Source organism: Marmota flaviventris, chromosome 7 (assembly GCF_047511675.1).
Source record: "Marmota flaviventris isolate mMarFla1 chromosome 7, mMarFla1.hap1, whole genome shotgun sequence".
Lineage (NCBI taxonomy): Eukaryota > Metazoa > Chordata > Mammalia > Rodentia > Sciuridae > Marmota > Marmota flaviventris.
The window spans coordinates 72,842,081-72,914,169 of NC_092504.1; the positions used below are offsets into that span (position 1 = coordinate 72,842,081).

At 41.0% G+C, this 72,089-nt stretch overlaps 1 protein-coding gene across 1 annotated transcript; it reads right to left on the minus strand.

The window, feature by feature from the left end:
• Positions 1–203: 203 nt before the first annotated feature.
• On the minus strand, positions 204–27,013 carry LOC117794608 (broad substrate specificity ATP-binding cassette transporter ABCG2-like). Its single transcript, XM_034635471.2, has 9 exons — positions 26,817–27,013; positions 23,963–23,968; positions 23,766–23,825; positions 23,128–23,241; positions 21,958–22,111; positions 18,933–19,069; positions 13,096–13,247; positions 1,199–1,307; positions 204–456 (listed from the first exon to the last, which is right to left on the minus strand). Exons 1-9 carry the CDS (start codon positions 27,011–27,013, stop codon positions 204–206), a joined length of 1,182 nt encoding a protein of 393 aa, XP_034491362.2.
• Positions 27,014–72,089: the final 45,076 nt, after the last annotated feature.

A 72,089-nucleotide genomic window follows, 5' to 3' on the forward strand; every position in this document is an offset into this window, starting at 1 on the left:
CTACCTTAGCCTCCTGAGAAGCTGGGAATACAGGCATGTACCAACATATTAGGCAACTGTTTTATACTTTAAGAAGCTTCAAGTGAAAATGCTTACATTAGAAATAAGAAAAAGAAAAGAAAATACTCATAATTCTTAAGTAGACTATATCAGAACCCAATTGCTCCCACATAAGAATCTCACAGCAAAATGAAAAGAATCTTTCAGATTACCCTCTCTATAGAGGTCCTGTAATTAGGCAGCAAGTTTTTGAATGAATGCCAGGAAATCCATCTGAGTTGGTGACAGAAGGAGGTGACATAGGTGGTTTCCATGAAGGCTGGTCTCCTCTTCTTAAGACCACGTGAGGGTTCTTCTAATTCAGCTTTTGTGTCTTTGTACAAGGAGGAGTTAGAATAAAACTCAGCTAATGTTTTTGTGACTGTTTTTTCTCTCTTAGGAAGTTCTTCATTGTGGCTGACTTTAGAAAAAAATAGATAAAGAAAGCAAATATTACTAGCAGACAAGAACGGACTTAACCCTATTTTCTGTGACTCATTTATGAGATAACAGTTTTATTCTAAAGCTGTCACAAGTGTTGTCACTGATGTAAACATTAGTAAACAGAGCTAATTGGCCAGACTTCTGCCATGATCATATGGAGAGAGAAAACTCACTTGACCTTTCCCTAACAATTTGTTCTTGAAATAGACTTCTTACCACAAAGAGTTATATTTCTTAGTATAAAACCTTGTCCTTGCTTTCTACTAGGAGAAAATACATAAAGTACCAATTTTTTTTTTATTTTAAAAATACAATAAATAGGGCTGGGGATGTGGCTCAAGCGGTAGCACACTCGCCTGGCATGCATACAGCCCGGGTTCGATTCTCAGCACCACATACAAACAAAGATGTTGTGTCCACTGAAAGCTAAAAAAATAAATATTAAAAATACTCTCTCTCTCTCAAAAAAAATACAATAAATAATGTGTAAATTTATTTTTAGTGAATTTTCCTCTTACAATAACATCATCATATAAATGCTCATTCATAAATAGAATATAAAACACAGCACTCATTGACAATAAAGTCTATCTATTGGCTGGCATCAGAACATGGCATTCACGTGAATTCACAAAGCTAAGTTTTAATGAGCCACCACATTACTAAGCTTTGGTCAAACCGATTAGGCAAATATCTGTGAATCTAAAAGATTCACATATCTTCATGGTCTTCTTCCTCTCTGTTTAATACCACAGCAGAGGAATTTCCGTAAATGACGTCCAGGAATAAGTCAGCAGGGTTATTGTGGGGCTCACAGGAATAACCTATAAAAGAAAACACCCCAAGAACTCAGCCTAATGGTCTTGTAATGTAAAGAGGGCTCATTTCCAGAGGGTGATGGAAATGAGTCTAGGGAAGACAGAATCTTACAACTTCTCCCTCCTCTTCTCTGTTCTTGCTGTCTTCTCACCTCACATGTTTGTAATTTCTTTCATCCTATTCATTCATGCAGACTTTCAACAATATTCTTTCTGCCAGCAATACATGTGTGCGTTTCATAAATCATGAAACTCTAACAGCTATCAATATGCTCTGGTATTTACCAGTACTTCTACTAAAACTAGGTTCAGAAAAAAAGTATTAAAGGCCTGGGTACAGTGTGATCTTTGAGTTCACTTAGGGACTGCTGAAACTTCCCTATGCATGTCAGTAATACTGCTTCTCTGCCTACTGAATTTGGAGGTGCAAATGATCATCTCACATGCTGCCATATTCCGAATATGGAGCAGCATTCTTGAGAATATGACCAGTAGGTTATACCTGAACTGCCACCTCAGCTTCTTTTGGCACAATCATCTGAAGAGAGCCTGAAGTCTGACTCTCAAATTCATCTCCACTGGACTCTCCAGACTCATACATGCTTGGTTAGATTTATTTTATTTTTAAAATAGATTGTTAGTTGTGGGGGACTTTTATTTTATTTATTTATTTACTTATGATGCTGAGAATTGAACTCCATGCCTCACACTTGCTAGGCAAGCATTCTACCACTGAGCCACAACCTAAGCCCAGGTTATAATTAAATGACAGAGATTAAAATAAACAAATAAAAAAAAAACAGCTAGTGAGTATTCACTACTGCATTTGGAGTCATGAAGAAACACATATGATCATCTCCAAATGTCTTTAAGTAGATTTTTGGAGCCATTTTTAAAAAGCAGATAATTCAATATAAAATAGAACCAGGCAGCTCAGAAACATTGGTTCATTAAAGATTAATTTAGAACCACACATTCTATTGACTATTATTCACACCCATTCAAGTCATAAATCTTAAATATAATGTTTCTAGAAGGTGATGTAGCATCTTCATGAGCCCTCATCAAGGCAGAGCAAGATCACTGCCAAGTCAACATAGAAAAACCACAATTGGTTCTATGATCAAGAAGAAAGTAATACTGGTACTTTCCAAAAATATTGAAATGACAGAATAACTAGATGACAGTACAACCAGTTAAATAATGAACTTTCAGGAAAAGAGCACTGTAATGGTTTGGATTTGAAGAATTTCCTTCCCCAGATTCATATATTTAGCACTTGGTCCCCAATGGAGCAATGTTGGGAGGTGGGACTTTTAGAAAATGATTGGTTCATGATGACTATAATCTCCTTAGTAAATTAATACATGTGGTTAATTAAAAATATGAATAAATTACTGGGAAATGGGACCTAGATGGAGGAAGTTGGTGAGTGGGGCCATCTCCTTAAAGGTTTTATGTTTCCCTTGGCCCCCCCCCCTCATTCTCTCTCATTCTACTTTCTGGATGTCTTGAGCTAAGCAGCTTTCCTGTGCCATGTCCTTCTGCCATGAGGTTCTGCCTTATTACAGTCCCAAATAATGGAGCCAACTGAAGGTGAACTGAAACCTCTATAATCATTAGTCAAAGTAAATCTTTCCTCATCAAAGTTGCTTTTCTCATGTATTTATCACAGTGATGAAAAGTCGACTATCAGAAAATATGTACCAAGAAGAGGAGTCATTGCTGTTACTGTGCCTACCCATGTGGTTAAGAAGCCTTTGGAAATTATTTGGAGGAGAAATCTGGAAAGGTTTGGTGATGACAGCCACAGAAGCCTTAAGATGTTTTAAACAGAGCTTATTGAACAATTCTGGTGGGAGGTCAGAAGACCAGAATGCCCATAGGAGTGCAGACAGTAAAGACTACATTCATGAGTTTCAGATGGAAGTGAGGACTGTTTGGGGAATGGGACTGGAGTCCATTTGTATTATATCCTGGCAAAGAACATGTGTACACTTTTCCATGTCCTTAGACTTTGTATGAAGTTGAATTTAAATGTGATGGACTAATTAATCTGATGGAGGCAATTTCAGTGCAGCACAGCATTTTGATCTGTTTGACCATCTTTATAATAAAAATCAGGACTAAATATCAGAGCAGAAAGCTTTTGAAAATTTTGTAGTTTGGCCAGAATTTAGTATGACTAAATGCAAAACAAGTACTTCTCATAGTGACAATAGGAGAGATGCCTTGAGGGCATTGAGTAATTGACCAACCTGCATAACAGGCTCAAGTGTGTAAAAATGAAAACATGTTGAAAGACTTTAAGAAGAGTCCTGTGGCACCCTACTAGCACAGAGGTGCCTAAGAAGTTCTTCCCTAGGATTCCTTTCACCCTGTGTTATGGTTTGGATGTGAGGTGTCCCCCAAAATCTCACATGTGAGATAATGCAAGAAGGTTCAGAGGAGAAATGTTGGGTTGTGAGAGTGTTAACTCAATCAGTGATTAATCCCCTGATAGGGATTAACTGAGAGGTAAGTGAAGTGGTAGGGAGATGCTGAAAGAGGTGGGAATCAGAGGTGTGCCTTTTCTATCTGGCACATGAAGACCTCTTTCTGCTTTCTGATCATATGGTGAACTGCTTCCCTCTGCTACACTCTTCAGCTCTGATGTTCTACCTCATCTTAAGCCCCAAGGAATGGAGCCTGCTGTCTATCCATTGAGACCTCTGAAACTGTGAGCCCAAAATAAACTTTCCCTCCTCTACAATTGTGCTAGTTAGGTCTTTTAGTTGCAGTATGCAACTAGCTGTGTACGCATTCAGAACTGCTGCAGCCATAGTTCAAGAGGTCCAAAATAGAGCTGTGGCTGGCTGTACAGTTTGCTATCATCCACATGATGGTTGTTTTGCAGGAATACAGGATGCTAGAGTTAGGGGAGTCTCTCAGACTTCAACAGAGAGTTCAAATGAAGGCCTGAGAGCCATATAGTGTGTTTCAGAGTTGGAATCCCTGAAGGTGAACCCTGAGAAGGCAAAGTGTGAAACTTTGAGAGTGAAGCAAATGATGCAATGGAATTCCAGGAATTAAAAGATCCCTAGAATGTAGAATGTCTCGCAAGGAAAGCTGCAGACTAGGAGCAGAACCAGAAGAAGGAGCCATAGGGGTTACAACCAGTAAGGACAGAGACGGAGGGGCTTCCGCAGCCCTAAGAGCCCAGATCTCGCTACCATTGTCTCAGAAGCTAAATGTGGACCTACAGAATTTAATGTTTTCCCTGCTTTGGTCCAGTCCCTTCATTCTATGTCCCGATTTCTCCCTTTTGGAATGGGAAGGTTTACTCTGTCATTATATGTTGGAAGCATAGAACTTTTTTATTTTTATAAGAGTTTACAGCTAAGGTTTTGTCTTGAATCTCAGAGGAGACATTGAAATTAGACTTTTGAGACATGGTACAACTGTTAAAGCTATGGGGATTCTTGGGACTGAATGCACTTTGCATTATGAGATAGGCATGAGTTTCTTGGGACCAGGGTAGAAATTTATGGTTGGCATATGAAGTGTCCCACAAAGATTCATGTGTACAAGGCTTGGTCCTCAGTGGAAAGATGTCCAGAGGCGGGGCTTTTAAGAAACAATTGGGAAAAGGAGAAGGAAGATGGCGGCGAGGGGAGTGCATTGTCCCCGTGTGCTGCTTCACTGTGTGGGAGTATGACAAGTCAGGACGGCTAAAGGATATTTTGTTAGGAATTTCCAGCAATAGTGGGGTGCTCCGGAACCTGGAGGAAGGATTTCCATCGCACGAGGATCGGCTACGGGGACTCAAACGCGAGAGGTTTGTTGCACGGAGGGTAACACTGCTTATTCAGCAAATCGCCCCGCGGCTAAAGTCTGCAGAGCGCGCTGGGATAGAGACGCAGGGTTACAGCGCTGCAGTTTCTGCCAGCCGCGCAAGCACCGTACTCAGGGCTGAATTCTGGGTTCGAGACGGGGGAAGGAAGCGGTCCATCTCGGTTCTCCACACCGGTCAGACCACAGAGGAGGCCAGCAGCCACCATGTTGGTAAACTGACGTCACCACCCCTGTTTTCGACTGACCGCAGCTCATTCAGCCATAGATCAGGTAATTTCAGGCTGCAATTCGCCTGCGGCTTGCAGACAGATTGCTAGGGTTCAGCGCCTGGGTGCTTCTTAGAACCTGATCCTATCGGAGCGAACACCGAGCTCGGGGCGGCCGAGTTCCGGCTCCCGGAACCGTCCCGGAACCTCCCTGGCCCAGGGCTGCGGAGCCTGCGGAGGCTGCTTCTTAGACCCTGCGCCTATCAGAGCATACACCAAGCACTAAGCAACCGAATTCCGGCTCCCAGAACTGAGCCTGCGGGGACTGCTTCTTGGAGCTTACACTTATAGGAGCTTACACATAGCACGGAGCGGCCGAGTTCCGGCTCCCGGAACTTCCCTGGCCCGGGGCTAGGAGCCCGCGGAAACTGCTTCTCGGTCCGGGTCCTGCTGAGGGCCGGTCAGGACTCATCCGTTGCTTTGGTTGCCTGGCAAGGGGAACGAAATGCTGCCATTCACATAGGATACCAACATGGCAGAGATCTGATGTCAGCAGAAAGCGGCAGAGGAGAGAACTTCATCAATACCAGCGGTGACATAAGCAGTTGGTCTCCTGGTAGGGGGGGTGAGGCACAGTCACCCGAGTCTCCTCAATTTGTCGTCGAGCCAGAGGGGAGGAGCCGGGCCGCCGCCAGCGCCCAGAGCAGGCCCAGCGGCTCGCCAGCGTGGTGACCGCGTGACCCCAATTGGAGAGGGGGCGGAGCAGAGCCGCCACCCACACCCGCAAGGTGGGCAGACCCGTGACCCAGTGGTACATGGGCGTGGTAGGAGGGGCAGGGCAGAGCCGCCGTTCGCGCTGGCAAGGTAAACAGACCTGTGACAGCCTGGCGGGTCAGGCCCAGTGGCCTGCCAGTGTGGTACACACGTCACCCCAACTGGAGTAGGGGCAGAGCAGATCCTTCTGCCACGCCCGGATCAGGCCCTGCCGGTGTGGTGGTCACGTGACCCCAATTGGAGTGGGGGCGGAGCGGAACCGCCACCCGTGCCCTCAGGGTGAGCAGACCAGTGATCAACCTGCAGATCAGGCCCAGGGGTCCGCAGGCATGGTAGGAGGGGCAGGGCAGATCCGCCGCCCGCGCCTCCAAGGTAGGCAGACCTACAACAGACCGGCGGATCAGGCCCAGGAGCCTGCCGGTGTGGTACAAACACCACCCTAATTGGAGTAGTGGCAGAGCAGAGTCGCCGCCCGTGCCAGGAACAGGCCCAGCGTCCTGCAGGCGGGGTAGTCACGACACCCCAATTGGAGTAGGGGCAGAGCAGAGCCTCCACCCGTGCCCGAAAGGTGGGCAGATCTGCGACCGACCAGCGGGACAGGCCCAGTGGCCTGCCAGTACGACAGACACGTCACCCCATTTGGAGTAGGGGCAGAGTAGAGCAGCCTCCCGCGCCTGCAGGGTAGGCAAACCTGCAACCGACCGGCGGATCAGGCCCGGTGGCCTGCCGGCGTGGTACACTCGTCACCCCAATCGGAGCAGGGGCAGAACAGAGCCGCCGCCAGCTCCCAGAACAGGCCCAGTGACCTGCCGGCGTGGTAGCCACGAAACCCCAATTGGAATAAGGAGAGAGCATAGCCGCCGCCCGCACCTGCAGGAAAGATACGCAAGCAGTATGAAAAGACAAGGAAAGAAAGGACCACAAGCAATGCAGGTCAACGCAACTTTAGAAGAGGTAACAGCTGCAGCAGATGGAATGTCAGATAAAGAATTCAGGATATACATGCTTCAAATGATCTGGAGTATCAAGGAAGACATTAAACAGCAAAATCAGACAATGAAAGATCACTTTGACAACGAATTACGCAAACAAATCCAGGAAGCAAAGGATCAACTATACAGGGAGATAGAGGTTATAAAAAACAAACAAACAGAAATCCTAGAAATGCAGGAAGCAATAAATCAACTTAAAAACTCAATGGAGAATACTACCAGCAGAGTAGAACACTTAGAAGAGAGAACATCAGACAATGAAGACAAAGTATTTCAACTGGAAAAGAACATGGACAGCTCAGCAAGACTGTTAAGGAACCATGAGCAGAACATCCAAGAAATGTGGGATAACAATAAGAGACCAAACTTAAGAGTCATTGGGATACAGGAAGGTACAGAGCTCCAAACCAAAGGAATGAGAAGTCTATTCAATGAAATAATACAAGAAAACTTCCCAGACTTGAAGAATGAGACAGAATCCCAAATCCTAGAAGCCTACAGGACGCCGAATGTGCAAAATCATAAGAGATCCACACCTAGACACATTATAATGAAGATGCCCAACATACAGAATAAGGAGAGAATTTTAAAAGCTACAAGAGAAAGGAAGCAGATTACATTTAGGGATAAGCCAATTAGGATAACAGCTGATCTTTCAACACAGACTCTGAAAGCTAGAAGATCCTGGAATAACATATTTGAAACACTGAAAGAAAATGGGTTCCAACCAAGAATTGTGTACCAAGCGAAATTAAGCTTCAGGATGGAAGATGAAATTAAAACCTTCCACGATAAACAAAAGTTTAAAGAATTCACAGCTAGAAAACCATCTCTTCAAAACATCCTCGCCAAAGCATTACAGGAAGAGGAAATGGAAAATAACAATGAAAACCAACAGTGGGAGGTAGGACAGTAAAGGGGGGGGGGAATAATCAAAGAGGAAAACAAACCATGTTTAGTAACAGAAATAAACAAATATGGCTGGAAGAACAACCCATATCTCAATAATAACCCTAAATGTTAATGGCTTAAACTCACCAATTAAGAGACACAGGCTAGTAGAATGGATCACAAAACAAGACCCAACAATATGCTGCCTACAGGAGACACATTTGATAGGAAAAGACATACATAGGCTGAAGGTGAAAGGTTGGGAAAAATCATATCACTCATATGGAATTCAGAAACAAGCAGGAGTGTCCATACTCATATCAAATAAAATAGATTTCAAGCCAAAGTTAATCAAAAGGGATAAAGAGGGACACTACATACTGCTTAAGGGAACCATACAACAACAAGACATAACAATCATAAATATTTATGCCCCAAACAATGGTGCAGCTATGTTCGTCAAACAAACTCTTCTCAAGTTCAAGAGTCTAATAGACCACCATACCATAATCATGGGAGACTTCAACACACCTCTCTCGCCACTGGACAGATCTTCCAAACAAAAGTTGAATAAGGAAACTATAGAACTCAATAACACTATTAATAACCTAGACCTAATTGACATATATAGAGTATACCACCCAACATCAAGCAGTTACACTTTTTTCTCAGCAGCACATGGATCCTTCTCAACAATAGATCATATATTATGTCACAGGGCAACTCTTAGACAATATAAAGGAGTAGAGATAATACCATGCATCTTATCTGATCATAATGGAATGAAACTGAAAATCAATGATAAAAGAAGGAAGGAAAAAGCATACATCACTTGGAGAATGAACAATAGGTTACTGAATGATCAATGGGTTATAGAAGACATCAAGGAGGAAATTAAAAAATTCTTAGAGATTAATGAAAACACAGACACAACATATCGGAATCTATGGGACACATTGAAAGCAGTTCTAAGAGGAAAATTCATTGCTTGGAGTTCATTCCTTACAAAAAGAAAAAAAACAACAAATAAATGATCTCATACTTCATCTCAAAATCCTTGAAAAAGAAGAGCAAAACAACAGCAAAAGAAGTAGAAGGCAAGAAATAATTAAAATCAGAGCTGAAATTAATGAAATTGAAACAAAAGAAACAATTGAAAAAATTGACAAAACTAAAAGTTGGTTCTTTGAAAAAATAAACAAAATCGACAGACCCTTAGCCATGCTAGCGAAGAGAAGAAGAGAGAGAACTCAAATTACTAGCATACGGGATGAAAAAGGCAATATCACAACAGACACTTCAGAAATACAGAAGATAATCAAAAACTATTTTGAATCCTTATACTCCAACAAATTAGAAGATAGTGAAGGTATAGATAAATTTCTTAAGTCATATGATCTGCCCAGATTGAGTCAGGAGGATATAGAAAACCTAAACAGACCAATATCAATTGAGGAAATAGAAGAAACCATAAAAAGACTACCAACTAAGAAAAGCCCAGGTCCAGATGGGTATACAGCAGAATTTTACAAAACCTTTAAAGATGAACTAATACCAATAATTTTCAAGCTACTTCAGGAAATAGAAAAGGAGGGAGAACTTCCAAATTCATTCTATGAGGCCAACATCACCCTGATACCTAAACCAGACAAAGACACTTCAAAGAAAGAAAACTACAGACCAATATCTCTAATGAACCTAGATGCAAAAATCCTCAATAAAATTCTGGCGAATCGGATACAAAAACATATCAAAAAAATTGTACACCATGATCAAGTAGGATTCATCCCTGGGATGCAAGGCTGGTTCAATATACGGAAATCAATAAATGTTATTCACCACATCAATAGACTTAAAAATAAGAACCATATGATCATCTCGATAGATGCGGAAAAAGCATTCGACAAAGTACAGCATCCCTTTATGTTCAAAGCGCTAGAAAAACTAGGGATAACAGGAACATACCTCAATATTGTAAAAGCAATCTATGCTAAGCCTCAGGCTAGCATCATTCTGAATGGAGAAAAACTGAAGGCATTCCCTCTAAAATCTGGAACAAGACAGGGATGCCCTCTCTCTCCACTTCTGTTCAACATAGTTCTCGAAACACTGGCCAGAGCAATTAGACAGACGAAAGAAATTAAAGGCATAAAAATAGGAAAAGAAGAACTTAAATTATCACTATTTGCAGATGATATGATTCTATACCTAGCAGACCCAAAATGGTCTACAAAGAAACTATTAGAGGTAATAAATGAATTCAGCAAAGTGGCAGGATATAAAATCAACACGCATAAATCAAAGGCATTCCTGTATATCAGCGACAAATCCTCTGAAATGGAAATGAGGACAACCACTCCATTCAAAATATCTTCAAAAAAAATAAAATACTTGGGAATCAACCTAACAAAAGAGGTGAAAGACTTATACAATGAAAACTACAGAACCCTAAAGAGAGAAATAGAAGAAGATCTTAGAAGATGGAAAAATATACCCTGTTCATGGATAGGCAGAACTAACATCATCAAAATGGCGATATTACCAAAAGTTCTCTATAGGTTTAATGCAATGCCAATCAAAATCCCAACGGCATTTCTTGTAGAAATAGAGAAAGCAATCATGAAATTCATATGGAAAAATAAAAGACCCAGAATAGCAAAAACAATGCTAAGCAGGAAGTGTGAATCAGGCGGTATAGTGATACCAGACTTCAAACTATACTACAGAGCAATAGTAACAAAAACAGCATGGTACTGGTACCAAAACAGACGGGTGGACCAATGGTACAGAATAGAGGACACAGAAACCAATCCACAAAAATACAACTTTCTTATATTTGATAAAGGGGCTAAAAACATGCAATGGAGGAAGGATAGCATCTTCAACAAATGGTGCTGGGAAAACGGGAAATCCATATGCAACAAAATGAAACTGAATCCCTTTCTCTCGCCATGCACAAAAGTTAATTCAAAATTGATCAAGGAGCTTGATATCAAATCAGAGACGCGCCGTCTGATAGAAGAAAAAGTTGGCTACGATCTACAGTCGTTGGGGTCGGGCTCCAAATTCCTCAATAGGACACCCATAGCACAAAAGTTAATAACTAGAATCAACAAATGGGACTTAATCAAACTAAAAAGTTTTTTCTCAGGAAAAGAAACAATAAGAGAGGTAAATAGGGAGCCTACACCCTGGGAACAAATCTTTACTCCTCACACTTCAGATAGAGCCCTAATATCCAGAGTATACAAAGATCTCAAAAAATTAGACAATAAGAGAACAAACAACCCAATCAACAAATGGGCCAAGGACCTGAACAGACACTTCTCAGAGGAGGACATACAGTCAATCAACAAGTACATGAAAAAATGCTCAACATCTCTAGCTGTCAGAGAAATGCAAATCAAAACCACCCTAAGATACCATCTCACTCCAGTAAGATTGGCAGCCATTAAGAAGTCAAACAACAACAAGTGCTGGCGAGGATGTGGGGAAAAGGGTACACTTGTACATTGCTGGTGGGACTGCAGATTGGTGCAGCCAATTTGGAAAGCAGTATGGAGATTTCTTGGAAAGCTGGGAATGGAGCCACCATTTGACCCAGCTATTCCCCTTCTTGGTCTATTTCCTAAATACCTAAAAAGGGCATGCTACAGGGACACTGCTACATCGATGTTCATAGCAGCACAGTTCACAATAGCAAGACTGTGGAACCAACCTAGATGCCCTTCAATAGACGAATGGATAAAAAAAATGTGGCATTTATACACAATGGAGTATTACTCTGCATTAAAAAATGACAAAATCATAGAATTTACATGGAAATGGATGGCATTAGAGCAGATTATGCTAAGTGAAGCTAGCCAATCCCTAAAAAACAAATGCCAAATGTCTTCTTTGATATAAGGAGAGTAACTAAGAACAGAGTAGGGACGAAGAGCAGGAGAAGAAGATTAACATTAAACAGCGATGAGAGGTGGGAGGGAAAGGGAGAGAGAAGGGAAATTGCATGGTAATGGAAGGAGACCCTCAGGGTTATACAGTGGAGGAGGTAGAGAGAGAGAGGAGGGGAGGGGAGGGGAGAGGTGGGGAGGGGGGAGGGTGGAGGATGGGAAAGGCAGCGGAGCACAACAGACACTAGTATGGCAATTTGTAAATCAATGGATGTGTAACTGATGTGATTCTGCAATCTGGGTATGGGGTGAAGGTGGGAGTTCATAACCCACTTGAATCAAAGTGTGGAATATGATATGTCAAGAAATTTGTAATGTTTTGAACAACCCACAATAAAAAATTAAAAAAAAAAGAAACAATTGGATATAAAGGTTCTAACTTCATGTGGATTAGTCCATTTGGTGTATTAATAATTCCAAATATTCCTACTGGAAACTAGTGGGACCTAGTTGGAGGAAATAGGTCACTGGGAGCATGCTATGGGAGCATCTGAAATTCCATTCCTTTCTCCTCCACTCCCCTCCTCTCCCCATCATTGTTGTCCCTTCCTCCTCCTCCTCCTCCTCCTCCTCCTCCTCCTCCTCCTCCTCCTCCTCCTCTTCTTCTTCTCTCTCCCTTTCCCTCTCCCTCTCCCTCTCCCTCTTTCTCTCTCCCTTTCTGCTTCCTAGCAGCCATGAACTGAGCAACTTTCCTCTACCATATTCTTCCTCATGAGATTCTTCCTAGTCTCAGCTCAGGTCCAAAGCAATGCAGCCAGCTGGCCATGGACAGAAATCTCTGAAACTGTGAGCCAAAATAAATTATCTTTTTATAAGTTGTTTTTCTCAGGTGTTTTGTTACAATGATGGAAATATGACTACCAATCAATGATAACTGAGAATCATAACAGACAGGTCCAGTAAAAATACTCAGATGCACACACACATGCATACTCAGATAGGAGAGGAAAAAGAAAGAGACTAAAAAACAAACAAACACTGCCAAAATGAAGAAAAATTCTGGCACCAAAGTAACCAAAGATGTTTTAGGGTGGTGGAATCCCAGGTACCTCTATATTATCAAACAGCACTCCTATGGACTCCTCTGCTCTCTCCCAACATAGGATTAATGAAGGATCAAGTACATGCAAAATGTCTACTACACCTACTGATGAGAAGTATTCCAAAGCCTTCTGTGCAGGACCATGGTACATTAATTTTCCTGAAGCCAAGATGGCGAGGCTGTCAAACAGCTTGAAGATGAAATAGTGAGGTCTATGAATAGAGAAGATAACCATTCGTCCCTGCTGAGAAATCCTAAGTTAAAAGGGAAAACAATGAATCATTAAACATCTGAACCATGAACTTCTTGGTAAAATATTTTATTCTTGGTATTAGACCATTTGTTCCCATTTCAATTTGATTTTCTCTTACGGAGTTCTCATCTCATTTTATATTATCTACATGATTACTGGGGAAATGAAATTCAATATTTTTATTAAAAACACTAGTATGTCTTAAAGGATTGTGAATGAACAGTCTGGAATCTACTATGAAGATTCCTGGATAGTCTTCCCAGACTTTGAATTAAGTTCTAGGGGTGGCTACAAGGAGTAATTTTTTTTTTTTTTTTTTTTGTACCAGGGATTGAATCCAGGGTGATTAACCACTTACCCTTCTTTTATTTTGTATTTAGAGACAGGGACTTATTAAGTTGTTTTGGGCCTTGCTAAGTTGCTGAGGCTGATTTTGAACTTGTTATCCTCCTGCTTCAGCCACCTGAGATGCTGGGATTACAGGCATGGGCCACTACACCTGGCAGGAGTCCATAATTTTAAGAAGCATCCCAGGTAATCTGGAAGTACACTTGAGTTTGAGAACTAGTTATAGAGTAAATATTTTAAAAATTGTCATATGGTAAATTCTCCTTGATCATTTATATCTTTTAGGATTAATTTTCATTCTTCTAACCTGATAAAACAATTAACATTACTAAGTACATACTATGTGTTTGCTAAATGCTTTAGAAATAGCCATGTTTTGATGTTCACAATATAGTTAAAAGGCAGTTCCAATATAATTATTTTCTTCTTTTTACATTTCAGGCTTAAAGTTCAAGTAGATGATCAAAGGGTCATCAAATACTAGGGAGAAAATTTTGAATTTGATTTCTAGTTTAATTCTACAGTATAAGCAGTGCTAAACTTCCTTTTCAAAGAAGTTATAGCTTATGGGTATAAGACACAATGACAAAATCACTGTTAAAAAACTATATTTAAAATACTTTAGGGACTGGGCATGGAGGTACATGCTTTTAATCCTAGGTATGCAGGAGGGTAAGGATGGAGGATTGCAAATTTGAGTCAAACCTGGGAAATTGAGTGAGATCCTGTCTTAAAAAAGAAAAAAGAAAACAAAAATTAAAAGAACTGGAGATATAGTTCAGTGGTAGAGCACCCCAAGTTTCAAACTTTAGTACTGAAAAAAAAATATAAGACAAGACAGCTTGAATATGCATACTTAAGAAGCCCCTAGTATATGCTAACTGTGTGTGGAAAGATGCTTTGCCTCAAAGATAATCAGTCCAGTAGACCAATAATTTCAGTACAATGGGAAATAGAATTAGATGAGGGTTCTATTTAAGCAAAATAGGAGACTTGCAACCCATTATGAAGATAATACTAGTAAAACATCAAAAGTTCCAACAGGAGTGAGCTAAAAAGAGAAGACAACTCATTCTTGAAGAACAAAATAAACAAAGCATGAAATTAAAAAAAATGTTTATTTTGGAAACTAAAAGAAGCTGTTTTTTTCAAAGCAGGACTTGTGTGTGTGCGTGTGTGTGCGCGTGTGTGTTTGAGACTGAGATATTAGATGTTGGATGAAGAAAATAACTAAAGAGATCACAAAAAAAGGGACGATTAAATCTTCACTCAAAAAACACAACTGTAGCCAACAGGTATTAGGGAGCTAGACTAGAAGCAGGAAGCATAATTGCATGACAGCCCTGCTTCCCAAAATTTTGTCTGAGGACCAGTGGCAACGTTATCAGAATCCCCTGTTTGATTCTCCTGTGGAGAATTTTAGGCTCTATCTCAGACTAAAGAAATAGAATATGCATTATAACTAGATCATTGATGATAAGAATACACATAAGTCATTTTGAATGACCAATTATAGCTCCCTGCAGTAGGCAGCATGCTTGCATGCTATGTAGTGCAAAGCATAAAGAAAGCAGTTATATATTTTGTATCAATCCATCATTTGCTAATAAACATCATTAACATATTTATAAATAATAAAAATATCTTGGGTATATTCTGAAATGCTACCAGAAGGCTAGACCCATAACTTGGCATCTACACTTTTATGTGGACTTTATATTTCAAAATTAAGATGTTTAATTATCCATCTTTGCACCTTCCTGTTTCTTCTCTGCTAGCACACAACCTTGCTTATGGGGGCATGGGCACCAAAGGAAGTGACATAGTGATAGAGAGGGTGAGCCATGAAGGTGGTGTGTCTGGCAGCTTAATATATGAGGCAGAGGGGTTCCAGAGGTAGTAGACCAAAGCAACTGGGAGACTGATTGCATTAAACAATTAAATTACTTAACTGAGAAAATAAGCAAATATATTGAGATAACGGGCCATATCTCTCACTGTCTAAAGTGACTTGCAAAGATTGAAAGGACAAAATTTAAAATAACACTGAAGGGGGCTAGGGCTGTAGCTCTGTGGCAGAGCACGTGCCCAGCATGAGTGAGGCACTGGGTTTGATCCTTAGCACCACATAAAAATAAACAAATAAAATAAAGTATAGCTGTCCATCTACAACTAAAAAAATATTTTAAAATACACTGAATTGTTAGATTGGAATTAGGAATATTATTATGAATTCATGGGATTTTAATGATAACATTAATTGCTAAAAGAAATGTCAACATTTGCAGATGTATGTTTATTTGTGACTATCAGAAATTTACATGTAGGTGTTGGTAATGTTGCTCAGTGGTAGTTTGGGTACATACAATGTGCAAATCACACAGACACTCATAAATGCACATGTAAGTATATTTATAATTATTATCTGAACAAATAAAATATAGAATCAGATTTCTACATTATATGTGTGCACACACACACACTTACACATGTATATTTCCTAGATTTGTCTACTAAAGCCAATGCCACTAGAAGCTAAGCCACTCCAATAATAGTAAGTGCACTAAGCAACTAGATCTTGGTTTCTAACCAAGGGCTCCTTCTACAAATGGCTGGTATAGTACAACATGAGCATGGAACATCATAATGACCACAAAGAAAATAAATGTTGGACAAATGATTAGGGAGAAGTCAAAGGAACTCAAAAGCCACATTGAATGAACTCTAAGAGACCCAATCAGGATCAACTTGATCAATAAAACAAGGAGTAATAGAGATTCCAACTCACTAAATCATATGGGAAATGAATAGGGAAAAAGAAACGTCTTTTTCTTAGATACACTGTAAACAATTACATGTTAGGCAGCTACCACAAGAGCAGGAGATTTGGGTGCATCTAAAATTGGTGGGGGACATTTGATGAGGAACAGAATTTGGCATAATAGCCTATTTTATTTCCCAATAATATACTAATCTATTCAAGTGTGGGGAAAATAGTAATTTATCAGAAGAGAAGTCCAGCAGACACCAATGTGATCAGATGATGGAGGTGTACACCAGCTGTGGTGGGTGAAGCTCAGGTGTGTTATACTGGAAACTCAGCATGGTTTCATGCCTGAGTCAGCCTAAGCAACTGTGATAGACCATCTGAAGGTCACTCATGAAATGTCCTAACTCAACCACATGAGAGCCAGAGAAAGACTGAGCATCTTTTCCAGATTAGAGGATAAAAAATGAAACATCCAGGAAATATGTGTTTCTTCAGAATCCTGAGAGAGAAAGAAAGCAGGGTGAGCTTGTGACATCTGACTGGAGTTGAAGGACTCAATGATTGTGAAGCTGTTATTGTTATGTTCCTCACTGGAAAGTTGACATGGTGCAGCATCTTTATATCTTGGAGTTTAAACTAAGGAGTATTCAGTTGTAATGGAGGATGATGTAAAGTAAAACAAAAATCTATGTAATAGTGATCAGAGACATGGAGGACAAGAAAATGCCATAAAATGTAACAATTGGAGAGTCTAGGAGAGAAGAGTGGATTTTATTTGTAATATACTTAGAGCCATCTTATAATTTTGAAATTATTTTTTATACTTTCAAATAAGTTTAAAAGTTAACTTTTGAAATGTTGTTTCCTATAAGCTTTCCTGTCAGAGTCTTGCATTATTTTTCTTTTTGTTTTGGGAATTGAATTCAAGGGCACTTAACCAATGAGCCACATTCCTACTCCCTCTTTATATTTTATTTAGAGACAGGTCTCGCTAAGTTGCTTAGAGCCTCACTAAATTGCTGAGGCTGGCTTTGAACTCATGACCCTCCTGCTTCAGCATCCAAGCTATTGGGATTACAGACATATGCCACCATGCCCAGCTCCACAGTTTTCACTTCTTAAGAAAAACTAGTGTCATTTCTTCTGCTTCATTCTTCCTCTTAATCAGGCCCCAAATCTCAGGCATCATTCTCTCAATTCTCAAAGCCCAGGTCCACTTCCCAAACTGATTGTTTTTTTCCAGCCTGAAACAGATTCAGAACCTGTGCTCCTCTCACCACTGCAGCATGAGCACCTTAGTCCAGACCCCATCCTACCTCAACAATTCCTACTTAGAGTCCTTCACTCATCCTATCCTAACCTCACAGCCTTCCCTATTGCCATTGCCCTGCTCTGATATGCTCAAAATGTTTCCATGAGTCTTCTGTGTTAAGTGCAAGGTAATCAAACTAGATTTAAATGTGTCTGTTTTCCAAAATCAGATTCTCAGTAACCAATCATAAGAGCTCTATATTACCCGAGTTGCATTACAAGGAAGGCCCCTCTGTTTAACCCCTTAAGGAAAGTAACTTTCTAATAATCTATCTGCTATATGCTCTCTTCTTTCTTCTGCCCTTTTCTTCCTATAAAGCCAACCCCCTTTGCTCAGTTCATTGAGCATTCATTGTTCCCAATTCTAGAATGGCAAATGAAAGCTTATTGTATCTTTAATAAGACAAAAAATGACCCCATGTCCCTAGCAAAAAAAAATAGAAAGCCATATATTTAATACTGGCCTAGGAGAGCTAGGCCAGCCCAATTTCATCTCACATCATTTCTAACTGTGAGTGGCTGAATTCTGGCTTTTCCAAAACTCTCATACTATAATCCTAACCCCCTGTATCTCAGAATGTGGCTACTTTTAGAGATAAGAGTCTTCAAATTGGTCATTACGATTGCATGAGAACCTTGAACGTCCTCATCTCATTGGTGTCCAGTTAAGAGGAGATTAGAAACAGGCACAGAGGGAGAAGATGGTCATCTACAAGCCAATAAGAGAGGCCTTGGAAGAAACAACCTTGTGGAATATCTTGATATCAACTTTCAGCCTCCAGAGCTAGAAGAAAATTAATTTCTGTTGTTTGCCTCCAGTCTGTTGTATTTTGTTTTTAACACCAAAATCACCCAGTTTCCTCTCCTCTTCTCTACTAGGTTCTGTCTCTGTGGTCTCTCTGATGTTCCACACACACCAGGAATGCTCTTGCTCAGGGCTACTGGCTGCTCCTTCCACCCAGAACTCTTTTCTGCAGATACATCAGGTCTCACTCCATCTCACCCATCATATGCTTGTGATCTTCCCTGACCCTCCTACTATTTAAAACAGCTTCCCAACCCCATTACTACTTTCCTTCCCTACACACTTGTTTCATCAATCTCGATAACATTTCTTTGTTTGTTTATAATTTCCCTGAAACAAAGAAGTGAGAACGCCTGCTGATGTATTCTGAATTCCCTGAACCAAGAATATCTGGTAAACAGAAGTAATCATATATTGAACAAATGAAAGAACTATGTTCCCATAGCCTTTACCTTTTCCGGAGCAAAATAACAGCATTTGTAGTGATCAACTCTAAACCAATTGTTGGTTTATCCAAGAACAAGATGGGAGGATCTGTGATCAGCTCCATTGCTATCCTGGTCCTTTTTCTTTCTCCCCTAGATAAAACCTAAAACACAGATTATTACATTATCAACAAGAATGGCACAGTCACTATGATTGTTGAACAGTCCTGACAGAAAAACTTTATCTCATTGTCCTAATTATTGTGAGCAACAAATAGATGAACACGGGGGAGAAGAAAGAAGTTTCTCTTAAAAGTGAATAAACTGAGGGTCAGAGCAGAGCTGCTAAGTAAGTGCCGAGACTGGCTGTGAAGCCCATGCTTTGAACAGTCCTGCATGTTTTTAAGTATATTTAGGTTTAAGATAGTCCATTAGAACATGAAGAGTCATTGCCCTGACATAGTGAAATTATAGCCTAAAATGGGAGAGAAAGATAGGAGAGGAAAAGGGGAAAACTTTATGGTGATTTATTAGACTTCTAACAACCTCCCTCACTGTTTTCACCAAAAGTCCCCAAGTGGACTTACCAAAAATAGGAACATTTAGAGCCAGGAAAAGTTCACTATCTACCATACAACAGTGACACCTTTTCAGTTTCTATAAGGTTTTCCAGACTGACATTTACCATGCCCTAACTGAATACAGAATTTCTACTTTACCTTTTCAGACTTAAAAGAAGACAGGTTACTCAACAGGGCAATGGACTCATTCATTTGAATGAGTCAATGTCATTCTGTGTGTGAGAAGAGAAAGAAGGTTTTAGGTAGGCAGAAATTTAGAAGCAATTATGAAATTCAGAGTTCCCAAAGACTCCCTTAACAGGATTCAAACAAAGGTCCTATTGACAATTGAAATATAAAAGACATTTGGACACAAATTGGAAAATGAGTCCAAATTAATATGAACTCTATATAGATGATGGTGTAAATACATTACTCATTGTGTTAGTCGATAATGGTATTAAAAAAGGAAGGCAATGTTGTTGTTTGTTCTAGGTGCATAACAAGTATTCATAGGTAAAATATTATATATATATATATATATATATATATATATATATATATATATATATATATATATATATTCTATAAAATACTTCAGTAAGAGATCGCTATAGTAAGGAAGAAGATATTAACAACTGAGAAATCTAATAGAATTATGAATTTACTCTTCTATTAATGACTCAACAATCACATTATAGTAATCAAACTATCTTTTCTTTTCTTAATTAACTTTTTAAATTTATATATGATACCAGAATGCATTACAATTCTTATTACACATATAGAGCACAATTTTTCATATCTCTGGTTATATACAAAGTATATTCACACCAATTTGTGTCTTCATAATGTACTTTAGATAATAATGTCCATCACATTCCACCATCATTTCAAACCTCATGCCCCCTCCCTTCCCCTCGCACCCCTCTGCCCTATCTAGAGTTTTTCTATTCCTCCCATGCTTCCCCTCCCTACCCCACTATGAATCAGCCTCCTTATATCAGATAAAACATTTGGCTTTTGGTTTTTGGGGATTGACTAACTTCACATAGCATTATCTTCTCTAACTCCATCTATTTACCTGAAAATGCCAAAAGTAAAAAAAAAAATGAATTATTGAATTCAATTAGATTATTTGAATATAGGCAGTCAGTGACTGCCTCTGTATATTTTTCCAGCAAATATAAGCAAGAAATTTAGGGTAGTGATTGCTTAATGTTAAAGAATAGAATAGAATCCCACAGAAGAAACTCAAAGTCAAATCAATAAACATACAAAAAGCAAAGACAACTCTATCACACCGTACACAAAAAATAAAAGATAAATAGTGGCATCCTAGGGTTACTCTTCCATAACAAATATATTTCACATGCAAGAATATCCACAAGTACTATAGGAAACATCAGCCAGTAGAACCCCAACTTTCATTGCTTCTAAGTCTGGGAGTTCTTAAGGAGGTGAACCATTTACAGTCTAAGTAGTTCATTATCACACACAGCTTGAAATGTCTGCTCAGCAATCCCTGCCTACAGACTGTTCAACTGTTCAATAGTGAGTGTTAAGTTGATGCATTCCACTCAGCTTTTTTCTCTGATCCCTAAGTAGGCATTAACTCTTTGTCACACTTCACTCTTTGTCACACTTGTTCACAACTGTACCTCTCAAACCTAAAGAAGCCTGGAATATAGATCAGGAAATAAGGACTGGCAAAGGAAAGGAAAGAAAGGAGAGAGTGAGGTGGGGATAAGAAAACTGACAAAGAAAGGCTCCAAGATATCTTGGTGACTATATGAATTAAAAGTAAATTATAGGGTTGGGGATGTGGCTCAAGCGGTAGCGCGCTCACCTGGCATGCGTGTGGCCCGTGTTCGATCCTCAGCACCACATACAAAACAAAGATGTTGTGTCCGCTGAAAACTGAAAAATAAATATTAAAAAAAACTCTCTCTCTCTCTCTCTCTCTCTCTCTCTCTCTCTCTCTCTCTCTATCTCTTTTAAAAAAAGTAAATTGTAATTTGACAAAATACAATTTTGAAAGACAAATTATAGGAAAGTTAAACATACAAAGCAATAATCCTTGGATTCTTGTCATTTATCGATTCCAGAAATATACCTCAAAAAAGTCATGGAACAAAGGCCCCAGGAGGAAGAGAAAAACAGCAGTTAATAGCAGGAAGAGAAACAGGAAGAAGAAGGGTTAGTTCAAAGACATCAAATGAGCCATGACTTAACAATGAGGGTGGAAAGGGTCCTGTGAGGAACACTCCCCACACCAGACCACACTCCATTCCTAGGATACAACCATTATTAAGAGTATTTTTTCACTTAATTTCCACCGTCATAGTATGTAAGTAGTCATTGTTCTCATCATTAGAGAAAGCAGCCACTTTTGACCCCACACATTTTGGGGAACACACATTTAGGTCACAGCATCTACACAGGAGGTCATCTTTCATGGTTATGATACTATCAGGTTTTTTTCACACTACCTTGGAATCTGCTACTTTATCCAGGTTTAAATCTTCAATGACTTTGTTGATCTTATCATTTTTTTCATGATTTGTCATAGCTGTTAGAAGCTGAGGAGCCACTGAGAACTGTAAGTTTTCTTTCACTGTCAGGGTGGCCATCACAATATCATCCAAAACACATTTTTTTTGTTGTTATTTTTTGAAGTTAGAAATCAACATTTTCCTTTTACCAAAAAATGTTTTATTTTCACTTTCCATTAGGAAATTGCCAAACATATTCAAAAATAGACAGAATAATATAATAAACTCCACATCTTCAAAATTCAATTTCAGTAATTATAAACTCATGATCAGTGTTGTCTCATCTATAATTTGAAGCAAATTCCAGACATCATAGTTCATAGTTCTATATGTATATAAAATGTAACCACAATATGATTATCATACCTAAAATTTGTTAGTGATAATATTTAATATCATTTGATTTCCATTCAGTTTTCCCTATTTCATACTTGTTTCTTTACTCTGTAATGATTTTAAATGCTTAATCATAAATCTGCTCCAGGCTGGACTGACTCCTCTCTGGGACTTTGTTTCACTAATCTTCTAAGTTGAGTATAATTTTCCCTGTACATGTGTCTTCTTCTGTCTCATTTTAATCTCCTCAGTTATAGTTCAGTATATGTAACTTAATCCATTATCTATAAAAATAACATAACCAAGGTAAAGTTCAAGCTAATAGTAAACTTTCAACTATACCAATTGCAGTGACCCACATAAAGATAGCTGCAGAGTCCAAGGAAGTCATTTTCATTCTCAATCTGCACACCGGGTTTGAGCCCAGGTAATCATGCCCACTAGAGCCAGATATAGCCAGGTTGCTTTGTACAAGGATTTGCAAACACATCTTCTAGGGGAAGGAAAAAATGCTAGAAGGGTAAAAAGGATAACTGTGGACCCTTTTGTAAATTATACACAAGCCAGAATTGATACCATTGTCCAACAGGGTCATTTTCCAAGTCCTCATTGCTTTTCCATTTAACTCTGAGATGGAAGATTATGAAAGCTGGTGGAATGAATATTGGTTATGTGAGCATGTCACATAAACAACTAGAAGCACAATAAGCTGTAAGTAAAGAGTATTCTCATACAGATGAAACAAAAAAGGCAAATATACGAATTCTTACCTGAACTACATAACCCAAATTACATTTGAAATTATCAGATTGAGGTGCTCCATTGATCAAAACATCTCCAGATAATCCAGATGCATCTTTCCTTGCAGCTAAGATATTTAGCAACCTATAAAAGGACATGTATGTTACAGATTTCTCTCCTCCATTATAGGCCATATCTCTCATATTCTGCTAAAGTTAGAAAATTTACTACTCCAGAAATCTGAGGTTTAACTAAAATTATTTATATGTGCATGTGTATGTTTAAATTCTCATCATATTTTTTGTTGTTACTGTTGTCGTTGTTACAAGAAAACCCAAAAGTATATAAGCAAAGCCATATTGGCTGATCCAGCACAATCTTCCCAAATGACCTTCTAGCTGTCTGAATTTGGTGGATCCAGCTCAGGCAACGTGCTTCTTTACCAAAAAAAAAAAAAAAAAAAAATTCTTGTCTTCAATTATTCCTTCAGCTCCATCTTCCCACTTTTATCATTATTCCCTTTCTCCCCTCTCCATTCACTTCTAATATGGCCAACATCACCATATCAATTATTTAGTTATGCCCTAGTAAAGCTTTAAAAAGTCATCTTTAAAAATCACATAACAACTACACAGGAGTGGTTGAGACATATTTTCTGTTATACTCACAAAGATTTCCCTCGACTTTGGTGTGCCAGAATAGCATTGAGACCAGGTTTCATGATTCCACTGTAAACACAAAAGCATGAAGATTTATTGTTCTACTTTAGATGCAGTACTATTTACTTAGACTCTGCAATGATACACTCAAGGAAGACTGAAAAAATTGCAGACAGAAAACAAGCACCAAATCAAAGAAACTAAACTTAATGGTTAACAGAAGTCTAGTCTACGAAGGATGTTATTATTAGTCAATATTTATAAGAAAGATGGATCAGGTCCCTCTAAATTCCTTTCAATTATTCTTTAAGCCATGATCATTTTTGGATAACTATTCCATTTACAATAACCTCAAAAATAAAATAAAGTACTTGGAATTAAATTAACCAAGGAGGGGAAAGACCTCTACAATGATAACTACAGAATGTTGAATAAAGAAACTGAAGAACTTACAAAATAGAAAGACATCCCATATTCTTGGATAGGCAGAATTAATATTGTCCAAATGGCTATACTACCAAATGCAATAGACATATTCAATATGTGTAGGTACCTGCATACATATATTCCCTAGGTCTGTCCATTTAGAAGGCACAGAGCAATGACACAAGAATAGCAATGAGTATTCAAATCACCCAGATGGTGTTTTCTCTATACCATTCTTCACAAAAATAAACACTGGAGGATTCCAGGACTGGGAAGGCAAGTATACAATAAATTTGGAACTTCTTGCTTTTCCAAAGAATTAAGAGTGGTGGGATGAGTTAAAAAATTAAAAAAAGGAACCTGTCTTGAAAAATTTCCTACTGACTAAATCAGCAGCAATAGGAGTATGAAGATAAATAATACTAATTAAGCATTACAATTAAGTGTTATTGTATAGAGTACAAATCCATACTAGGCACTGTGATGCACTCCTGTAATCTAAAGACTCCTTATGCAGATGCAGGAGGATTGCAAGTTTGAAGCCAGCCTTGAAAACTTAGCAAGATACTGTCTCAAATCAAAATATAAAAGGACTGGGGAAGTAGCTTATTGGTATAGTAACTCTTAGTTCAGTCCCCAGTAAAGGAAATTTAAAAAAATACAATCCATGAGTCTATACAGTAACTGAAAGGAGAAATGATGAATGAAGATTTTTCTATTACTGGAATGCAAATTATGAGACAATGAAAATAGAAACTCACCCTTTATCAACTATCATAGTGGTTGCTGATCCACACAGGAGTCACCACAGAGGAATGAAACTCAAGTTTAATGAAGAACAAGATTCTGGAGTAATATCAGAGTATCACCATTCATATTAATCAAGTACAAAGAGGAAAATGGTGATCTGATGGTGAAGTTTGATGGACAGTAACATAACCAGGTGTTCAGTTTTAACATCACCTGGAGTGGGATGGGACTAGAAAGTACCAGGTTGGACAAGACAGGATATGGTAGTTAGTCAATTATGTGAGGAACACAGTGAAGAGTGATCCTCAGGACCTCTCCTGCCTTCACTCTGAGGATATATCATTTCTTGGTAGCTTCCAGAAAACAATTGAGTGATTATACAGGACAGGAATCATCTTTCTAAAAGTAGTACTAAAAGAACTACTTCTTTTAGTAGTGATAAAGGTGTATCATGTGGATAGTGTGCTCTCAAGTGATTCACAAAAACCTGTAGTAACTATGGACACAAATGAGACACAGTGATGCAAGCAAACAGTGCAGTGTGGACAGTTAAGAAATCTGGTGAAAGGGTTATGCACATGCAGCTTTACGTCTCAAATTATCTCAAAATAGATAACCAGACCAATCTACCAAACAGGGTGAAGAATTTTCCTCACAATTATAGGATATCCACACATCTGCTGGAATGGAGAATTTTTTTTCATAATATTTTTAGTTGTCAATGGACCTTTATTCTTTACTGATTTATATTTAGTGCTGAGAATTGATCCCAGTGCCTCATGCATGCAAGGCAAGCACTCTAACATTGAGCTATATACTCAGCCCTTTTTAAAAATAATTTTAGCATTGGAAAGAGAAAGCTCAAATGCTAGATATGGATAAAAACTAAGCAAAATAAAATTCTAAGAAAGTAGGGAAAATTAAGGAATTCTCATGATCAATTTTTGCCTTATTGTCTTCTTAAACAATGAACAGAAAAGCAAAAATGCAAAGAAAAACCAAGATTCTCATGACTTTTCTTGAAATATTGTCATCATTTTCAATAATGATAGTGCTATCCAACACAAACAAACAAAAAATAAGATAATGAGAGTGACCCTTCACACACCAGAGACTATTTGAGTCCAGCAGATAAGAGAAAGTTTGGAAACACTGCAGCCAGAAAAATATGACCTTCTCATGAATAAAAAACCAGAAATGTGAATAAGCATGAAAACCAATGTTTGCTATGTTTGTAACAGTAAAAAAAAATAAAAACTTCAAGACTTACTACATTTTATAAGCCTAACAAAGCACAAAACAAAGGCCTCCTCCTTTGTAGAGATGCACACCACTAAGCCATAAACTCAGTGTGAACTCTTGAATAGAGGAGACCCTTAGTATATTGAGTCAGTAGTCTACCAGGTAAAAAAAAAAAAGATAAGCAAGATGAATTGGGAGTGTAGCTCAGGGGAAGAATGATGACCCAGGGAGCACAAAGCCCTGGGTAAAGTCTGTAATCTACACTCCTCCATGCTCCAACAAATAAAAAAAAAAGGGTGGGAGGGCTAAAGTGAAGGGCAAGGTAAATATACATTCCCACAGTATGTTTGAACATCTATTCAAATTGCATGTGGTCAATCACATTACTTTCTACAAAAAATCTTGTCAGCATTTCACAAGTCAATTTTAATGAGTCAATTTTCATGAGTCAATTTTAATTCATTAAATGGAATCATTTTACTCCAAGTTTAGTCAAAAGGGATGAAAGCATGTGTCTATACACCAGCACAAAGACTGAAACACAAATGCTCACAGTAACTTATTGGTATTAGGCAAAGCCTGTGAAGCCTGTGATATGTCATTAAAGTGGTCTTTTAAAAAGTACTTATACATACTTGATATTTTATAATAATTTTTTTCTCAACTGATTTCCTACAAAATAGAAAGCCACTCTTCACTTTTTCCCAATAGCAGATGTTATGGAAACTTAACACAGCCCCTTCAGAAAATGTCTTCAGGTCACTGGAGGTCATCTCAGGGAGGTCATTGTTGTTTCTTTGTAAAAATGGGATATAATCCTGGTCATTACTGGAAGACATCTTGACATATTCTGCCTTTCTGTAGAGGGGGAAACAATGGAAGTTGATAGTCCATATAAATGTGATTTTAAACCCTTGCTAATATATTTAAATCAATTCTGTTTTAAAGTGTGCTGCACTAGATTACTTTCTAATAGTCAGCCCACATCACTATGATGAGAACAATCTTTGAATCCATAATGGGAGGAAAAACAACTTTGAATCCTCAATTAGATGAAACACTCAAAATTAGATGCCAAATAATTTCCAGATAATTAAAGAGTACCCAAAACTCATAATGGAGGGAAAAGACAGGTGAGCATTTTATGTGCCTGGCACAGTACTTGAAAACATAGTATGACACAACGTACATTGAGGGATAGCCTACACCATCATCATGTGCCACATTTTTTTTAACTTATAACATTGTTATTATTAATAAAAGCTTAGTCAAGCAGTCAAGCACAGGAGAAACCTCTCTGAATTTATAATTCTAGACTTTATATATATCTGGTTGTTATGCAACTTCAATCATCTGAGAAAGTAAACTTCATCATAATTTTTCACAATGGCAAATCATTTCCTTAATGGTCATTTAAATTCTAGCAAAATTTTAAATTAACTATGAAAATTATTAAGTAAACCAAGCCAATAGTTAAGAAGCTCCATACTTTAAAGCAAAAACTGAATATTACATTCATAAAGTAGATTTAAAACATTTCACTAAATAACTTGCAAAGGCCCATTAAAATATTTAATTAGAGTAAGACATTAATGTGAACTGGTCTTGTGCAAGAGTTTTGAAATGTTACCTGCAACAAACCTAGCTTTGTTTTTGAAAAGCCAATGTCATCCATGAAGAAATTTCTCTCTGCCCCTAATTTTTTCAAAAATAACAAAATTCTAAAAAAGAAATGAGTAGGAAAGTGAGGTAGCACACTCAGTCCTTAAGACTATGGGGTCAGCAAACATCAGGAAACAGAAGACTGAGAAAAGCAAAGTTATAAAGCTAACTATCAGTGATGCACAGGCATACATATCAATATTGTACTTTCCTCTAACACAGTGCTAAGGGCTTTCCCAAATTATAGAGGAGAAAGGCATGTGGAAACTAGTCACTGGAATAAACCACAATAACCCTTTCTTTACTAGCATATTAAAATTATATCACAGAACAGAGACCTAATATGATAATGAGACAGGTAGCCCATGAAGACTACTTCTTCTATGATGAAAAGAGCCCAGGTGGGCTCTAAGACTGCATCTCTATATGAAATGACATCACTGAGTTTCTGCCTGCCTGTATATGCAATTAAACACACACACACACACAAACAACAACAACAACAACAAACTGTGTATTTCTCTTTCTTATTGAATGACTGTTAATCCCATTCCCTCCTGCTGCCTTCCCCATATTAGAGCTTAAGAATCAAAGCCTTGTTCCTGCCAAATAGTATTCCTGCCTGATTTTACTTTGGGGGAACACAGGAACCTGCAGTACTGGTAACAAAAATGGTGTGTACTTCAGTTTGAAAATATTAAATGTGCAAAATTAGAAAGTGTGGGAAAAATCTAAAAGAAAATGCTCCTAATGCTTTCTATTAGCTAAATTAATCCATTTCTTGAAGCAAAACAAAAGACATTCATCCAAAGGATTAAATCTGATCTCTAAAGATAATTAACATTATTTTTAATCAAAACATAACATCTTCATTCCTGAAGTGAGTTTCATTTTTTTGTATTCCAAATTTCCAATAGCAATGGTAGATAAAGAAAAAAAGAAGACAAAACAAGAACAATTTCAATACCTATAACCTTTCCAGGAATTCCCACCCTTAGGCCTTTCCTAGAAAAGTCCCAAAGATTCCTAAGCATGTATGCCAGTATTTAGATTATGATTCCATTTAGCATTAAAATGGTCTTCAAGTTCAGTCATAGAGTACGAACTTTTGCCCTATCTTTCTCTTTGCTCTTGCCTGTCTCCTCTGTTTAAAGTAAATAAAAGAATAATATTAACAGAAATATCTCCTTTAGCTTTTTATTGCAAAACCACAATTTCTAAAAATTATGTTTGTATTTGAAAATTAACTGCATTTGAAAATTGAATTTTCACTTAATATCATAATATCTAGTTATTTCAGCCCTTTGGATCTCCTCACACCCTAATCCTCAAAGATCCATATAGAATAAAAGTCTAATGAACCACAACTACTATGAATACAATGAACCACAACTACTAGAGTCACTAGCAAGAAGTCAGGAGCAATCTCCTTAAGAATTAGATGAACTTCTCTAGGGATGATAGATTATTGTAGTGTTTTTCTTCCTAGGTATGGAAGCTCATCCCATGGAAAATCAATGTTTAAGAGATGGTTTTATTCAGAGTTCAAAAAATGAAGAAGGGGAATATTTACTCACAAAACAGTTTCTCGACTCTAGAGGTTACAAATATAGGATAAAAATAATGAGGAAGGGGGACAGGTTACTAAAAACGAGGAATATCCATATATTTTCTGGGAATAGGAAAGATCTTCAACAAACTCAAATCCCACCTCTTTTCACTCTTTTTATGAAACCCCAAGGGAAAGTCATTGTTAGAGATCAAGGCCATCTGTGGAGCCAAAATTCCTCTAGATGTCTTTGGTTACTTGTTCTTTGTGATCATGCTGGAAAGATTTCAGAGGAGTTGCTCAGAGTAGCTCAGGCATGAGTTTATTAGAAGAGACAGGAAAAAAGGAGACAATGGATCTTCTCAAAGAAGAGAGGGAAGGTGCAGCCCTCCTGACCTCTAGTTTTATTGGGGATCCAGGGAAGTTTCCAGAGTTACACCAGGTCCACCTCTTGACTTCTTACTGATAGAAGGATTGCATTAGACTATCAAGTCACCACTGCAAATGGTCTTTTGCCATGAGGGGACATTTTAATATTATAACAATATGTTAAAAATTCAAAGCAACTCTGAGTTACTTTGGCCCATGCTGACCAGTTTTAATTAGAACTTGTTCTTACAAATTTTATTGATAGTGTGCTTTGCTTTTAATTTCTCTGTCTCTCTCTCTTTCTTTTTCTTTAAGAAGTGTAATTTAAGATCACATTTTATTTTTTTTAAATTTATTTATTCTTTTTATATAAACATAGCAAAGAATGTACTTTGGCATATTATACATCCAGGGACTATAACTTATTCTAATTAGGATCCTATGCTTGAGGTTGAACATGATGTGGAGTTACCCTCGTCGTGTATTCAAATAAAAGGCTAAGAAACTAGGTCTCATTAATTCTACTGTCCTTGATATTTCCCTCCCTACTCCCTTCCCTTCATTCTCCATTGTCTAATCAATGGATTTCAATTCTTCCCTTCCCCATTCTCCCTTGTTGTGGATTAGCATCCACATATCAGAGAAAACATTTGGCCTTGGGTTTGGGGAGATTGGCTTATTTAACTTAGTATGATATTCTCCAGTTCCATCCACTTACCTGCAAATGCCAAAATTTCATTCTGCTTTATGGCTGTGTAATATTCCATTATTCTGTCTCATTGAGTCCTGGAATCTGCCCTGTATAAAAGTCACAACAGGCCCCCCACCCCCCTCGCCTGCCAGGTAGGGGAAGGGTGACCACCGACAGAAAAGGCCCAGTGGCCCAGGGCGGGACAGAGCTTCCAATCACTCCTGCAAGGTAGGCGGGCCTGCGACCCACTGGCAGAAGAGGAGCAGCCGCCTGCTGAGAGGCTGAGCCGCCCCCTCCCCCTGCACTGGCATAGTAGATGGAACTGGGACCAATCACAGAGCAGGCCCAGCGGCCTGCTGAGGGGCAGAGGCGCCCCCTACCCCCCTCGCCTGCCAGGTAGGGGAAGGGTGACCACCGACAGAAAAGGCCCAGTGGCCCGCGGCGGGACAGAGCTTCCAATCACTCCTGCAAGGTAGGCGGGCCTGCGACCCACCGGCAGAAGAGGAGCAGCGGCCTGCTGAGAGGCAGAGCCGCCCCCTCCCCCCCGCGCCTGCAAGGTAATCGGAACTGAGACCACCATCAGAACAGGTCAGACCTGCAACCGAGAGACAGAACAGGCCCAGTGGCCTGAGGAAGGGTAGAGCCGCCCCCCCCCACGCCTGCAAAGTAGGCGGACCTGCGACCCACTGGCAGTACAGCCCCAGAGGCCTGCAGAGGGGCAGTGCCGCTGCCTGAGCCTGCAAAGTAGGCAGAACGGCGACCACCGACAGAACAAGCCTAGCGGCCCGCAGAGGGACAGAGCCGCCACCCGCGCCTGCAAGGACGGCGGACCTGCTACCGACTGGCAGAGCAGGCCCAGCGGCCTGCCGGCGTGGTAGGCACATTGCCCCAATTGGCGGAGGGGCAGAGCCGCCGCCCGTGCCTGCGAGGGAGACTTTGCAACTATACAAGACCAATATAAATATATAGGGGGAAAATTCAATAGCACAACAGTTTCACCAAGAAGAAAGGAACGCGAACAGTATGAAGAGACAAGGAAAGAAAGGACCACAAGCATTGCAGGTCAACTCAACTTTAGAAGAGGTAATAGCTGCAGCTGATGGAATGTCAGATAAAGAATTCAGGATATACATGCTTCAGATGATCTGGAGTCTCAAGGAAGACATCAGACAGCAAAATCAGACAATGAAAGATCACTTCAACAATGAATTACATAAACAAATCCAAGAAGCAAAAGATCAACTATACAGGGAAATAGAGGTTATAAAAAACAAACAAACAGAAATCCTAGAAATGCAGGAAGCAATAAGCCAACTTAAAAACTCAATTGAGAATACTACCAGCAGAGTAGAACACTTAGAAGACAGAACATCAGACAATGAAGATAAAGTATTTCAACTTGAAAAGAACATAGACAGCTCAGCAAGACTGTTAAGAAACCATGAGCAGAACATCCAAGAAATATGGGATAACATCAAGAGACCAAATTTAAGAGTCATTGGGATACAGGAAGGAACAGAGTTTCAAACCAAAGGAATGAGCAATCTATTCAATGAAATAATTCGAGAAAACTTCCCAGACTTGAAGAATGAGACAGAACCCCAAATCCTAGAAGCCTACAGGACGCCGAATGTGCAAAATCATAAGAGACCCACACCTAGACACATTATAATGAAGATGCCCAACATACAGAACAAGGAGAGAATTTTAAAAGCTACAAGAGAAAGGAAGCAGATCACATTTAGGGGTAAGCCAATCAGGATAACAGCTGATCTTTCAACACAGACTCTGAAAGCTAGAAGATCCTGGAATAACATATTTCAAACACTGAAAGAAAATGGGTTCCAACCAAGAATTGTGTTTCCAGCGAAATTAAGCTTCAGGATGGAAGATGAAATTAAAACCTTCCACGATAAACAAAAGTTAAAAGAATTTGCAGCTAGAAAACCATCTCTTCAAAACATCCTTGGCAAAACATTACAGGAAGAGGAAATGGAAAATAACAATGAAAACCAACAGTGGGAGGTAGGACACTAAAGGGGGGAAAATAATCAAAGTGGAAAACTAACCATGTTCAGTAACATAAATAAACAAATATGGCTGGAAGAACAACCCATATCTCAATAATAACCCTAAATGTTAATGGCTTAAACTCACCAATCAAGAGACACAGGCTAGTAGAATGGATCACAAAACAAGACCCAACAATATGCTGCCTACAGGAGACGCATTTGATAGGAAAAGACATACATAGGTTGAAGGTGAAAAGTTGGGAAAAATCATATCACTCATATGGACTTCGGAAACAAGCAGGAGTATCCATACTCATATCAAATAAAATAGATTTTAAGCCAAAGTTAATCAAAAGGGATAAAGAGGGACACTACATACTGCTCAAGGGAACCATACACCAACAAGACATAACAATCATAAATATATATGCCCCAAACAATGGTGCAGCTATGTTCATCAAACAAACTCTTCTCAAGTTCAAGAGTCTAATAGACCACCATACAATAATCATGGGAGACTTCAACACACCTCTCTCACCACTGGACAGATCTTCCAAACAAAAGTTGAATAAGGAAACTATAGAACTCAATAACACAATTAATAACCTAGACTTAATTGACATATATAGAATATACCACCCAACATCAAACAGTTACACTTTTTTCTCAGCAGCACATGGATCCTTCTCAAAAATAGATCATATATTATGTCATAGGGAAACTCTTAGACAATACAAAGGAGTAGAGATAATACCATGCATCCTATCTGATCATAATGGAATGGAACTGAAAATCAACGATAAAAGAAGGAAGGAAAAAGAATATATCACTTGGAGAATGAACAATAGGTTACTGAATGATCAATGGGTTATAGAAGACATCAAGGAGGAAATTAAAAAATTCTTAGAGATTAATGAAAACACAGACACAACATATCGGAATCTATGGGACACATTGAAAGCAGTTCTAAGAGGAAAATTCATTGCTTGGAGTTCATTCCTTAAAAAAAGAAAAAACCAACAAATAAATGATCTCATACTTCATCTCAAAATCCTAGAAAAAGAAGAGCAAAACAACAGCAAAAGAAGTAGAAGGCAAGAAATAATTAAAATCAGAGCTGAAATCAATGAAATCGAAACAAAAGAAACAATTGAAAAAATTGACAAAACTAAAAGTTGGTTCTTTGAAAAAATAAACAAAATCGACAGACCCTTAGCCATGCTAGCGAAGAGAAGAAGAGAGAGAACTCAAATCACTAACATACGGGATGAAAGAGGCAATATCACAACAGACACTTCAGAAATACAGAAGATAATCAAAAATTATTTTGAATCCTTATACTCCAATAAATTAGAAGATAGTGAAGGCATAGATAAATTTCTTAAGTCATATGATCTGCCCAGATTGAGTCAGGAGGATATAGACAACCTAAACAGACCAATATCAATTGAGGAAATAGAAGAAACCATCAAAAGACTACCAACTAAGAAAAGCCCAGAACCGGATGGGTATAGAGCAGAGTTTTACAAAACCTTTAAAGAGGAACTAATACCAATACTTTTCAAGCTACTTCGGGAAATAGAAAAAGAGGGAGAACTTCCAAATTCATTCTACGAGGCCAACATCACCCTGATACCTAAACCAGACAAAGACACTTCAAAGAAAGAAAACTACAGACCAATATCTCTAATGAACCTAGATGCAAAAATCCTCAATAAAATTCTGGCCACTCGGATACAAAGGCACATCAAAAAAATTGTGCACCATGATCAAGTAGGATTCATCCCTGGGATGCAAGGCTGGTTCAATATAAGGAAATCAATAAATGTTATTCACCACATCAATAGACTTAAAAATAAGAACCATATGATCATCTCGATAGATGCGGAAAAAGCATTCGACAAAGTACAGCATCCCTTTATGTTCAAAACTCTAGAAAAACTAGGGATAACAGGAACATACCTCAATATTGTAAAAGCAATCTATGCTAAGCCTCAGGCTAGCATCATTCTGAATGGAGAAAATTGAAGGCATTCCCTCTAAAATCTGGAACAAGACAGGGATGCCCTCTCTCACCACTTCTGTTCAACATAGTTCTCGAAACACTGGCCAGAGCAATTAGACAGACGAAAGAAATTAAAGGCATCAAAATAGGAAAAGAAGACCTTAAATTATCACTATTTGCAGATGACATGATTCTATACCTAGCAGACCCAAAAGGGTCTACAAAGAAACTATTAGAGCTAATAAATGAATTCAGCAAAGTGGCAGGATATAAAATCAACACGCATAAATCAAAGGCATTCCTGTATATCAGCGACAAATCCTCTGAAATGGAAATGAGGACAACCACTCCATTCACAATATCTTAAAAAAAATAAAATACTTGGGAATCAACCTAACAAAAGAGGTGAAAGACTTATACAATGAAAACTACAGAACCCTAAAGAGAGAAATAGAAGAAGATCTTAGAAGATGGAAAAATATACCCTGTTCATGGATAGGCAGAACTAACATCATCAAAATGGCGATATTACCAAAAGTTCTCTATAGGTTTAATGCAATGCCAATCAAAATCCCAACGGCATTTCTTGTAGAAATAGAGAAAGCAATCATGAAATTCATATGGAAAAATAAAAGACCCAGAATAGCAAAAACAATGCTAAGCAGGAAGTGTGAATCAGGCGGTATAGCGATACCAGACTTCAAACTATATTACAGAGCAATAGTAACAAAAACAGCATGGTACTGGTACCAAAACAGGCGGGTGGACCAATGGTACAGAATAGAGGACACAGAAACCAATCCACAAAACTACAACTATCTTATATTTAATAAAGGGTCTAAAAGCATGCAATGGAGGAAGGATAGCATCTTCAACAAATGGTGCTTTGAAAACTGGAAATACATATGCAACAAAATGAAACTGAATCCCTTTCTCTCGCCATGCACAAAAGTTAATTCAAAATGGATCAAGGAGCTTGATATCAAATCAGAGACGCGCCGTCTGATAGAAGAAAAAGTTGGCTACGATCTACAGTCGGTGGGGTCGGGCTCCAAATTCCTCAATAGGACACCCATAGCACAAAAGTTAATAACTAGAATCAACAAATGGGACTTACTCAAACTAAAAAGTTTTTTCTCAGCAAAAGATACAATAAGAGAGGTAAATAGAGAGCCTACAACCTGGGAACAAATCTTTACTCCTCACACTTCAGATAGAGCCCTAATATCCAGAGTATACAAAGAGCTCAAAAAATTAGACAATAAGAGAACAAACAACCCAATCAACAAATGGGCCAAGGACCTGAACAGACACTTCTCAGAGGAGGACATACAGTCAATCAACAAGTACATGAAAAAATGCTCACCATCTCTAGCAGTCAGAGAAATGCAAATCAAAACCACCCTAAGATACCATCTCACTCCAGTTAGATTGGCAGCCATTATGAAGTCAAACAACAACAAGTGCTGGCGAGGATGTGGGGAAAAGGGTACACTTGTACATTGCTGGTGGGACTGCAAATTGGTGCAGCCAATTTGGAAAGCAGTATGGAGATTTCTTGGAAAGCTGGGAATGGAGCCACCATTTGACCCAGCTATTCCCCTTCTCGGTCTATTCCCTAAAGACCTAAAAAGAGCATGCTACAGGGACACTGCTACATCGATGTTCATAGCAGCACAATTCACAATAGCTAGACTGTGGAACCAACCTAGATGCCCTTCAATGGATGAATGGATAAAAAAAATGTGGCATTTATACACAATGGAGTATTACTCTGCATTAAAAAATGACAAAATCATAGAATTTACAGGGAAATGGATGGCATTAGAGCAGATTATGCTAAGTGAAGCTAGCCAATCCCTATAAAACAAATGTCAAATGTCTTCTTTGATATAAGGAGAGTAGCTAAGAACAGAGTAGGGTCGAAGAGCATGAGAAGAAGATTAACATTAAACAGGGATGAGAGGTGGGAGGGAAAGGGAGAGAGAAGGGAAAATGCATGGAAATGGAAGGAGACCCTCAGAGGTATACAAAAGTACATACAAGAGGAAGTGAGGGGAAGGGGAAAAATAATACAAGGGGGACAAACGAATGTCAGTAAAGGGGGCAGAGAGAGAAGAGGGGAGGGGAGGGGGGATAGTAGAGGATAGGAAAGACAGCAGAATACAACAGACACTAGTATGGCAATATGTAAATCAATGGATGTGTAACTGATGTGATTCTGCAATCTGTATATGGGGTAAAAATGGGAGCTCATAACCCACTTGAATCAAATTGTGAAATATGATATATCAAGAACTATGTAATGTTTTGAACAGCCAACAATAAAAAAAAATAAAATAAAATAAAATTAATATAGGGAATTTATATAACTCTTAACTTTTTGTCCTTTAACTATAATTGAAAATTATGAGTGAATTACTGATTCCCATGATTAGACCATTATAAATACTTTGAATAAACACAATGCATATTAATATTTAAAAAAAAATAAATAAAAAAAAAAAATAAAAGTCACAACATCCCTCCTTCAGAGAACTTGTGTTCTTTTTATTAGCAGGAAGGAGTCTTTGGCCCTGCATTTCTCCAGCAGATAAAATGTTGTTTACTGACGAATCTTAGGCCAGACAGAGCTTCAGATAAAATGCTTTTAAAAAGAAAGCACGTGCGGGTCAGCACAGTTTATAGACTTGCCCCCTGAAACCCATGTTTCCACCACTCATATCTGTTATCCGTCATCATCACCCTTTCTCTTTTCCTTTCCCAAGGTTGGCCTCACCAATCTGGCACTGTAACAAGATGACCAACAGCAGAGAGGGGTGATTGGTGATTAGAAATTTGTAGAATCAGGAGATCCAAGGGGAAAACAAGAGGAATAGGCTAAGATCAAGCTGAATACTTGAATTAGAATTTACCAGAAGCTTTACATCACTGGATCTAAAACCCAGTCTTTCTGAAATAGAGAGCTCCTGGTTTCACATGAGAATAAAAAGTCACACAGGCTGAAGATAGATGTCAAGAAAATTAAAACTGACATATTCTCTGGTTAAACACAGCCTAGTTATACTTATATTGTTTACCTATCTTTTCTATAACTGTTAACCTCTTTTTGGCACCAGCAGAAAAGCAATATAGCTACTTCTTCACAGTTTGATCAAAGTGCATAAAATACATTTTTTTTCTTTTTACATCACTTGCCTTTTATAAAAGAGTAAGCAGCCTAATCTGATCTGCAAGGATTATGTGTGTATCATTATGTATGCAGGACTAGAATTGCTAGTATCAAAAACATCACTGCTCTTAGGACTAAAATAAATATGGATTTAAATTTTAACTGAGTTCATTTATCAGTGTGTATTCAGTCAGCAGATACTGAAATTAAAACTAAAATAGAGGTAGTATCCCAAATGTTTTGGATATTAAGGGGTATTTTGAGCATGCAAGAAAAGCGTGAAAGCCAAAAACTATTGCCTAAAACCTTTATTTCTGGAATGAGGATGCAGACTCACAGACTTGCCCCAACATGTCAGAGAGGGAGTAGATATCATAATTCATTTGAGAATATTTTAAACATCTCAAGAACAGGATGTTTTTTTATATCTTCCCTTCACATACAGTCAATTATTAGTCAGGATGAAGTTTAATCAAGCTAATAAGCTACTAAAATGTTCTGGGCTTCTTACCAGTGACAAATAAACAGCTCATGTGTACACTGATTGTTCTTACAAGTCATCATTTGAGATAAGCTGGGAAATTTTAAAAATTCCTAAGAGCTAGAAAATTGATCTCCTTACCCTTAAAAGGCTGAATCCAAATTGCCAACTACAATCAGGACATAAGTAGTGTGTAAAATTTAAGGTAATACCAGCCAGAGCTTCATGTAAATTGCTTTTAAAACAAAAGCATGTGGGGGTCAGCACAGTTTATAGAATTGCCCCCTGAACCCCATGTTTCTACCACTCACATCTGTTATACATCATCATCACCCTTTCTCTTTTCCTTTCCCAAGGTTGGCCTCACCAATCTGGCACTGTAACAAGATGACCAACAGCAGAGAAGGGTGATGTACTTAGTAGTCACAAATCTATTACACACAAATGTCACAGGGCAAGTCTGAAAGAAGAGGTATTGGTGGCAAAAGCTGATGCAATGTGAACAGCAAATCAAATAAAGGTAATAATACATTGCAACCCATATAACAAAATAAACACCCATGAGTCAATACTAATATAAATTTGAATAAAAGAAGGAAAGGGGAAATTCTTCCTTACAGGAAAATATAAAAGTGTAGAAGAAATGAACCATTTTTTAAAAACCCATCCTGAGATTGACATAATATCATTTACAACATGTTCCAAAACTAGATGCCAAAATTCATCAGTGGAAGTTTAAGAACAAACAGGATATTGACACATCACAAGTGTTTCTCCCAAGATATGTCTTCATTACAAGGGGAAGATGATCACTCCTGGCAAGCATCACCTCCACCAAGGCTGACATCATTAGCAATGAGAGGCACCAACATCACACACCCCTGATATGATGCCTGTGAAGGCCCGGTACTGCTGTGGTGTTTTTCTCAGAAGGCAGGACCTCAAGGTGATCATGAGAAAACATCAAACAAATAAAATGTGGTGAATTCTACCCATAAACTAATTGGTATCTTCAATAGCATCAAGATCTTAGGGGAACAAAAGGCTGGAAAATTATTATAGGGAGGAGAAAACTAGATCTATAGCAGTGAACTATAATGTGAAAAACTGGATTGGATCCTGAAGAGAAAAAGGGTAGTAGAGGGACAATAAATCTTGGAATAAAGTATGTAACTAATGTATTACAAATAATTTAATTAGTAATATGAATCTAATTAATAATACTATAGTAGTCTGCAATGGATATTTATTAGTTTTGATGATTGTAATCTAATTATGCAAGATGTTATGCAGATTTTCCACTTTTTTAAACTTTTCATTAAGTCAAAAATTATTTCAAAATTAAATAAATTTGGCCACATAGTGAGGCTCTGAGTAACTTAGTGAGACTCTGTTTTTAAAAAAGTAAATAAAATGGCTGACCAAGCTATCCCTCTCCTTGATCTATACCCCCAAAGTCTTTAAAAACAGCATGCTATAGGGACACAGTTACATCAATGTTTATAGCAGCACAATTCACAATAGCTAAACTATGGAACCAACTTAGATGCCCTTCAACAGATGAGTGGATAAAAATATGTGGCTTATATACACAATGGAATATTACTCAGCAATAAAAAAGAATAAAATCATGGTTTTTGCAGGTAAATGGATAGAGTTAGAGAAGTAATGCTAAGTGAAGTAAGCCAATTAAAAAAAACACAAACAAACAAAAAAAAACAAATTCTGAATGTTTTCTTTGGTATAGGAGGCTGATTTATAGTGGGATAGGGAGAAGAAGCATGGGAGGAATAGAGGAACTCTAGATAGGGTAGAGGAGTTGGAGGGGAAGGGATGGGGCATGGAGTTATTAATGATGGTGGAATGTGATAATCATTATTATCCAAAGTACAGGTATGAAGACACAAATTGGTGTGAATATACTGTGTATACAACCAGAGATGTGAAAAATTGTGCTCTATATGTGTAATAAGAATTGTAATGCATTCTGCTGTCATATATAATTTTTTTTTTAAAGTAAATAAAATGGGCTGGGATGTGGCTCAGTGATTAGCTTTCCTGGGTTCAATCTCTGGTACCACCTCCTTAATAAAATAAAATTAAATATAAAACAAGCAACATTTTTCAATATTTGTATTAGAAGTGTAGTGTTGGACTTAATTTACCATCATTGTTCCTGAAGTTTTTCTTATCAAAATCTATACAGCCCAGTCAAAGCTTATTCTATGAAGTATTGCTTTGTGAAGAATGACATAGCAAAAATCTCCTATCCTGGTTAATATGGCATATTTGTAATTAACTGATATTCAAATGACATGAACAATGAGACTCCTCTAGAAATCAGGCTTGTGGAGATGTCTCTGGCACACTGAGAAAAGACACAGAGCAGGAAGCTTATAGTTTCCTCCTCCTTGTTGGCCTTCAACATGAGCTGCTCTATGAACAACTAGGAGAGATATAAACTCACTACCAGGTTAGGGCAAGGAAAGAAGAGAAGGAAGGAAGAAAATAAAAGGGGGTGATAGGAACAAAGTGAGACATGGAGGAATAAAAGATGGAGAGATGGACAGACAGACATGGTGCACATTAACAAAGTTCAGTAGTATTTTGTTACCAATGAACTCTCACCTTCCTTATCTATTAATACTGCACCATAACACCTACCTGGAAAAGCTTTGCCCAAGCTCTATGTGTGTGTGTGTGGTGGGGGGGTACACACACACACACATGAACACACGCAAGGTAGGGACAGAACCAGGGCAGAACCAGGGCATCGTATATACTGAGCATGTGTTCTACCAATGAGCTCTGCCTTTATCTCCTAACTTGTCCCAGCTTTGAGTGACCCTAGGGATTCTCACATTCCTCCTATACATATGTGATGACTAAAATTCATACCTGGAAGCCAAGAGTGAACATGGGAATGATTATGAAAAAAAAATGCTCACAGTAGCATTCTGTTGCTCATTAATGGCCACTTCCTTCTATTATTCAAAAGACTTAAAGAATGTTTTTGAAAAATTTTCCACATTTTTATTGTACATTATACTAATACATAATGGTGGGGTTTTGTTAGGTATCCATACATGAAAACAATATAACAATATTATTTGGCTAATATAAGATCTAAAGATCTTAAGCCATCTCAATCTCATGGAAAGGGTGAGGTAAAGTATAATGTTTTCTTCTTCCTTCTCAGTATTCTGCTGTCCCTTCTCCCCACCCTAAAGTACAAGCAAAGTGGGCATGATTGAGGTAGTGCTGTTGGAAAAGGGAAGCAGAAGGAATTGACCTCTAGCTGAAGATATGATAAGTTTGGGTACTTCTCAGACTGTCTTCCTATATTTCTTCATTTTTTTTCTACTGGAAATTGAAACCAAGGACTCACAAATACTAGGCTCTTCCGCCATTTGTTTTTATTTTGAGACAGAGTCTTACTAAATTGCTCAGGCTGTCCTTGAACTTGAAATCTGGTTGCTTCTATGTTGAGTAGCTAGGATTACCAGTATGCACCACCAGGCCTGGGTAGTCCTTTCTCTTTCTTTGTAAGCCACTCACTTCCAATGGACCCAGAGGGAGATTCAAAGCCTTATTAACTTTATAGACACTTCTGGCATTAACTTTTGAAAACATCTTGTGTGTGTCACATGGGAACATAGAGGAGACTGAATAACTATAATGGGAACATCCTTGGTGCTATCCTATAATGCATAAAACAGTGAATGATCTAAGTGAGCTTCTTAAGATGGTTTATTGTAGTTGCAATTTTTCTTGCCCTAAGTGTTGTTACCAGAATCCTAAGTCTGACAACTGACTGACTTTGTGTCCCAATCAATCAGGTCTGGGCGCTTGCCTCAAAAACCAAACAGAAAAAGTAATGGTGAAAAGCAGCTATTAGGCAGGAATTCAGGGACACCAAGATTATGGAGGCAGAGTATAAGAAAAATGCCACTGGAGGACAATACAGGGAGATGAGGCATCTTGTCCCTATTTATAAGTCCAATTATCGTGCCATCTCCCACCACGGAGGTCTTATGGCCATGAAAACTTCTGTCACAGGATTGGTCTTCTACAACAACCAATGGGAGTAAGGTGGACAGTGTTCTAATTAGGTTTTCTAAAGTAATATTGAACACTATTCTAATCAGGGGTTATAAAATAACCAATAGAAGCAAATGGGGAAAGGAAAATAATGCCCCACAGCTCAGTATGTAAGGAACTAATTTTTACTCAGTCGAGTCTTGAGCTTCCCTCTTTTGCTGTGCCCACTCCACTCTACCTTACAGAGTGCCATTTCCACCTTCACCTTAACAAATCTGTGCTTTGCCTGCTACTCCTGTGTGTGTTGCTCAGTTCTTTGCTCAGGACATGAAGATCTTGGACCTCAACAGGACTACACTGATTAAAGTTATACCTCAATCAGTATAGCTATACCAGGAAACAAAGGAGACCACATTTCAGCATTGTCTTTGGGTGTATTAACTATGAGCTTTCAGATAACAAGTATACAAAGGGGGACCAGGAGTCCTGGGAAAGCTGTGGTCTGGGGGATCATTATGTCAGAATTTATCAGGGGGAAGTCTTTTGTCAGATTAGAAAATTGGGGATGCTTATTTATACTTTTAGAAATTTGGAATCTGAAGTTTTGGTCTTATATTTTTCTGTATTATTTGTGTTTTTTAGTACTGCTTTCAATGTGCATTGTAATAAGCTGGTTAATTTTTAAAGTTAGTTATTAAAACTCAACTATTCACAACTATTCACAGAAAAATTACAAACAGGAGCAAAACATCCAAACTTGTGGACAAACTTTGTGTCTTGGGAATAAGTAAAAGACAGAATACATTTGTCAATACTTTTCAAATAATGTTAACAAATTTCTCTTCCATCCATAGTAACACCCATGCTCAGTAAGGTTTTGTCCATCCAATATCAACCCTATGTTTGGACACAGGTAAGGTTTTACCTGAATCAAGACACAACTAACACACGACAAGACCCAGAGTCAGTCGCACCACCACATCATTTTCTGAAAAGGCATCCCACAAACCTTCTTTAATTGTCAGTTTGTACTTCATGCTCACTTTCAACTGAAACTGGTAGGGGTTACAAATGTAACAAGGGCCCAGACTTCACTGGACCCTAAAAATACCCAATGGGTAACTAAACATGGGATTTTTTTTAAAATGGATTCTCTGCCTCCTTTTTTCATCTTTCTCCTTTGTTCTGAGTCAACTTGGATTCTAGGACCAACATGTCTGATGGATAAACATCTTGTGGAGAATAAGAACTGCCACCCAGGCAACAGCAACTTTACTATCTCCAACAAGACTCCACCCAATCAGTCCTGACCTAATGATCATTCAGGCCACATTTGGATCAAGACAGATGGACTATGCTTTTTTCTGATCCACTTGTCTGTAGATCCTAGAAGTTCCTGTCAATATCCCGAAGACAATGCTGGAGACACTGGTCCCCTTTGTCTTTCTCATGTAGCTGCACTGATTAAAGTTCCTTTCCTGCTTTTAATCATTAACTTGTCCATTTGATTTTGGGGGCAAGTGATCACACCTCATTTGTTGGGACTCCCAGAGTTGAAACTCTGCTCTAGGACTCTAGTAATACGAACTCAGTCATCTCATTCTAGCTGTGTGCTATTTTCTCACAAAAGGGCACATAATACCCATCTTCCTTTCCTGCCACACAAATTTGCTCTCTTGACTTAATAGTGGTTCAAGTAACCAAGAGCTTAGGTCTCAGGATGGGTGTGCTCAGAAGCAGAGCATCAACAGTCTTTAAATAAACTTTCAAAGGAGCAAGCTGGACCTTCCAAACAGACCCAAAGAAGTAGTTTCCTGTCAGCAATGATGTCAAGCATCTGTGTTGTGCAATTCCTGAAGGGCTTTCCCCAAATACCATTGGCTCCCTTCCAGGCCTGCTCCCTTCCAGTGTGTCCCAGAGACAGTTGGAAATCCCCATGAAAAACACACACCCTTAAGACTAAGAGAGTAGGAACTATGAGAGGGGAAATGAAACAGTCAGACCCAACCCCAGCCCTCCACCCCAGCTAGAGGAAAGGCACTCCCAGGACCTTAACTTATAGCCCGTCTGCCATTAAAAGTATGGTGTGTGTTCCTCCCTGCTGCTCACCCTCTCAAGCAATCTTATGGACCTCAAAACCCAGATACATCATTAAAGCCTGGATGCCTTCTCCATAATATCTCTGAGGATAAACTAGATAAAGAATGAAACTGTTGGGGGATCTCTGCAAAGGGTAAAGGCAAATTCCCAGGCCCTTTAACTTGTTACTGTACATGATTTGTACTTTCCCCATCTTTGTGTTTTCTTAACAACTGCCAGGACTCCTCCTATCACAAGGCAAGGATTTCTTACAAGGTAGCACCAATACAAGGAGCTAACATGCTCCTGGGCTCCAAACTGACAGTCTACTAGTCCAGGCAGAAGTGTTTGCATACAAAAACAGCACTCATGCTTTGAAAATGTACACCCAACAGATGAAAATTCCTGCACTCTAGCCCATGCCTACAACATGTACATGTGAAAAAGAACCAGTCCCTTTCTTTTTCAAGCAACCAGCCAGCCTAACAGGGTCAGAGCTGGGCCTCCCTTCTGGCTACAGAAGAAGTCCAATAGAGCTTCCCGTGTATCACTAGATGCACTTTTTGCCAACAAAAGACAGAAATTCCTGTCTCACAATCCCTTAGTGGTGGCCTTGGGGGGGGCTGCCCTTCCTTCCTGAGTTCTGGGAACACCATGCAGTCTGTCGACCCAGGAATACAGCCTGCAGCTGCAGCAGAGACCCTTCCAGATCAAGGACCAGATGACTCCACCAGGGTCCTGGCCTGGGGGCCAGACACTCACCTCCAGCGGCCACCTGGGAAGATGAGAAGCTTCCCCATTCAGGACTGCAAGGGGCTAGGTAGTGGCGTGGAGGCTGCAAGGAGGCCGCTGGACAGGCGTGGATGCGGCTTTGCCACATGGGGCATGGGTCCCAGGCCAGGGCGTGGGTGGCCTCTCTCTGCTTGGCCAAGGGACAGAAGGAGGAAGGCACAGCACCCCCTGCCAGACAGCAATAAACATCCAGGGACCTGACAGCCAGATTCAAAAAGAGTGCCCAACCCAAAACTCGGTTTTCTTTTTCTTTTCTTTCCTCCTCCCCTTTCCCCACTCCCCCCCCTTTCCCCTCTCCCCTCCCCCTCCCCCTCCTCCTCCCCCTCCTCCCGCCCCCTCCTCCTTCTCCTCCTTTGTACAAACAGAAAATGGGTATATGATTAAAATAGAGATGGACACAAAGTGTGTCTATGTTGTAATGGAGGAAATTGTAATACACACACCCAAGGATGCCAGGCTAGGGCCACCTTGGTTCATATAATATGCTTTTTATTTCTTAGTGAACAACTAAGAAATAACTCATTTGAGCTTGACGTGGTGGTGCAGGCCAGTAATCCCAGCTACAGAGGAGGCTTTCAAATTTGCCTTTCAAATATGAGGTGAGCCAGGAGAAGTTAGGAGATCCTACATGAAAATATGAAATAAAATGAAATGGGCTGTAACTCAGTAATAAAATGGTTTCCTAGTATGTGCCAGGACCTGGATTCAATCCCTAGCAGTGCTAAATAAAAAATAATAATAATTCATTTGGTTATAAGGTTAACAGATAGCTACATCCTGTGAATATATTGAGAAAAACAAATACTGATGTTAGTAATTAACTTGGAGAGTCAGATAATACAGCAGCAGATATAACAATAGTCTCTACTTCATAGGCTGAAATGTTAAATGTTGAGAGTTCAACATACTAAAATTTCAATATTTAAGTATATTTTTATGCAAGTAAAGTGTGCCTATAAAATAAAGTACAGAAAATCTCAGTAGACAGCTTAATGTATATTTTCAATGTGTATATCTGTATATCTGCTATGCCAATTTTCAAAAAGGGCCTTAACAACACCTCAGAAGCTTCTCTTACACTCCATCCTAGCCATTATCCTTTATGGAGGTTACCACTGTGCTGACATCTATGCATAAGTTTTTGTCTGCTTTACATTTTCCTTTATTTTGCCAGATCATTTCTTCCAAGATTGGCAATGCCTAGCTCATCTTGCAGATTGGCAATGTAAAATAGGCTGCCTGGGTCTTCAGAATGAAGTGAGTGGAATAGACGGATGATAAGTGACCTTTCCCACCATGTCCTCTTATTCCCTGTTTTCCTGCCTCCATTGATAGCAGATATTTTGAATCTTCTGAAGTTCACATTCTCCACATATTTGGTGCTTAGGCAAATGAAAATAGGATGTTCATCCCAAAAAGTATTTAGAATCAAACACAATTCACATTACACATTGTTAAAATAAATTGGTTTCTCTTAAGGCTATGGATCACCATAGTTTTAATGACTTATAATTCAACATAACTCTACTATGTCCTAAACTTGAATTTTCAAAGCATTAAATGAACTAATAATGTATTTGACAAGGGGTTAAACAATAGTTTTCCTGATGCACATGCAACTGAAACATTATCCATCCACTTGTTTTTATATCTTCATCTCCTTCTTCATATCCCATACTTCCTGACATAAGGAATACAAACTTTTTGGATTACAAAATTTTCACATAGGAAGTTGCAAGGGTGATGGTCCTGAACCTATAAAATCTTGGCAAAATATAATGAAGAAGTACCAATGTTTGAATAAATCTTGAAGAAAATTGAGCAAAATAATAACTATTATTTAATTTTCTGTTGCTCTTAGGACGCCATTAGAAACTTCATAAAAAGATAGGGGCTGCTATTTTTTTTTATAGCCGCAACACCTAGGCAAAGGGGAATCCCTTCCGGGGATGCACAGTGCTGGTGGGGTTCATTGCTGGTAGAAAAGCACCACCTCATGATTTTTCCCTTTCCTTCCTTCCAACTGAAAAAATAATCATGATACGGAAAAAAGAAAGGCAGGAGAGAAAGAAGGGAGTTACAAAAGCCAGAACAACATCACACACTCCAGTACTGCTACTTTAAAACAGTTGCATAGATTTGTGCATCAGATAGCCCTGAAGATGACAGTGACCTTGTCCAAATTAGTGTGTTGCAATCCTAAACTATTTTCAAGTAGGAGAATGACCTGGCTCTATGCCAGACTGTGTAAGCTGACATCAATGGCCTGCAAAAGGTGTCAGATGAGCTGACCCTAGCCAGAGCTGACCTGGAGATGCAGACTGAGAACCTGACTGAAGAGTTGGCTTATCTGAAGTAGAATCATGAGGAAGCCAAAATTTGATTTTTTTTCTCCTTTACAATATATACATATAGGGTAATAAAGTCCAATTCATTCTACTCTCCTTCCTCCCCCCATACCCTCTCCCCTTTCACTTCCCTTTGTCTAATCCAAAGTATCTCTATTATTCCCTACCCCACTTCCTTATTGTGAATTATCCTCCACATATCAGAGAAAACATTAGTCATTTTGTTCTTTGGGATTGGCTTATTTTGCTTAGCATAATATTCTCTAGCTTCATCCATTTACTGATAAATGTCATAATTTCATTCTTCAAGGATGAGTAATATTCCATTATGTATATGTACCACATTATCTTTATTAATTCATCTCTTGAACAGCATCTAGTTTGGTTCCAGAATTTGTAATTGCTTTGCAAATGTAACCTCATGACATCTTCACCTTATCATCGTGAAGAAGGTGCATTTACTAGGCCCATTTTTTGGATGTGAAAACTGAATCTTAGGGAATTTAACCTAATTCTTCAGAGTTTCTTAGTGAAATCTGTAAACCTGAAATACAAATCTAGTTCCATCAGCACCCGCAATGCATCCTACTTCTTCAGAGTTCATGGCTGACCTTGTATTACCCATATCTTACCCATAATCCATACTGAGCAGGTCCCAGAAGGAAATGGGGCTGACTCTTCCCAGAGCTGGACAGAGGTTGGCCTCCTCCATCGTTAGTGTTATTTTTTCTCTGATTACCTGGCTCCTTTCCAGGCTCTTCAAGCTCTCAATTCCCATGTCAGTTATTCAGTGACACCACCTGTCATTCATGTTTTTACAGAACTCTGAGGAAGAGAATATCCACATGGATTTCAGAAATGGGTCAAGATGTAAATGACTGGTCATGATTGACTTGGACACCCTAAAAGGGGATGGTATTGATGGCACAGGGGTATAAATCTCATGATGGACCAGAAAACTCATTTACAGAGCAGCCAAAGGTCTATGTAGATCCATAAAATGGCCACAAGCCACCTGCAAATCTGGGTACTTCCTCATCTGGAGCAGTCTATAGTCTCTTTCTGCTGGAGCAATATCAGTGGCTTCTTTTGGAATTGAAGTAGGTTTGAAAAATAGCTCCTGTGCCACTTGGTTATGAAAAATGGTAATGATGATGAAGGTGATAATGCAATAGCAAATACTCATAGACCACTTTGCATACATTATTTCATTGAATATTCACAAAGTCCTTTCACTGACTGTTCTAGTCAGTTCCAGCTTCTACAACAAAATACTCTAAGCTTAAAAACATTTATTTCTCCCCATTTGGGAGGGTGGGAAGTTCACAGTCAAGGTACTGATAGGTTGAGTTCTTGGAAAGAGCCCTCTTTTTGCTCATAGCTGGCTGCCTTCTCACTGTGTCCTCACTTGGCAGAGAGCCAGTGAGCTCTGGTCTCTTTTTCATCTTCTGAGAACACTAATCTCATCTTGGGAGCCACGCCCCCCTGGCCTATATAACTCTAATTACCTCCCAATGGCCCTGCTTCTCATGCCATCACACTGGCATTAGGGCTTCAACATATAAATTTGGAGGAAACACAAACATTCAGTAGGGAATGCCACTGTGGGGTCCTGGGCATATTCTGTATCTTCTCTGTGCTTCTGCTGCCTCATACAGAAAAAGGACAGTAATAACACCTGATCAATGTGCATGTGTGTGTGTGTGTGTGTGTGTGTGTGTGTGTGGGTGTGTGTGTTTATGTGTGTATGATTACATTGAATTAAAAACAGGTGATTAGATGATTCGTGCAAGTGACCCTAGATCTAAAAAAAAAAAAAAAAAAACTGAATATAAAAAACACAAGTGTCAAAATAAAATCTGAAACCAGGTTTAAGAAAATATTTCAGTGTGGGAATAAAAAATATTTCCCAGCAAGAGGATAAAAATGGGGGTTTGTCTTGATGATATCAACGTTTAAGGAGATGTAATACATATTTATGAAATTTAACTTGCTTTATGTTTATATTATACATGTATTACTTCATTCTGCTTCCACATTTAGAAATCAATTTTTAACTAAAATTCATCTTAATCCTCTCCAACTTTGGTGTTTTTTTTTTCCCTCTCTGAAACAAATTTGGAGTCTTAAATACAGTTTCAAGGACTCAGGTTCTGTTCCCTCTAAGGAGAGGGAAAGACAGGTCCTTGTGAATCAGGATGATCTTGACAAACCACAGGGAGGCCTTCATGTGGCTTAATGTATTTGCAAGTTCATCCTACAGGTGTATGCTTGTGACCACCACCATGTATATTCCTTTTAAATGACTGAACAGCACTTGTACACAACACTATCCAGACTCAAACACAGGCCACATTCCAAGGAATCCTGATGATCTGTACTTTTTATCTGATCTACCCCCAAGCATGAATTGCTGATTTAATAAGAAATAAAACAAGCAATAAAGACTGTGTTTACCTTGGTTATTAGAAAATGAAGAGCTTGGCCAACCTCAGGCTCCACGACCACTCAGGTGTGGCTCACGTTCTGTCACCCCCTCCATCCAGGCAGTCAATACCCTGACTCCAGAGGCAGGCATGATCTAGGAGGGTGTTCATTTTTCCTCCCTATGCAGGAGGAAATAGTGACTGAAAGAGCACAGTGAGAATTTCCCAGCCTGAAATCGTCCTGAAATTTTCCCAGCCTGAAAGTGTGGGGAGGCTTATAGTGGGGGACATAAACCCATCTTCCAGTCATTTTCTCAAAAGCACTATGATTTCAAGACACTCGGGAAGTGGAGGAGTTTCTGGTCTTGGCCACTCCAGAGGAAGGTTCAAGATAAGTTCCAGTTCAGCTGTGTGACATGAAGAAGGACCTAGACACTGAGCCCCAGGACCATGTTCTTGGCAACCCGACCCCAACTTTGTCATCCACTGGAATTCTGTGGCTGCACTAGATATCTGGTGATCCCATTGCTTCCAGGGCTCTGATTCCCACTGCAGCCTACCGGGCAGCACCACCTACTGGGTTCAGGAGGATGCAATTCCAGGAGTTATCCCACCAGGAGAGATGAACACTGCCACAACCCCACCCAGCAGCCTGCACTGTGATTACTGCAGTCCAGTGGACCCAGGAAAGCCCATGGGTAGTGGAAGGGGCCCTGGAGCACCCACTTTGGACAACAGTCCCAGGTGAAGCTCCCTCCCACCTCACTCCTCCAGGTCCCCACTCACTGATATTTTGCCCAGTTCAGAAACCAGCCCAGAACTCCACCAGTGAGGAGGAGGGACAGCTCTTGATAGCTGAGCATGGAGGAGCATGCAGGGCTGCTTGGTGGGTTATGGGAAGCTTGAGCTTGAAACCTCACAGCTAACTCTGGCATGGTGCCCTTCCATCCAAGGAAAACCAAGACCCATGACAACTGGAACCTCCCAAGAGTGAATGCTGAGGGGATCTCTGGGTCTGTAGGTGTCTGTGTTGGATTGGACTGGTGAAAGTTAACATATCATACACTGTAGGACCAGTAGGAGGCCTAGTATTGTCCCCAGAACAGCTAAGCAATGAAGACACAGTCAAAAGCTGGAGAGCTGGGGTTGAGGCTCAGTTGTAGAATGCTTGCCTAGCACGTGGGAGGCACTGGGTTCAATTCTCAGCACTGTGCAGAAATGAATAAAGGCCTGTTGACAACTAAAAAATAAATTTAGAGAATCTTGATAACCAAAATTTTAAAAAAGCAACCCAAATATGAATAAAACAAGATTTTGTGAGCACACAGCTGAATTATTCTGACTTCCACACAGAGAGAAAGGACTGTGGACACAGGGTACCATTCCCTCCCAACCTTCCCTGCTGAACCCCTCAGTCAGACTCTGGGTGGCTCTTTAGATGTGTTCTCAGCAGCTGTTCTTTCCACTGTTTCCCAGAGGAAGTGCAGGAAGACACACAGGCCATGAACCCAAAGCTGCCACCACTTGAAATGCTGCTCAGCCAAGAAACTTGCCCCCCAGCAGTTCCCCTTCTGACTGGTCAGGCCCAGGCAAGACAGCAGACAGAACTCTGACAGCTCAGGGGCGGGGCAGGGCTGAGGGATTCCTGCCATTGCAAGAGCTCCTGACTGTCAAACCCAGCCCCACCCACCCTCACCAGAGCGAGGCTAGATACAAAGGCTAGCTCACACATTCAAAGGAGGACAGTGTGTCCTTACCCAGCCCCAGCAAGCGAGATCCTGGAGATGCCACCACCATTTTCTCACCTGCTGGTGCACCGCCTATTTAATGCCCTTGCTTTCCCCTTCAAAAGCCCAGGGAGGCTACCACACTGTTTCCAGCTTAGAGGTATGGGGGGCACTTCTATTGGGGCCATGCCACTGCCCGCCTTTTCAGAGAATAGCTCCCCTGAAGAGGCACGGACATGTCCTTGTACCAGAGGCACAGGTGCTGCCAGCCAAACACCCGCACGTCACCACAGTCCCCACGTGCTCCACGTCCCAAGAGCTAACCTCAACCTGCAACAAGAGGCAGTTCAGCCCTCCAGCTGCCCCCACCTCCATTGGACTCCAGCCCACCTGTGCTGCCATCCTGGCAACCTCTGGGGAGGGGCAGGGTCGCTGCACCAGTCTGAGGGGAGGGATCCCTGGCCTTGCCATAGCTGCCACCCCTCAACCTTTGGGCCTTCCACCATCTACAACCCTTCCCAGATGATCGGGAAACCTCATTGGGTCAGGAGGTGGACCAGTGGGACCTGGATCACAGCCCCAGTGCCAGCACTCAACAGTCCCCCCAGGACCTACGCATGCACCAGGCACGCAGTTCCCACACCTATTTCTCCCGCATCTGGTGCAAGCACGTGCAATTTGCATGCACACGCAGACTTTGCACAGGCACGCGGAATTTGCACGCGCGCGTCCATTCCTGGCGCGAGCCTGCCTCTTGCCCAGTGTGGACGGTTTTCCTCACGTGCTCGCCTGTTCTCCACTCATTCCTTCCTCAGCTGCGTCCTGGCAACAGGTCTGACAGCCATTTCGCCTGAAGCTGCGTGGGCAGCTGAAGAAGGACCTTCTGTGATACAGGCTAGAATTAAGGACTTTGATAAGACTGCCATGGGGACTTCCCACAGCAAGTGTTGTCCCTCATCCCTGCCCCCGGCGCTGGGGGGCAGAGACCTGCCAGAAGGGTCCCACAAGAAGCCCGGTCGTGGCCCCCGCCGACTTCCCTATACCGGCTGGCCACTCAGGGCTGCCTGGGCCAGTGCCATCACTCGCAGGTCATCTTGCCGCCACCCTGCAACTGCTCCTCAGCAGTTGCAAAAAGTGCCTCCTCGGTGCTTTTCCAGGGTCCTGCGGACCCTTCGATTTTTTCTCAGAGAATTGGGCATTGCCACCTCCCTCCGCATGCCTGGTCTCCTGAAAAGGATGCTGCTGTCAGCTGCAGCTTTCATGGGTTCCTGCAGCCCAGGCCGCAGACCCGGCCAGCAGACGCCTTGTAGGGCGCAGGGGCAGGAAGTGGCTCCTTGCCAGCTTCCAGTACCCCAAGAACCCTGCCCAGGGAGGACTGTGATCACAGCCCCTGGAGACAGAGGCCAAGTGGTGGCTGAGCAAGCCAAGCACCCTGTAGATAGAGACCATCAGAGAGGACGTCTCCAGGCCACTGGAAGAGCACAATTTACTTTGAGGCCCCTGGGAGCCCATAGCTGTGTGCCTACTTTGTGCTGAGGCCTGGGGCTCTGCAGGCAAACCTCTGCCCACAGAGCTCCGAAGACAGAGCTGAGAGATCCCGAGCCACCTGCATGAGCTCCTGCCCCAAAAGAAACCCCATCAGCAGCTCCTACAGCTCTACACGAGGTCTCCGAGCCCTGAGGAGGAGGGCTCCAGACCCATCCAAAGGGGAGCCACCCCTGGGATGCTCTTCATCCCCAGGGATTCCCCCAAAGAAGGCCCAGGGTGAGAAGGTGGCAGAAGGCAGGGTGGGACAACCATTGCTCAGGAAGAAGTCCTCACCCACAAGAGACACCGGTAGGCCACGGAAACGCAAGTTTCCTCTCCTGTGCCGCCGCCAAGGGGAACCTCTGAAGCTGCCACCACCTCTGGAACTGGCCTGTCCAGTGACTGTTGAGGACCTAGACCGGGAGAAGAAGAAAGCTCTGCAACGCATCAACCGTCTTCTGATGGGTGAGACCCAGGCCATTGGGGGCAGCTATACCATGGCACCACAAGCCCATGGGGGGGATCCCTCTCCACTGGGAGGGGCCAGGCCTCTGGCATCAGTGGGCCTCAGTCAGACCTTTCCCCATCCCCCCAGCAGCACAACCGTGGTGGCCCACACCCCAGTGTGGGTCAGCTCTGCTGTCTCTTCCCAGAGCCATCCTCCCATCTCCAATCTTACAGGACCGCTCTTCCCCAGCCTGCCAATTGCTGCTTTTGCCCTTCCTCCCAGGCCATCTCTCAGCACATTGGCAGGCTTGGCTATACAGCCAGTGGCCCCTTTTGGGGTCACACTCTTGAACACCACTATGCCTGCACAGCCCCCACATCTGGGGCCTCCCTCCACCTTGGGTAGGCGCTTCCCACACTCTCACCAGGGCCCAAAGCCCTACTGTACACATAGGCCCTCACCTGTAGCAAGCTCCAGCTCTCCAGCTCAAAGGGTGTGAGGACACATTCTGCAGGGGAAGCAGCCTGTCACCCCTGGAGCCACTGTCCCACCAGTCCCTGGGGTTCCTGGTGGGATGAAGCCCAGAGCCCCCAGCTTTGTCAGCTGTCATCAGCTTGGACACGTGGGAGCTCCAGGTCCAGGGGCAGCTCCAATGCTGCCCTTGACTGTGGGCCCAACAACCTTGGGCAGCCTAAACTACTCAGCCCTTGGGGCTGACAAACATAAAAACACCACCGTGGGTGCTCATGCCAGAACCCAGACACACTCAGTGACCTCAATGGCAGCTGCGAGGACAGACTTGTCCTTGGGTCGGACATCAACCAAGAAAGTATCAAGTTCAGAAAGTAGAGAAACCCCCAAAACTAGAGAGCACAGTGGGGCAAATTTGGGAAATGACACCTACACTGCCCCTAGCCAGAGCACCACCATGGCACCCCGAAAACACACAAAAGAGGGTAAAAAAGGGCAAGGAAAGAGTGGAGTTCCTACCCCGAGTGCCATCCCTCAATGCCTGCCCACCCAGAAACACCAAAGCTCACCTAAGGGGACAAGCACTACAAAGAATATCTCTACTTTCCCTTCAGTCCCTTGGACATCAAGGAGATCAGAGAGCCCAGATTTGCTCCCTGAACTGATGTCAGCCTTTGGGGCCTGGTGTAGCTCCTCCCAAAGAGGAGAAACACCAAGCAACAGCCAGCAACATGGGGCAATGTTGGAACAGAACACCTCCAGTGCCCCTAGACAGAGCACCACCATGGCACCCAGGAAACACACAAAAGAGGGCAAAAAAGGGCAAGGAAACAGTGGTGTTTCTATCCCAAGTGCCATCCCTCAAAGCCTGCCCACCCAGAAACACCTAAGCTCATCTCAGGGAACAAGCACTACCACCATAAAGGGTATCTCTAGTTTGCCTTCAGCCCCTGGGACATCAAGGAGATCAGAGAGCCCAGACTTGCTCCCTGAACTGATGTCAGCCTTTGGTTCCTGGTGTAGCTTCTCCCAAAGAGGAGAATCCTGAAGCAACAGGCAGCAACATGGGGCAATGTTGGAACAGAACACCTCCAGTGACCCTAGACAGAGCACCAACATGGCACCAGAAAAACACACAAAAGAGGGTAAAAAGGGGCAAGGAAACAGTAGTATTCCTACCCTGAGTGCCATCCCTCAAAGCCTGCCCACCCAGAAACACCTAAGTTCACCTTGTGGGACAAGCAGTGCAGCCAGAAAGGATACCTCTAGTTTCCCTTTGGTCCCTGTGTCATCAAGAAAAACTGGGAGCCCAGACTTGCTCCCTGAACTCATTACAGCTTTTGAGGCCTTGTGTATCTCCTCCCAAAAAGGAGGGACCCCAAGCAACAGGCAGCAACATGGGGCACGGTTGGAACAGAACACCTCCAGTGCCCCTAGCCAGAGTACCACCATGGCACCGGGGAAACACACAAAAAAGGGAACAAAAGGGCAAGGAAACACTGGTGTTCCTACCCTGACTGCCATCCCCCAAAGTCTGCCCACCCAGAAACACCTAAGCTCACCTTGTGGGACAAGCAGTACAGCCATAAAGGATACCTCTAGTTTCCCTTTGGTCCAAATGACATCCAGAGGATCTGGGAGCCCAGACTTGCTCCCTGAACTCATTATAGCTTTTGAGGCCTTGTGTATCTCCTCTCAAAGAAAAGGGACCACAAGCAACAGGCAGCAACATGGGGCACAGATAGAACAGAACACCTCCAGTGCCCCTAGCCAGAGCACTACCATGGGGACCAAGGGACAGAAAGCAAGTCACACACTAGAGAAAGCAACCACTGGTGTGGCCGCAGTTATTGCCATCCCCCCAAATCTGCCCACACAGAAAGGCTTAAGCTCTCCTGGGGGAACCAGCACCACACCCCAAAAATTGACCTCTACTTTGAAGTCCACCCATAATCCATCTATGAGACCTGGGAGTCCAGATTGGCTCCCAGATCTGATCTCTGCCTTTGGGGCCATGGTCATCTGCCCAAGTGGAGAAACAAGAAGCGTGAGAAAGTGCTAAGAGCACACTTGGGCTTTAACACCTTCAGCCCCACTACCCAGATAGGGTGATGCTAACTTCTTTAAGGACTGACCCTGCCTAGATGCCAACAGTCCTCCACTGCCCTCAGCTGGCCTCAGCAGCCTCCACTCCATGGGGTCACTGGGCATCCTGTCCCATCCACCATAGGATGGTGAGTGTGGCATGCTCTGCCCCTTGAAGACTTGTGAGGACACTTTGGCCAGGGCACCCACCTCAGTGGGGCAGGGCCATGTCCCCTAAGACAACAACCCATGGGAGCAATCCCAAGGTCAGCCACTTGCTCTGTCTCAACCTACACTCCCTCTCCTCTTCTTGTCTCTAAACACAAAGAATTTTAACTTTCTTAACCATGACGACCCTGAAAATGATGGAACCCTTTTGGCACATCTTTGTCTAATGCTGTCGTAATTATAGCTCACAAACTGCAGACAAGAGTCATCTCTTCAGAAAGCCCAGTGGAGGCTCTTGTCCTTCACCAGGCCAACACCCCAATACTCCCCAGTCCAACAGAAATCTAATTAGACTGTGCCTGTTACAGGAGCAGCAGAAAAGCCCCAGGAGCAGGTTCCCCTGCAGCCTCCCAGAACCAGTTAGGAGACCTGCACTGCACTCACCACTGTCTCCATCCCCCACAACACCTGTTTCCATTCCTGGTCAGGGACGTCCCCCTCACATTGTTCTGCTCATAGTTCTTGTGGTTCTGTCCTGGTCAGGTTTTAAATAAGGAACACAGTGAACTTGGAGGCTGAGTTTAGACAAGTTTCTTCCACGTCTAGGCTTTGGAATATGTTGGGTAACATGATACTGGTGTTATTGCTTCTTCTAGAATCTGGTCAAATTCAGCATTGGCATCATTGGGACCTGAGCTTATCTCTGTCATAAGATTTTGCTGCAGTCTCCTTACTTGTCCCTCCTATTATCTGAATGTTTATATCTTCTTGATTCATTTTGGGTCCCTACATTTGTCTGTTTCTCCTAGATTTTTCAACATATTTGCATGTAGTTGTTCAAAATTCTCCCTAATGATCCTTTGAATTTCCTTGGTATCTGTTGTAAGACCTCCCTTTTCAAGTTTCATTGTATTGGTTTGGGTCTAATCTCTTTTTCTTTTGTTAATTTAGCTAGAGTTTTGCCACCTATGCTTTATGCTTTCAAAGAACTACTATTTGTTCCCTTGAACTTTGGTGGTGCTTCTCTACTTTCTATTGCATTTTTTCACCCTAATCTTGATTATCTCTTTCCTTCTCCTGATTTTAGACTGGTTTTTGTTTTCCTGAGCCATCACCAGGAAATTTACTTGAGGTCTCTCTCTTTTGTCTTTAGGTGCAGTTTCCTATAGTCTTTCCTTTTCATAGTGCTGTTTCTGGATCCCACAAGTTCTGATATGTTGTCTTTCCATATTCTTCTGATTCTAGGGATTTTTCACTTGACTGATGGTGTGAGGCATAATCTTCAAGTGTTTGTGAGGTTTCTGTAGGTTCTTCTGCTCTTAGTTTCTGGTTTAATTTCATCGTGATTGGAAAGCATATAAGATTTTTTGGTATTTTTAAAAACTTGCTTTATGGACTAATACATAATATAGCTTGGGGAATGTTCCTTGTGCTGGTGAGTGAAATGTGTACCCCACAGTTGTTGCATGGCCTATTCTATCAATGTCTGTTAAGTCCACTTGTCCCATAGTGCCACTTAACTCTGCCATTCCCTTGTTGATTGTTCATCTGGAAGATTAACCTCCTGAAGAGAAGGGCTCTGAACTCCCCCAGTTTTCTTTCTTTTTTTTTCTGGAGCCTATGGCTTCCTTTTTGTCTAGTAGTGTTTGATAAAATTGGGTACTCCAACATTGGTGTATATATATATATATATATATATATATATATATATATATATATATATATATATATAACCTTGTGATATGATACCTTTTTGCTGTGTTTCCCTTGATGAACATAGAGTAACCTTGTTTGTCTCTTGTGCCTGGCTTTGGCTTCAGTGTGTTTGTCATATATAAGCATAGTGACTTCTCCGTACCTCCACACTCCACTTGCTTGGAAAATTATTTTCCATCTTTCCATTTTCACTCTTGCTCACTTTTTCAGGGGAGGGTAGTTTCTTGTGGGAAGTAGATTTAAAAAAAAAAAAATCAATCTATTCCTCTATCTTTAACTTGAAGAATAAAGACCATGTGTACTCAAGGTTATTCTGAAAGGTATGGTATGTTTCTTATTTTTTGTTGGCTTTCTTTCTTTCTTTCTTTTTTCTTTCTTTCTTTCTTTCTTTCTTTCTTTCTTTTCTTTCTTTCTTTCTCTTTTTGCTTGTCATTTTGGTGAAGAAGGAAACATGGAATGCTCAGATGTTTCAGGGTTTTCTAAATTGATAACATGTGACACTCTCATTTCTCAATTGTGTATCTATTCTCCTAAAGACACTTCCTGAGCTCTCACAGTTGTGTTCATCTTTCTTCCTCTTCTGTAAGATTCTTTAAGTATCTGTCCAGATGATTTAGTGCCCATGAATTCTGTTAGGATCTTCTCATCTTGGAAGGTCTCTAATTCTCTTCCAGTTCTGAATGCTAGTACTATGTTCCTTGGGTGCAGTAATCTAGGTTGGCACCTCTGTTCTTTCCGTGCTTGAAATACATCACTCCTGCTCATGACCTGCATGGGGAGAGAGGAGGAAACCACTGAAGTGTGGGCTGGCTGAAAATAAAGGCCAGGATAGTAATATTAATAATTATTAATATTAATAATTAATATTAAGAACTAAACACAAAAGTTGCAGGACAATATTGGAAGCAGTGGCTTGACAAGTGGAAGAGAACTAATGGGTCTGATGCTAACAAGGAGAAATGCCTGGGAATGCTTCATTTATAATGAAACACACCAAAGGTATTCACTGAGGAGCATAATAAGAAAAACAGATAAGAGTGGGGAAAATAAATTGTTTGAGGCTTCACAGGTTATTCATATCTCTGGGTGGCTGCGTTTGACCCTAGGGATGTGAGCTAAGTTTCATAAGGTCCAAGCAATTATTATTGCTATGCCAAATACCATTAGATAATTTTTCCCAACCCCATTGGAAAGCATATTATTTGTCTGCAGTTATGACAGATATGCTTATAGCCAGCATGACATCTAATCCTTTGTTCAAATTTGAGTGTGGAAAGTTCATTTCCTACATAAATTTTCAAAGCATTAATTTAGTCTCAATCTTTTCTTCAATAGTCTCCCAAGTGTAAGGGCTTTGGAAGTATTTTGAGCCAAATTATTGAGGCAATGAGCTTCATTAGATTACATTTCTTAAAAAGTTCCATGATATTTATCACCTTTTCTCCTCATTCTTACATTTCCAGTAATTAAAGCCTAAGACGATTGAACTCAGGATCCTAGGCCTTAATAGGAGCCCTCTTTGCAATTGTTGTCTATAAAGTCAGACATGGAGCCATCAGTACAATTGAGAAAATCTGAGGCAGCAAATAAATGCCAGAGATCTTTTGGAATACCACCCTTATGAAAGTTAAAATATTACCAATGGAACCTACAGGGGTCATAGCATCCTATGTGCTTTTTATCATTTCTTAGAGACCAATCCAAAATATATCCACATTTCTAGAGGCATTATGTTGTGATGGCAAGACATTAACAAACATTGTCGATTTAGGACAGGTGCCAAATTCTATTGCAGAATAATTAGGGCAGTAATTTATTGGTGGATTTTCCATGGGAATGGCTGGCTTTTTATGGGCAACTCCCATTTTAATAACTGTCCATCCATTTGACCTTAAGTCCCAGGGGCCAGTATGGTCTCTTTTCCTTAAAAAGTTACTTTTAAAACAGCCACCATGTTTATCATGGGACTAACATAGGTGAATTCCCACTGTAGCCAATATAATTAAATCCAGGCACATGCATTCATCTGTAAAACCTCCCATTATGTGAATATCATTAGTAGATACTGGGATGGATTCTCCAGTCCACAAAGGTAGATCTGGGAAATAGGTCCAATAAGTTTCTCCATAAACTCCACTCACCTGGAAACTCAACAGAACCAGCATAGCCACAAATATTATGGTTGAGACTTATTACCTCCTTGTTGTTAAATTATCTGCTCAGCCTGAAAGGCCAGGTCCTTTAGTTGTCTCTCCAAGGACAGGTTGTGTTTTCTGGAAACATACAAGCATAGCCTCTACCCTATGTTATTACTGAATCTGATTTATTCTAGTGCTCCTTGTGTCACTCAGCAGGAGTGAGATTTTAATATCACAATTTTGAAACTTTTAAAAATAATTGTGACATTTAGTGGGGTTATATATGATTTTGTTTCCTCCTTTTTATTTTTAAAATTGCAGAAAAAAGTTGATATAAGCTGGAGCATACTTAGCTTAAATTAGAGAATGGCCCATCACTTTACAAGTACTTAAACAGGAAGAAGTGAAAATAAATAGTTTTATTTGGCCAGGAAAATTAGCAAAAGTGACCTGTGATGCATGTGAGAATTGTTAAAGTCCATGCTGTTGAGCCAAAGAGGGCACCACAGCAAAAGGAGGCCTAGATTTTTGTTGTTTTTATGAGTTTTATGATTTTCCTTTGTGTCTATTAATGGGCTAAGCAATAAAATTATAAAATGGGGCCATTATAGATACTGAAATACAGTTTTACTACTTGTTTGTCTTATAGGTAATGACCTTATTATTATAAATTAACTTCAGTTGTTACATGAAAATTTGTACTTGTGTAAGGCTTAAACAGATAATAGTTTTAAAACTTATAAGGATAATGCAATATAAAACTAATAAGAGTAAAACATTTAATTTTATAATAGTTATAAATTAAGGAATATAATTTTATATAATTTGAAACATTTACTTATTTACATATAGTATTTTGTTTAATTTAGGAATACAGTAATCTTTATAACAAAAGCCTATCTTCTGAACTTAATTTTAAATAAACTTGAATAATTATCTTACCTTGGAATGAGATGAAAGAATTTTAACTTAGGTAAGGTGGCCTCTTGGTCAACATTGGGCAACATGTTTTGAATTTGAAATAATCTTAGTTTTTTGCTTGAATATTATTTTATAGAAATTTATATATGTATATAATTTTTAATTAATATGAATTAGTGAACATAATTTATCATTATATATGAAACATGAAACAGGTAAGAGAAGTTTTAATTCCGTTTTAAGGGAAAGTGTTAAAACATTTTTATATCCCATATTTTTAACCTTTAAATAAGTTAGGCTCTCTTTGTTGTCTTTTAGAAATATATTTAAGTTGACTTCTCAGTAGAGAGGAATATAAAATTTTATAACATTTTTCGGTAGCCATCCATGAATCATAGAGTCAAGATGCTTGGAGAAGTATCACATTAGCTTATAGGAGTGTCCAGTTGGTTGAGTGAGGAGACCATTGGTGATACCCTGTCTTTCAACCATAAAGAGGTAGAAAGTATGGTTAGGGTTAGGAAGAGAGATAGTGTGAGGAGATATAAGAGCATCCCTGAGCTTGTGAAAGGAATTGGCTACTAGGATAGGGGAGGTGAGGTGCCTGTGAGGGGTCTCCTTAGCAGCCTTGTATATGGGTTTGGCAAGAAGTGCAAAGTGGGGAACCCAATGCCCGAAAAAGCCTGCCAGACCCAGGAAGGAGAAGATGTTGTCCACTGTTTTGGGTGGTTGTAGGTCACGAGGAGCTTGAATTCTGTCCGTTGTCAGGCTTTTAGAGGTTGGAGTGAGAAGTGTACCTAAATAGATAACTGAAGAGGTAGTAAGCTGGGCTTTGGCTGGAGGGATCAGATAGTCCAGGGACCCCAAGAAATTGAGGAGCTGAGCAGTGTGAGATCGGGAAGCCTTGAGTGATGAACTGCATAGGAGAAGGTCATCCACATATTTTAAGAGCGTGCTTCCCACCAAGTTACAAACAGTTAGTTCCCATGCCAAGGCTTTCTCAAATAGATGGGGACTGCCCCTGAAGCCTTTAGATAGGACTGTCCATGCCATCTGTTGAGACCTAAAGGATGTAGGGTCTACCCATGTGAAGGCAAAGAGCTAATAAGTGTCAGGATGGAGGGCCACTGTAAAGAAGGCATCTTTATGATCCAGGAAGTAAAGTGAGTGTTCAAAGGGGGGACTACCAGGTGGATGGGAATAACTGTCTCTTTAGTTAGGTGGAGATTCTGAACTAAGCGATAGGTTCCTGAGGGTTTGCATTCTGGCAATATGGGAGTGTTGCAGGGGGAGTCAGTAGGAAGGGGTCCCTGGGCATTAACAAGTCTATGATGGGTCTAAGTTCTTCCCTATGGGTTTTAGAGATGGAAAATTGGGGACATAAAGTAAGTTTAGTTTGCAGTTTCAGCCAAGTATGGACTGGTGGGAGGCTATGACCAGCTTGGAGATGTCCCAGACCTGGGGATAGACTAGGTCAGGGGGCAATGGCACAGTAGCTACTGTCAGGTTATTAGAGAGGGTATGGATTAGTAGCAGAAGGACATGGGAGGTAGTATTCTTGTGGTGTATTTGGACAATGGCTCCTAGTAATTGGAGAACATCTCTGTCTAGGAGAGAAACTGGACAGGATGGAATGACCAGAAAAGAGTTTGTGAATGGGTGTCGCTTCAGGGCACAGGTCAACTGAGCAGTTCAGTTTGGGTAGAAAGATTTGCTGTCAATCTCCATAACTGAGACCTGGGAAGAAAACAGAGGCCCAGAGTGGGCAGGGGAGACAGAATTTGTAGCCTCTGTGTGCACAAGAAAGGTTTTAGACTTAACCACTACCTGGACTATTATCCTGGGCTTCATGGGTGAAATGGGGGTCCTTGAGTCTGGGCTTCCTCAGTCTTCTGTGAACAGCAATAGTTCAAGAGAAGGGACCACCTAGCTGGTCATACCCCCAGGTAGAGGCACTAAGGAAGGGCCAGCCATGGGGCAGTCACATATCCAATATTCTGTCTGCTTACAGATGGGGCATGGCCTGGAAGGAGGGTGTGGACTTGGGCATTGGTTAGCCCAGTGACCTTCACATCCACATTTGAAGCAAGTCCCTGGCAGAGAGGAATGCTGAATCCCCCATGAAGCTCTTGCTTGAGCTGTAGGCCTCAGGGCCGCTGGTAAGGCCTGGGTTTGGAGTGTTACATTTTTCTGTAATTGGGCCTGCCTGGGTAGTTCAGCTGACTCCTCCTGGGCATTATAAACTTTAAAGGCCATTTTCACCAGATCTTGGATAGGAGTCTGAGGGCCCTCCTCAGCTTGTTTGAGATTTTTTCTAATATCATAGGTTGATTGATCCTGCTGGATATGGGCTTGCTCATCCTGCATAAGGATGAAGGACAGAACAAAATAGACATCATGTCAGATAAGATCATAAGTCTGGGAGAGGTATTGACATTCCTTAATATAAGTAGAAGTGTCAGCAGAGAAGGACCCAAGGCGCTTTTCAATCTGGGAAAGATCTTGAAGTGAGAATGGGACATGTACTTGGCCAATCCCTTCAGCATCAGCCACTTCCCTGAAAGGACAAAGGAACTTTGGGTTATCTGGTAAGAGGGTCTGGTGGGACTGGGTGTGGGCACTGACAGGAGAAATGAGGGGTGAGTGGGTGGAGTTGATCATGGCTGTAGGAGAGGAAGAAGGAGAGAAGGGGGAGAGGGATGGAGGAGGAGGGGAAAGGTTGTGTCAGTAGAAGAGGTGGGCAGGGAAGCCATGGCTGCAGGAGAAGAGGGAGTTGTGGGGAGTGAGGGAGAAGGAGCTGTGGTGTCAGGAGGAGGGGTGGAGGGGTGAGAGTGGTGGTAGGAGCAGATTTGTGTGTATGGGGAGGAGGAAGATGGGTAAGGTAGGACTGAGAGCAGCTAGGGTGGTTCTGAGAATGTGGAAAGAGAGGTTTAAGAACAATGTGAAGGAGTTTGGGATTTTCCTAACAAGGAAGACTGGAGCAGAACAGAGAGAACAGAGAGGAGGACGGAGGCAGAGAGCAGAGGGAAGGACGGAGCATATCTCAAAAATCCTGGACATTTTTGCCCATTTTCCTCTCCAGAGACAGAAATTGTCCAATTCAGTGAGGGTTTCAAATCAAAAGTTCATTCTGTGGGCCATTGTGACTCATTGTTTAAGTCTGGTTCTTTTTCAAACACTCTCTCTCTGGGTTTATGTTCTGCCTTAATCCCCTTCATTCTTTCAGTTGCATTCTCTCAAATTCCATTGATATTTTTAAAAGATTAATGTTTTGCATAGTTTGTCTGGCATGTTCAAATATTTTGCATCAGTGCCAAGAAAAGTATAGAACATAGGTGGCGTCAGGTTGCCTTGTATTGTGAAATTTCTCATATTTGTGTTGACATTTGTACTGCCAATGGGATGGATATGTCTCTGCTTTTTTTTTTTTTTTTAATCTGGGATGGAACACAGAGGAGCTTAAGCACTGAGCCAGCCACATCTTCAGCCCTTTTTTTAAAATTTTCATTTGTAGAGAAGCTATCATTAACTTGCATAGGGCACCACTGTGTTACAGACGCTGTCTTTGAAATTTCAATCCTCCTACCTCAGTCTCCCATCTGCTGGGATTAAAGGCAGGCACTGCCCAGTTGTGTCTCACACTTGTTTTGGATCCATTATTATCAACTGTCTTCTCCTGGTGCAGTGGGCTAGGGATGGTTTGGTGTGTGGTGTTGAGTTTCACTCCAGATGCATTCCATTGCCTCTTTTCCCTGTTGCATCTCTAGCTGTGACTACTGAGGCCTGACCCTGGGCCTCAAGTTCTACAGTGTGAAGGAGTGGAATTCTCTGCTTGTTGAGGGGGTGGGGAGCCTCTGGTATTCCTGTGGTGTGATGCAGACAGAAGGGTCTATGGGTCATGCCTCTCTACTTCCTCCTGCAGTTGGTAGGGAAGGGCCTACCACCAGATGATATTTCCTTGAGCTCTGATGACATTGGTTTTGTCCCTTAAAATCTCATTTTGGGCATATATGTGTAAGCAATTATCCAGACCACTCCTCTGTGAAATTGGAATGCTTATGACAGAAAATAAAAGAGGTGACTCAAGATGCCAATTATGTGCCCAAAAAAGACTGAAAATGAAAAAAAAAAAAAAAAAACTGCCAAAAATAGTGGGCCCAATTTGAGTGCCATATTGTTTTTAGGATTGGCAATGAACTTCACCTAAATATCCAACACTGGTAGAAAATTGAATGAAAAGGGGCTCAGAAGCACCTTGTGGGTGACTATTGGGAAACAGCTTCCCCAGGTAGAGTATAGGTGACTTCTTTCAAAGTAACTATGTTCTCACCTTTGCCTCCAAATAAGATTTATTCACCAGGTGAATAAATCTTGAGAACTTTGGAGACTGTGTGATGCCTGGAGACCTCAATCAACATGGAACACACACACACACAAAAAAAAAATGACTCACACTCTAAAATGGAGGTAGGGATAGAGCTGGCTAGGCAGATGGGAGACTTGGGCTCACCAAGGTCAGGTTTCTCCTAACAGAAAGACCACAGTGAAACAGAATACAAAGACCACAGATGCAAGGCTGAGCTTCAAACAAAGGGTGAGACATCTGTTATCCAGAGCCCAGACCTTTCTGAAAAGGGACAAACTTCAGTACAGTGACCTTAACCTGAATGGAAGAAAGGGCACTTGAAGAGCACATTGTCACTGAATGCCTTACCCAGGAGAGGTCTGGGGGCTGATTTTCTTAACCCTTAGATCATTATAAAACCTGAGACAACTGCCACTTACTGGCAATCCTCTCTTGGGACCCCACCCATGCAGGAGTTCTGCTTTTTTTATATTGTTTTTGTAAATTCTGACACTTTGCCCTCACCCTTCCACTATTTGTGTCTGAAATTCTTTTAATGGATTAACAAGGCAAAGAACCCACTCAACTCCATGGTATGTGTTACAAAATAACTGTAGACTAATTATGTCAGGAAACTAGACTGATGTGGGAAGTGATATTACCTACTGCCCATCTCCACATCCTGCCTGTCCCCAGAATGGGGCTGCAGTTGAACCCTTATGAGATCACACAGGGAATACCCTTTCAGACCTCACTAAGAAGAATGAATTCTCCACCTTGAAAATGTGAAGGCAGCACCCAATATTCTGTACAGCTGCTGAAACCAATTCTGACCTCCACGCAGGAATTTCCTTCTTCTAGGACAACACCCTCTCCTCAGTGCCATTCCCATACTTTCTAGGCAGCAGACTCAATCCTGCTTATGACAGAGAAACCAGAGATCCGAAGCGCAATTCATGGTTACGTGGACAGGCCCTCATGAAGTACTCCTCATCGCTCAGACATTTCTAACTCTCATTCACCACATCTGAGGAGGAAAGACACCACCAGAAGATGATTTGCCCTTCTCATCCTGGGAACCCACAGTCCCTGGTTAGTGGACAACCCCTCTATAAATCTCACATGTCTGTTCAGGAGACAACCCTAGATGGAATATATCAAGCTTTCATGTGTCCAATGATTGTTCCTCTTGACCTTCTCTGTCCCTCCCTAAAACCAGGTCAGAGTCCTTTCCACCTGGTTACAGATTGGGCTCTCTGTTTTTGATCTCCATCATCAGGTGGATGGTTGAGACTGTGGAGAGCTCCCTCTGCTGGACACTGACTAACGAATTTGGAAAATTCAGGCAGCCAATCAAAGTACATGGCAGCAGGTCCCTAACTGGCTCAGATCAAGGGGGATAGCTGCCATGCTCAACCCAAAATGCCTCCTTCCCCTTTCTAACCAGGAGAGTCCTGAGATGTTCAAAATCAAGGCTGAGAAGAGAAAACCTGTCTCTTCTAGAAAGAGAAGGATTTGACACCATTCCAGACAAAGGCCATGGAGTAGGTGATGGAGCCAGATGGCTACTGGCAGGAGAAGCTGAATGGGTAAGAGATCCACCTCATGTACTGTGCACTACAGGACTTTTGTGGGACTCCCCACCGAGTAGATTGGGCTCCCCAAAAGATGTAGAATGCAACCATCACGCAGAAGGAGACCATGTGCCTTGGCCTATAGATGCATTCTTGGGAAATGAAGAATCTCCTTTTATGGCCTACTCAGAATGTTTCTTGAGTTGAAGGGATGCTGGCCCCCGATCTAGTGCCCCAACTGGAAGTGTAAAAGGAAGACTCACACTTGCTGTATGAGCTGCCACCTGTCACAAACTTCCTTGGTCTTGAAGGGTCTGCATTATCTGTCACATCCACCAGGGGCCCCACTGCCCATATTTTTCCCTTTCTGAGGTGGCCTCTTCTTTTTGATTCTTTGTGCAGTTTGTGAGTCTTGTGCCAATCACCACCAGGAACATCTTCCACAGAGAGTGCAGGCATGGCATCAGAACACCTGGGCCAGGAAGTATAAGAAAAGAAAACTCACTTTTTTTTGAACCCAAGGAAAAATTAATTCAAGGGTGTAACATATTCTTGAGGCATTTGTGTCATTCTTTTTTGACAAAGGAGGAGTGCTCCCTGAGTACATCTTCCCACTTTCTGGAATTGGGATGGTAGTAGAGTGTTTGCTGTGTGAATAAAAACAAACAAACAAACAAACAAACAAAAAAAAACTTAATCCGATGTTAGTGTTAAGGAAAATATTGAAAGGTTTCAATATGTGGACCAATGCATGTGGAGCTCTGTGGTCATCATCCCCATGCTCACAGCCCTCCTAGGGAAGTCTAAACAGAAAATGACTATAGCTCTCAGCCCCCAGAGTAGATGCAGGTCCAAGGGCCAACCACTGCTCCTGAAATTGGGTCATTGTAAAATCATACCATCAGCTAAACTGAGCAGGGGCCTCTTCTGGGGACTGTAGCTGGGTAGGAAAGCTGACACCGTCACTGCTGAATGGCTGGAGGTGCAGGGTGGTCCCACTATATAACTAAGAATCCTCATGGGAAGAACCAATATCCTGGAGCTCCTCACACCTCCACACATCTCCCTCCAGTTACCACACCAGCTGCTCAGGAGGAAGGTCAGACAAAGCTTTCCTCATGTTTCAAGTGGGGATAGAGGAAACTGAGGCATCGGCTTCTAGGTCCACCTGGATCCATTCTCCTTTCATGAATACAACATATTCCCTTAGAAGAAACCATCTGAGCAGAGCCTAACCAGCCTGGGTTCCCTGGCATGGGTGAAGGGAAGGCTCCACATGTAGTCCCATCTGGCCTTTTATTGGGGAGAATGGAAATAACTACCTCCAGTTTCCTCTGCACTTCCAGTCACATCTGAAGAGGAGGAATGAGAAGTACTTGAGAAAGTCACAGCCCAGGGTCTCAGGCTCACTTACTGACTGGTCTCAGGATTAATGAAGGCTTCCTCCCTCCATACCTCACCCTGGAACTCTAGGACCTCCATATTCTAATGACAGTTTTCACAAGATGGAATTGTAAGACTCAGACCTTATGAAGATATCCTCAGGAAAACCAAAGTCACAAGCCCTTAAAAAAATACAGCTCATCATCACACCACAACTCTGAGCCAATAAAATATAAACTAGATCTAGAGGCCTACAGGCCTCAGTTCCTTTCCCCCAGTACATCATGTCCACAGCAGGACTAAATGTGAAAAGTGCACTAACAAAAGGCATCATTTGAAGAGACAGAGGCAGCACTAGAACCATCCTGAAACATGCAGTGAAGAGAGCCTTGGACAACTGAGAAAGAGAAACAAGTATGGTTAATATGCTAGGGCTCTAAAGGACACATAGGGCACATGTTATATGAACAGAGAGAATGTGCAGTGTGGATAGAGCAAGCCTGGGAGCCAGGTTCTGATTTGGCAGAAATATTGTAATGGTAAGGCTAGGACTTTAAAATCACTATGATCAATATGTGCCTGGATCCAAAGTGAAAGAGCGTGCAAGAACTGATGAGGGATGGAAAGGGGACAGGACAAACTCTAGTGAGAATACAAACATGAAGGTTAGTTGTTAAAAATGTCCTCACAGTAGAGGGCCTTCCATACATGGGCTTCTGCATAGACTGGGCAGTGGCCAAGGATTCAAAAGAGTTATTTGAAGTGAACTGAACAAACTCTGAGAATACAGAGAAGCAATACAGAAACCTGCCAGAGCAGGTGAGCAAGGGATTGCACTAAGTTTCCAAAATCACTCCAGAATTCTGCCCCTGAGAATTACAGTGAATGAGCTCCAAAACATACAGAGCCTCCTAGCAGAACTGATCACCCAGAGGGAAGAACCAGTAGGCTCCAACACAGTTCACTTAAATGCCAAAGAGAGGAGAAACAGAGGAAGAAAATGAAGTAGGAATAAAGAAAGAGTAGGAGACTTGGGGAAGCAACATGAAGGGCCATCTCTTAAGATAAATAGGTTGTCTTCTCAGCAAATGTTAAAACTACACTGAAACTACCAGAGTATAAGAACAGTAGTGAATAAACTGGCCATATTTCAATGTGGAAAACAAAGTAGAAAATCTTCATGATCATTAGAACCCTATGCATGTTACATTAGCAAAATCATTGACCCAAAACATGCATGCTGAAGAATTTCTACAACACAGTTCTCTTACTGTTCAATAATCTGCTTGTGTCCATCAGAAAGATGCTGCATCCTTAATGACTTCTTGCCACAGTCCCTTTAATAACTATAAGTGAACTGAAGGACAAAATACATGAAAAAAATGAGCTTGATCTCAAAGTCCATAAAGCAACTGATGAGCAGTAAGAACAGCCTCCTGGACCCACCTCTGCCAATCATGGCTAAAAAGCCTCCTGTAAAAAGGAGAAACAGACTACAACAGCATTCAGAAGAGTGGTGATGTGTTGTACAATGGAATACATAAGCTGGCTTTCTAAATAACTGTCCTTGCTCCTCAGTCACCACAAAATACACTAAGATGATTATTCTGCACCTATTTTATAAATTCCATGTGGGAAAAATAATACTACTACCAAAAGTCGGGGTGCGGGGAATGCAGTGCCAAGGAGCAGCTCTTGGTTGGGTCATCACCTCTAGGATTCCAGCTCTCCTTTAGCTGGACTTCCATCTCTTCACATTTCTACCAGGACACTTAATTTACTGAGTGCCATGTTGCCTGCCCCAGAAGGCTGATCCTTGTAAAGACTAGTATTGGAGTTCCTTCTAGGGTTTCCTCCTAATTCATCATACAAATACCTTGTGGCCATTCTTCTATATTAAAGGGTAGGCTGATTAACAAGCCCCCCTCACCAAACAAAACAATACAAAACAAAACAATGAAACCAACAAACAAAAAACAGTGGTTTTATGTGAAATGTGATATGGAACAGTTTTTGAGAGCTGTTCCATTCCCTTAATGACTGGTTGTCTCAATTGTTGGGGTTAGGATCAAAATGAGATTTCCTGGAAATCATTTCCCCAGATTTTTACTGCTGCAGTATGTCTCAGCTCCCCCTAGCTCCAACCGCTACCCCTTGGTCCCTTTTCTCCACTCATCTTTCCCACATTTCTTTTCCTTTTTGTTCTTTTTTTTTTTTGCATATCAGAGGAAGCATACATCCCATATTTGTGCATCTAAGTTAGTTGTGCATGTTGGTGTGTAGGTTTTTTTTTCTAGATGTGTCCTCATCTGGCTTTGGTATGTGTGCAATGCTGGCTTTATAAATTTGGAATGTGTTCATCCCTTTGTATTTCACGGAGTAATTTGAGGAGTTTTGGCATCAGTTCTCCTTTAAAGGTTGTTGGTACACCTCAGCTGGGAGTCCATCCAGCCCTGGGTTTTTCTTTGCTAGAGACAGTAATGAAAAGCCTTCCATCTCATTACAACTCATTGGTCTGTTTGGGTTTTCTTTTGCTCTTGATTCAGTTTTGGTAGATCCTATTTATCTAGATATGTATTCATTTATTCTAGGTTTTCCAATGTATTGGCATACAAGTTTCAAAGTAGTCTCTATTGATCTGCTGGATTTCTGTGATATCTATGGTGATTTCACCTTTTTAATCTCTAATTTTATAAACTTGAATTTTCTCTCCTTTTCTCTTGGTTATGTCAGCATGGGGGCTTATCAATCTCGTTTACCTTTTCAAAGAAACACTGTTTCATTGGTCCTTAATGTTGTTATTTTTTATTCTCAAGTGCATTAATGTTGGCTCTGATCTTATTTCCTTCCTTCAGTGTTTGCTCCTCCACCATAGCCTGGCTTTCACACCATTTCCCATTTACAAGGTGCATGATGGGGGCTTCCTCAGTAGAGGGCGCTGAAGTGACACTGCAGGAAGCAGAGGTCTCTTGTGGTTAAGCTACTGCACCATTGCTCTGTGATGCTGGTATGAGTTCATGTGAGGGCAGCCTGGATCAGGTGAGGGGATTCTCAGATCCTGAGGAAGGCTTTGGTCTCCAGGAAAATTTTCCAACCCTTTCCAAGCTGATCTTAGGTGATGGTGCCCTCCTAGTGAATGGTCCAACTGTAGTGGGAGGTACTGACTCTGAGTTCAGAACATGGCAGTCCCTGGCTCTACTCATGCCCACCTGAGTGGTAACACAACAACCACACTGACTTTACCAGGCGCATATTCCCAAGGGTCCCCCATCCCTTTCTGTTCAGAGGAAGCTGTGAGTGCCACGGAAGCTACTCCCACAGGTAAGGAAGTTTCAGGTGGGCTGGGGGAAGGACATCCCTGGCTGCCCCTACATGTGCTCACCCATGCCCACCTGCTTGTCCCCCAGGGGTGAAGACCTGGCACAAGGCAGAAGATGCTGCAGACTACTGAAGATGCTGCAGACCTTGAAGAAAAAGGTAGGTGCAGGATGCACATCTGGGAAAGCAGAGCCAACTTGGGTGGGGGGCAATGGCACCTGGAGGGGTGCTCCCTGGTGACAGGCACTGTCACACTATAGGCAGGCTCACCAAGAATGGAGGGCTGGAGGTGTGACCCATGAGTTTAAGGTTCTGGGGGTGGCAGGGGTGGATGCAGTGTGAGGAACCTCAAGGTTGGAGGCATACCTTGAGGTGTCTGGTTGGGACTCCATCTTCTGCAAAACAGCTGTGTGGGTCTCAGTGAAGAGGGCTAAAAGGAGAGACATGCTCTTGGGGACAGGTAGGCC

What these genes read in the sequence shown, in the direction of transcription:
- LOC117794608 (XM_034635471.2), bottom strand. Translation starts at nt 27,013, where the DNA reads ATGTCTTCCAGTAATGACCAGGATTATATCCCATTTTTACAAAGAAAC. An exon ending in GTTATTTTGCTCCGGAAAAG is followed by an intron (nt 13,248 to 18,932) that starts GTAAAGGCTATG and finishes CTTTTAACTTAG; the next exon opens with GATTTCTCAGCAGGGACGAA. An exon ending in GGAATACTTCTCATCAGTAG is followed by an intron (nt 1,308 to 13,095) that starts GTGTAGTAGACA and finishes TTTCTTTTATAG; the next exon opens with GTTATTCCTGTGAGCCCCAC.